This window comes from Hyla sarda, chromosome 5, assembly GCF_029499605.1.
Source record: "Hyla sarda isolate aHylSar1 chromosome 5, aHylSar1.hap1, whole genome shotgun sequence".
Lineage (NCBI taxonomy): Eukaryota > Metazoa > Chordata > Amphibia > Anura > Hylidae > Hyla > Hyla sarda.
Genome location: NC_079193.1, coordinates 339,278,515 through 339,350,603, shown reverse-complemented (window position 1 = coordinate 339,350,603; position 72,089 = coordinate 339,278,515). Strand labels below are relative to the sequence as shown.

General features: G+C 43.5%; 2 protein-coding genes across 4 annotated transcripts; one reads left to right on the top strand and one right to left on the bottom strand.

Moving 5' to 3' along the window:
* Positions 1-15,478: 15,478 nt before the first annotated feature.
* DCAF13 (DDB1 and CUL4 associated factor 13) lies at positions 15,479-54,234 on the bottom strand. 2 transcript variants are annotated; one of them, XM_056522545.1, is made up of 11 exons: positions 54,137-54,234; positions 47,656-47,855; positions 44,270-44,377; positions 44,083-44,172; positions 43,292-43,447; positions 43,094-43,171; positions 38,717-38,799; positions 34,555-34,719; positions 31,705-31,840; positions 18,210-18,373; positions 15,479-15,904 (listed from the first exon to the last, which is right to left on the bottom strand). In XM_056522545.1, the coding sequence occupies exons 1-11, from the start codon at positions 54,183-54,185 to the stop codon at positions 15,817-15,819; spliced, it is 1,317 nt and encodes a 438-aa protein (XP_056378520.1). In that variant the 5' UTR covers positions 54,186-54,234; the 3' UTR covers positions 15,479-15,816. The 2 variants fall into 2 exon arrangements, with proteins under 2 accessions (XP_056378520.1, XP_056378519.1); XM_056522544.1 differs by lacking the exon at positions 54,137-54,234 and adding an exon at positions 51,054-51,217 and having other exon boundaries at positions 15,483-15,904.
* On the top strand, positions 51,161-65,740 carry SLC25A32 (solute carrier family 25 member 32). 2 transcript variants are annotated; one of them, XM_056522547.1, is made up of 7 exons: positions 51,161-51,293; positions 57,876-58,026; positions 59,972-60,057; positions 60,569-60,729; positions 60,813-60,926; positions 62,928-63,073; positions 64,403-65,740. In XM_056522547.1, exons 1-7 carry the CDS (start codon positions 51,242-51,244, stop codon positions 64,536-64,538), a joined length of 846 nt encoding a protein of 281 aa, XP_056378522.1. In that variant the 5' UTR covers positions 51,161-51,241; the 3' UTR covers positions 64,539-65,740. The 2 variants fall into 2 exon arrangements, with proteins under 2 accessions (XP_056378522.1, XP_056378521.1); XM_056522546.1 differs by lacking the exon at positions 51,161-51,293 and adding an exon at positions 51,300-51,545 and having other exon boundaries at positions 64,403-65,730.
* Positions 65,741-72,089: the final 6,349 nt, after the last annotated feature.

The following is a 72,089-nucleotide window of genomic DNA, read 5'->3' as shown; positions in this document are numbered from 1 at the left end:
TGTGACATCACGAGGAGGAGTGGGGTGATGTCAAGATTGGAGCAGCAGCCCTGCACAGAGTGTGGGTGCTGCACCGAGATCGCAGGGGCCCCCCATGATCAGACATCTTATCCCCTATCCTTTGGATAGGGGATAAAATGTCTATGGCCGAAATCAGCACAAGTGACTTATGGTGCAGATTTAAAGAGGTATTCCAGGAAAATACTTTTTTTTTTTTAAATCAACTGGTGCCAGAAAGTTAAACAGATTTGTATATTACTTCTATTAAAAAATCTTAATCCTTTCAATAATTATCAGCTGCTGAAGCTGAGTTGTTGTTTTCTGTCTGGCAACAGTGCTCTCTACTGACATCTCTGCTTGTCTCGGGAACTGCACAGAGTAGGAGAGGTTTGCTATGGGGATTTGCTTCTAAACTGGGTGGTTCCCGAGACACGTGTCATCAGAGAGCACTCAGACAGAAAAGAGCAACTCAACTTCAGCAGCTCATAAGTACTGAAAGGATTAAGATTTTTTTAATAGAAGTAATTTACAAATCTGTTTAACTTTCTGGAGGCAGTTGATATATAAAAAAAAAGTTTTTTTCACTGGATAACCCCTTTAACTGGTGAATTGGTGAGATCTGTAGTGAATTTCCCTCATAAGTAATAATGGGCTGCAGGAAATCTGCAGTGAAATATGACTGGGATGAGATATCCTGCTGCTGACATCACTGCAGATATGCACATCTGTTATGTATGGACATATTGTAACATGTCATAGCATTATTCAATCACTATTTAGTGGTCATGGTAGTGTTCCTAGTGTGGCAGTATTATTTGGGCCTTAAATACTGGTATCATGGGTAAGGTGTTTTTCAAAACACCAAATGCTCTGGTTATGGTGCGTCTGTGGTGTTTTTGCCATAATCTTCTCCAGCAGACTTGGAAAATGCAAAAAATAAAATAAAATAGTACCAATAAAATAAGCATTTGTTTTAAAATGTGTTTTTCAACGAAAATAATACAGCTCAAAATAACATTGTGTAAAGGAGACTTTAAAGGGGTACTCCACTGGAAAACATTTTTTTTTATATCAACTGGTGCCAGAAAGTTAAACAGATTTGTAAATTACTTCTTTTAAAAAATCTTAATCCTTCCAGTACTTATCAGCTGCTGTTATGATCCACAGGGAGTTCTTTTCTTTTTGAATTTCCTTTCTGTCTGACCACAGTGCTCTCTGCCGACACCTCTGTCCATTTTAGGAACTGTCCAGAGCAGAAGCAAAGCCCCATAGATAACCTATCCTGCTCTGGACAGTTTCTAAAATAAACAGAGGTGTTAGCAGAGAGCACTGTGGTCAGGCAGAAAGGAAATTCAAAAAAGAAAAGAACTTCCTGTGGATCATAACAGCAACTGATAAGTTCTGGAAGGATTAAGATTTTATAATAGAAGTAATTTACAAATCTGAAAATTTGCCCGGACCTTCCAGGATAGTGTAAATAGTTATTTATATATATATATATATATATATATATATATATATATATATATATATATATATAATGTATATTATAGATACTGTATAATAATATATAAAATAGATTACTGGGTCGTGCTTCAATAATAATTTGATTGTTTTATTAAAATATCATAATATAAAATGCAATACGTTACTCCTCACAGGGCCCGTGTGAGAAGAACACATAAAATGTAAAATGTAGGCAATCTTACAATATAAATATAAATAGATCAATCACTGGTATATATAAATAGCTTAGTATATGTATACAGTTCCTATATTCTATGTAGCTGAATTCCACAATACGGTGCTGTTAAAGATAAAGATTATGTGTCCTTTTGGACAAAGCAGTTTGTATCTAATTGTATACTATGTTACCGCTCCTGTATGTAATGGTTGGAGCAGCTCGGAGGCAGGTAAAGTTGTTCCCGTGCCTGGGTGGATTATGGCACAAAAAAGCTCCCGGCTGCGGTCCTAGATGGTGCTGATGGTGTAGCCTAGCAAAGTCCATGTGGCAGGCGGTGGTGGTCGTCACGGGCTGGAGGCGCTAATGGTTTCAGAAGACCGGGACACATAATCTTTATCTTTAACAGCCCCCTATTGTGGAATTCAGCTACATAGAATATAGGAACTGTATACATATACTAAGCTATTTATATATACCAGTGATTGATCTACAGTGGTCCCTCAACATACGATGGTAATTCGTTCCAAATGGACCATCGTTTGTCTAATCCATCGTATGTTGAGGGATTCGTGCAATGTAAAGTATAGGAAGCTGTACTCGCCTGTCCCCGCCGCTTGCGATGGTGACCCCGGGCCTCCACTGGGCTCTCCGCTGTCTTCTCCGGTCCTCTGCTGTCTTCTCCGGTCCTCTGCTGTCTTCTCCGGTCCTCCGTTGTCTTCTCCGGTCCTCCGCTGTCTTCTCCGGTCCTCTGCTGTCTTCTCCGGTCCTCTGCTGTCTTCTCCGGTCCTCTGCTGTCTTCTCCGGTCCTCTGCTGTCTTCTCCGGTCCTCCGCTGTCTTCTCCGGTCCTCCGCTGTCTTCTCCGGTCCTCTGCTGTCTTCTCCGGTCCTCTGCTGTCTTCTCCGGTCCTCTGCTGTCTTCTCCGGTCCTCCGCTGTCTTCTCCGGTCCTCTGCTGTCTTCTCCGGTCCTCTGCTGTCTTCTCCGGTCCTCCGCTGTCTTCTCCGGTCCTCTGCTGTCTTCTCCGGTCCTCCGCTGTCTTCTCCGGTCCTCCGCTGTCTTCTCCGGTCCTCCGCTGTCTTCTCCGGTCCTCCGCTGTCTTCTCCGGTCCTCCGCTGTCTTCTCCGGTCCTCCGCTGTCTTCCGCAAGGCCTTACCGGGCCTGCGTAGCGATGTCATTACGCCGCTGTGTACGCCATTCCTATTGGATGACGTGCACAGCAGCGTATTGAAGTCATCGGAGAGGGCAGAGAAGACACCGGAAGACCAGCGCTGGACCCGGAGGGCACCCGGAGCATCGTGGAGGGCTAAGTAATACTCACCGATCCACACGGGGAACATTAAGCTGCTATTCGGCAGCAGCTTAAGCATTTTGCGCTGCCGGATAGCACTTAATGCGATGGCCCCGACATAAAAAAGCATCGTATGTCGATTTGATCATATGTCGGGGACATAGTAAGTCGGGGGGGGGGGGGTCACTGTATTTATATTTATATTGTAAGATTGCCTACATTTTACATTTTATGTGTTCTTCTCACACGGGCCCTGTGAGGAGTAACGTATTGCATTTTATATTATGATATTTTAAAACAATCAAATTATTATTGAAGCACGAACCAGTAATCTATTTTATATATTATTATACAGTATCTATAATATACATTATATATATATATATATATAACTATTTACACTATCCTGGATGGTCCGGGCAAATTTTCTGTTTTTATTTTCTATTTTTCTTACAACTGAGGTTTAGTTTCATGCCCTGTTTTGACCTCGGTTAGTGCTATACAATAATTGTGAGCTGCACTTGCACATTTTTTTCTTCTCTTTTAATTTACAAATGTTTAACTTTTCTGGCACCAGTTGATTTAAAAAAATTTTTTTTCCAGTGGAGTACCCCTTTAAGTAAAAAAAAACAAAAAAAAACTTTTGACAGGTCTTGGAAACTTTTGATTGGTCATGATTTGAGTTGTTTAGATCCTGACCGATTGTCGGAACGTGCTGGAACGGCTCTCTGTGTGGGCAACTGAAACAGTCCTATCGGCTAAAATGAGATCGCCCCGGTCACATGGCACAGAGCTGGGAGAGAACATGCTTAGTATGCACTTCTCCCTGCTCTATCTAGTGACCGGCCAGGGTCTGTCCCTGTAATGAAATGATGTCACCCTAAGGCCCGATTCACTCTGCGTAAATTCTGGACGGGAATTACCGCCGGAGATCCCGTGGGCAGCACTAGGAATGCGCAGACTGCATTGCTGTCCCCATAGACGGCAATGCATTTCTTACCTTTTGGCGGATCATCTCAGAAATGCGTTGCTGTCTATAGGGAAGACAATGCAGACCGTGTGGTCCTAGCGCTGCCCGCGGGATCTTCAGGAAATGCAGATTCCACAGTATGAACCTAAGTGTCAGCAAGTCCTATCAACCAGAGACCGACTAATAGGATGTTATTGTTCTCTATATATACTCTTACCATTTCTCCCCTCCCTCTATTTAATACTACAGTGGTCTCTCAACATACGATGGTAATCCGTTCCAAATGGACCATCGTTTGTTGAAACCATCGTATGTTGAGGGATCCGTGCAATGTAAAGTATAGGACAGTGGTCTACAACCTGCGGACCTCCAGATGTTGCAAAACTACAACACCCAGCATGCCCGGACAGCCAACGGCTGTCCGGGCATGCTGGGTGTTGTAGTTTTGCAACATCTGGAGGTCCGCAGGTTGTAGACCACTGGTATAGGAAGTTGTACTCACCTGTCCCCGCCGCTCCGGACCGTCACCGCTGCCCGGGATGTTACCGTCCATCGCTGTCGCCACGTCCTTGACGCTCCGGCAAGGCCTCTGCTTCCCCAGCATCCTCGCTCTCCGTCGCCGCCATCATGTTGTTATACACGCCGCTCCTATATGATGATGGGACGGCGTGCGCAGCGACGTGATGGAGAGCGCCGACAATGCAGGGGATCCCGAAGAGGACGCGCCAGAGCCCCGAGGACAGGTAAGTGATCGTCAGCGGACCACACGAGGCACCGTAAACGGCTATCCGGTGGAAGCTGAAGCAGTCTGCGCTGCCGGATAGCCGTTTATGGCTCCGACATACAAAAGCATCGTATGTTGATGCTGCCTTCAACATGCGATGGCCTCTGAGAGACCATTGTATGTTGAAATGATCGTATGTCAGGGCCATCGTAGGTAGGGGGGGGGGGGGGTCACTGTACTTTTTTTGTAATAAAGCACCAAAAAATGTTTTTTTTTTTTGGCTGAATAGTAGACATGTAAATGTCCATTTGTGACCCTATCACTGATACAGTCACAGATGTTTTATATGTATTTGTGTTAATCGTATTCTCATTGCATGTGGTTAAATTACATGGCGGCGTACGTCACCACGAGCGGTGGAATAGCAAGTGGCAGCTGAAAGTTTTGTAATGGCTTAAGGGAGTAGAAAAGGTCACATACGCATATAATAAAGAAGAGCCCCGGATACTGGTGAGGGTCATATATAATACATCAAACAGATATAATCCAATTACGTAAGAATGCCTCTTGTTTCAGGGCACCGCTATTTCCTAGGACAGTGTTTCCCAACCTGGGTGCCTCCAGCTGTTGCTAAACTACAACTCCCAGCATGCCCAGACACTGTTACATCAGTGTCTCCCAACCAGGGTGCCTCCAGCTGTTGCCAAACTACAACTCCCAGCATGCCCAGACAGCATGCCTGGACTCTGTTACATCAGTGTCTCCCAACCAGGGTGCCTCCCACTGTTGCAAAACTACAACACCCAGCATGCACGGACAGCCTTCGGCTGTCCGGGCATGCTGGGAGTTGTAGTTTGGCAACAGCTGGAGGCACACTGGTTGGGAAACACTGTCCTAGGATATATGGGGAGAGCAAAGGAAGTAATAAGAGTACGATTTGTGCAAACCATCATCTTCACAATGGACACTGAGGAGAGGATACGATTGGCAGGCGAGATGCCTCAGGGCACGGGGTACACTATACCTCCCACTACATAGAAATACAGTGATCCCTCAACTTACAATGGCCTCAACATACAATATTTTCAACATACAATGATCTTTTCTGGACCATTGTAACTTGAAACCAGACTCATCATACAATGTACGGACAGTCCAGATCTGTGAAACTTGTCAATGGCCGGAAGAACCGACCAATCAGAATGGACATTCACTGGTAAAACCCCTGTATTACTGAAGCGTATGCACTGACTGGTGTCTGGTAGCGCCCCCTACAGTACAGGGAGGTATTACATGTTCTGTACTCCTTACCTGTACCAGGATTAGCTGCTCCTTTGGACACCAGATGAGGACGGCTCCATGTTACTTTTTTAGGACATTGCGTGTACTGTACAGGACCCTGAAGAAGTTCCCGTCCTCTACATAGACCAGTGTTTGCCAACGAGGGTGCCTCCAGCTGTTGCAAAACTACAACTCCCAGCATGCCCGGACAGCCAAAGGCTGTCCGGGCATGCTGGGAGTTGTAGTTTTGCAACCGCTGGAGGCACCCTGGTTGGAAAAACACTGACATAGACAGTGATTACAGCTCCCAGCAGATCTTTATTACTTTTATATGTAAGGATTTGCTTTATCTATATTAGTTATCTATTTATTTTTCATTAATACTCACTTTTTCCTATTTTTGGATGACATTTTGGTGGCTTCAGAACCAATTACCAGGTTTCCATAGAGTTCTGGTCTCAACATACAATGGTTTCAACATACAATGGTCGTCCTGGAACCAATTAATATTGTAACTTGAGGGACCACTGTATTGGGAATACAGGGCAATACACACCTAAACAGTACTAGGATGGTCTCTTATGCAGCATCTTTGTTAAAAATGCTTTTTGAAGGGGTACTCCGGTGGACAACAAATGTTTTCAAATCAACTTGGTGTCAGAACGTTCTACAGATTTGTAAATGACTTCTGTTTAAAAATCTTAATCCTTCCAGTACTTATCAGCTGATGTATGCTCCACAAGAAGTTAAGTTGTTCTTTTCTGTCTGGCCACAGTGCTCTCTGCTGACACCTCTGTCCGTGTCGGGAACTGTCCAGAGCAGGAGAGGTTTGCTATGGGGATTTGCTCCTGCTCTGGACAGTTCCTGACACGGACAGAGGTGTCAGCAGAGAGCACTGGACAGGATTGTAGAAACCCCATGACTGGGATGCAGACTGTCTTCAGATTTGTTTTATTTTGGCACTGCCAAGGAGAACATAAAGGTTCATCTGCCAAATTAATTTTGTTGATCCCTTCAGACGGTGTTCTGTAGAGAGATAATGGACCGTGAACGTCTTAGAAGACAAGGATCCACTTCACTTCAATGGAACTAAGCTGCAGAACCACACCCAAACTGGAGACAAACAGCGAGAGGTATTTCAAAGAAAAATGGCCTGTTTTTTTATTCCTGGGATCCTGGGTACGTTCACACAAGCGGATTTACAGCGTATTTTACGCTGCGGATCCGTTGGTGAAGGCCCCGCTCTATGCTGTCTTTACATGTGCCTGCTGTTAGCGGCAATACGCCACGATGAGCAGACAGACACACTGCAGCGATAGCGTATTGCCGCTAACAGCAGGCACATGTAAAGACAGCATAGAGCGGGGCCTTCACCAACGGATCCGCAGCGTAAAATACGAAAGAAAGAAATCCTAAAGAAGAATGTCCAGCCATCAATCTATGACCTGAAGTATTAAAGATGTACAAAGCAACTGGTGCCAAAAAGTTAAACATATTTGTAAATTACTTCTATAAAAAAATCTTAATTCTTTCCAGTACTTATCAGCTGCTGTATGCTGCAGGGGAAGTTGTGTAGTTCTTTCCAGTCTGACCACAGTGCTCTCTGCTGACACCTCTGTCTGTATCAGGAACTGTCCAGAGCAGGAGAGGTTTGCTATGGGGATTTTCTCCTGCTCTGGACAGTTCCTGACATGGACAGAGGTGTCAGCAGAGAGCACTGTGGTCAGACTGGAAAGAACTACACAACTTCCCTTGCAGTATACAGCAGCTGATAAGTACTGGAAGGATTACGATTTTTAAATAGAAGTCGTTTACAAATCTGTTTAACTTTCTAGCACCAGTTGATGAAAAAATGTGTTTTCCACCAGAGTACCCCTTTAAGGGTATTACGCAATACAGTGATCTAAAGCACAAGAAGAAGTACAACTCTAAATGTCTCAAGACATACAGTATAACATTGAGGTTCTGAAGTGGCCTCGTTCTGACTTGCACCCACCGAGATGCTGTCACAGGACCTTTAAAGGGGTTTTCCAAAGAAGGAAAACATTTTCTACAGTGGGGAAAAAACTATTTCTCACCTGATAAAGTCCCCATTGTTCCAATGCTACCACTTTAGTGATCTTTGTTGTTGTGGCAACCACATCATAAGGGGAATGACCTAAGAGCACCACTACTGCCAGCCAAAGCACCCCTCTCCCGGCTCTGGGCCATGTCACCCCTCCCACAAAACCCCATAAACAGATTCGACACCCTAAAATTCAGATCCCAGAAAAATATCCAATATACAGACAACAGAACAAACCCCATATACAGATTCTACTCCCCATAATTCAGATCCTAAAACTCCAATATTCGGATCTCAGACCACCAAAATGTATACCCTAGACCAGACCTCATAATTCAGAATCCTGTCCAGACCCAAAAATTTATACCGCTCTTTTTTTATCAACTGGTGCCAGAAAGTTAAACATATTTGTAAACTACTTCTATTTAAAAATCTTAATCCTTCCAGTACTTATCAGCTGCTGTATGCTCCACAGGAAGTTCTTTTCTTTTTGAATTTATTTTCTATCTGACCACAGTGCTCTCTGCTGACACCTCTGTCCATGTCAGGGACTGTCCAGAGCAGGATAGGTTTGCTATGGGGATTGGCTCCTACTCTGGACAGTTCCTGACATGACCTGTGGAAAAAGAAAAAAGGGGAGAAGGCTGGCCTTGTGTATTACCCAGGGTATCTGTGTCCCAATCAGGGACTAGGGGAGCCGCGAATCTATAAAATGGCTGCTTACCAGATATATGTAGAAATAGGCATATCACCCCTTAGGGTTACTCAGCATGTGGAAGGGAACTGCACGGCCCAGGGTCCAACGGGAAAGGATGAAATCTTCTCCCGTACGATCAAGAAGAAATGAAGAGAAAAAAAAAACGGAACCTTGTCTAGGCGCTGTTCACAGATCCAGGTTAATGAAACACAAATATGTATGGAAAGTAAAGTGCCCGGAGGCACTATGTTTATTAATAGAGCTTCCAATGACGCCTTTCGGAGGGTATTTCCTCCTTCCTCAGATTGGCATCTGAGGAAGGAGGAAATACCCTCCGAAACGCGTCATTGGAAGCTCTATTAATAAACATAGTGCCTCCGGGCACTTTACTTTCCATACATATTTGTGTTTCATTAACCTGGATCTGCGAACAGCGCCTAGACAAGGTTCCGTTTTTTTTTCTCTTCAGTTCCTGACATGGACAGAGGTGTCAGCAGAGAGCACTGTGGTTAGACAGAAAATAAATAAAAAAAGAAAAAAAAAAAAGAAATTCCTCTGTAGCATTCAGCAGATGATAAGTACTGGAAGGATTAAAGCTTTTTTAATAGAAGTCATTTACAGACCTGTTTAACTTTCTGTTACTAGTTGATTTAAAAAAAAAAATAATTTCCACCGGAGTTTCCACCCCTTTAATTTGAGGTGGAATTCCACAAATGGAAATTCTGCCGTGTGAATTGGCCCCTTTGGGGTGATGTTTTATGCCCAGACCAGGGTCAAGGAGAGATGAGTATTCTGAGCTGTTATCTATTAGACTGGATAAACCCAATAGATAAGGGGCGATATTAATAAACAAAAATATTAGTGTACCTTGGAAAAATTTGCTGGGATTCCCCATACAAAAAACTGGGGACTGTCCCAGCTAATTTGGGACTGTTGGCCACTGGGAAAACAGTTCCAAGTCCCCTTTTAAGATTTTGGGATTTTGAGCAGTTTTAGATACATCGCTTCAGTCGTCTCCTCTGCATTTTTCTTTATTACTTTGCCCTAATTAATAGAAGCGCCCCCTGCTGTCTTGCTCCCTTTCGTCCTACTGATTCTATGTAGCCAGTGCTGTGAACTATGTCCCACAAGCCTTTGGTGACACTTCTTATTCATTACTCTGATTAAGGGAGAATTGTAAGGAATCAAATTAATGACACAGAACAGTAAAATATGAAAAGTTGGGTTACGGGGCCGGGCGGCGGGGTGAGGCGCCATCCCTTCAGTGACTAAGTGTTTTAATCAAAGACCTCATTATGTTTATTTCATGCTTACAGCTTATTATTATATTTATATTATTCTATTATGTCCCTTATGAATGGCCCTATGTCACTACAAACATCCAGGGAGTCTTCCTTAGTCCCCGTAAATAGACTAGTCTTCTAGAAGTATTTGAATTTTAATCTGCATTATTTTTCTAAATTTTGATTGTATTACTGGAATCCTTAAAGGGGTACTCCACTGCTCAGCGTTTTGGAACAAACTGATCCGAACGCTGGAGCCGGGAACTTGCGACGTCATAGCCAAACCCCCTCATGACGTCACGCCCCGCCCCCTCAATGCAAGTCTAAGGGAGGGGGCGTGACTGTCGTCACGCCCCCTCCCATAGACTTGCATTGAGGGGTTGGGGCTATGATGTCACGAGCTTCCGGCACCGGCTCCAGCGTTTGTTCCAGGGGTAAAGCAGAGTACCCCTTTAAAGGGGTACTCCACTGGAAAACATCTGGTGTCAGAAAGTTAAACAGATTTGTAAATAACTTCTATTAAAAAAAACTGAAACCTTCCAGTACTTATCAGCTGCTGTATACTACAGAGGAAGTTCTTTTCTTTTTGAATTTCTGTCTGACCTCAGTGCTCTCTGCTGACATCTCTGTCTATTTTAGGAACTGTCCAGAGTAGGAAAAAATCCCCATAGCAAACCTCTCCTGCTCCGGACAGTTCCTGGAATGGACAGTGGTGTCAGCAGAGAGCACTGTGGTCAGACAGAAAGAAAATTCAAAAAGAAAATAACTTCCTCTGGAGCATTCAGCAGCTCATAAGTACTGGAAGGATTAAGATTTATTAATAGAAGTAATTTACAAATCTGTTTAACTTTCTGACACCAGTTGATTATAAAAGAAAATGTTTTCCAGTGGAGTACCCCTTTAAATTATGTTGTCATTTTCTAATGTTTCTGCTTGGAGAGGGGAAGGGGGGGCGGTGTCATGTGGAAAAACTCTCCAATGGGCTTGTTGAGGAGGATTCTCAGGCTGGCATCACCAATATAAAGTAGAAATAGGGTATAATAAAAGTTTTATATTGGCTTGTTCCCCCATTTCTGCAGAGCTGCGTGCACACCATCTGCAGTGTATATTGGCTGTAATATACGCCTGCCATTCCATTGCAATCGGGGCATCTAAATGGCTTAAATGGACACAATCATTAAAAGTCATTTGTGCTATTGCACTCCTTATGGTAAATAACAAATATTTCTAATATACTTTGATTTAAAAAAAAATAAGTTTTCTATGTTTTGTGTTAAAAAAAAAAAAGCTGCCACTAGGTGTCTCCCTACTTGTCCAGAGCACAGTTTCCCCATCTCTTGCACAGACTTTGGACTCCTGCTGGCCTGGCACAAGTCCAAAATCAGGAAATGCAGTCTGTAGTGCTGAAGGGTAGGTGTGCAGCCTTAGCCAATCACAGCTCATCTCACACTGAACTGCTCTGGGCTGTGTGTAGCAGAGTGAGGGAGGAAGTTCTCCCCTGTATGGCTTCAGATGATGCCACAGCTTCTGGGGAACGCCCCTTCCCAGTCTGTGAATCTGACTGTGACTGAGCAGAAAATACAGAGCAATATCAAGGTAGAAAACTAACAAATAATAAAAATAAAGGCAGGGGGTGGTTTATCATGATCTGGGAGGATTATAAAATGTAACAAGATCATGAGAGGTTCTCTTTAATAGAAGTTGTTTCCCTCTGGCACCCCTTGATAAGATTGTTTGGTGCAAGTGAATTGCCACCAAGTCTGCCACATGGGCCTAATAGGTTGCCTTTGGCTGTTGTCTGGAGATGCTGGGAGATGTAGTTTTGCAACAGCTGGAGACACACTCTTTGGAAAACACTGATACAGAGAGGTGATACAGATGCCTGGAAGGTGGAGGATGACAGTGCAGATATTGTACACCAGTGACGGGAAGACTTTGTGACACTGATACACACGGGTTAGGATGACTGGGTTATTAACCCTGTAGGTAAATGGATACATTTGATTTTAGAGCGGAGACATTTACTGCATGTGTTTATGGGCACTTTATAACACAATCTACTTGTTGGAATTAGAGATGAGCGAATTTACAGTAAATTCGATTCGTCACGAACTTCTCAGCTCGGCGGTTGCTGACTTTTCCTGCATAAATTAGTTCAGCTTTCCAGTGCTCCAGTGGGCTAAAAGAGTCTCCTAGGACTGTATCCACCTTTTCCAGCCCAGGGGAGCACCTGAAAGCTGAACTAATTTATGCAGAATAAAGTCATCAACTGCCGAGCCGAGAAGTTCGTGACGAATCAAATTTACTGTAAATTCGCTCATCTATAGTTGGAATTCATGGTGGATACAGTTATTGGTAAAAAGTTAAGGCGGCCTCTATGCAGTGCAGGCTATTGTCAGATGTACCTTACATATAAATATAGTCCAGCAAAATAAAAAGTAGTAACAGCTCACACATCAAACTGTATTAGAGCTGCATATTTAGTATTTAAGGGGGTACTTCTATGGGAAAAAAAAAAAATTCAAATCAACTGGTGCCAGAAAGTTATTACAGATTTATCAAATCACTTCTATATAAAATCTTAATCCTTCCAGTACTTACCAGCTGCTGTATTCTCCATAGGAAGTTGTGTAGTACTTTACAGTTAGACCACAGTGCTTTCTGCTGCCACCTGTGTCCAGGTTAGGAACTATCCAGAGCATAATAGGTTTGCTATGGGGATTTGCTCTTGCTCTGGACAGTTCCTGACATGGACAATGATGGCAGCAGAGATCACTGTGGTCAGACTGGAAAGAACTACACAACTTCCTCTGGAGCATACAGCAGGTTTCACCATAGATTTTGTGGTGAAATGACTGATGTCATTACAAAGCAAAATTGGTAGCGCTTAAAACAAGCCCTCAGTTCTGTAGGTGGAAAGTGTTATGATTTTTAGAAGGTGAGGAGGAAAAAACGAAAGTGCAAAAATGGAAAAAAAAACTGAGTCCTTAAGGGGTTAAAGGAGTACTCCAGTGGAGAACAATTTTTTTTTTTAATCTACTTGTGCCATAAAAGTTAGATTTCTAAATTATTTATTTTATAAAATTGTAATCCTTCCAGTACTTATCAGCTACAGAGGAAGTTAAGTTCTTCTTTCAGTCTGCCCACAGTGCTCTCTGCCGACACCTCTGTTTGTATCAGGAACTGTCCAGATTAGAAGCAAATTCCCATAGCAAACCTATCCTACTCTGGACATTTCCTGACACAAACAAAAGGTGGCAGCAGAGAGCACTGTGGTCAGACTGGAAAGAACTACACCTCTTCCTCTGGAGCATACAGCAGCTAATAAGAACTGGAAAGGGTTAAGATTTTCTAATAGAAGTCATTTACAAATCTATATAACTTATTGGCACCAGTTGATTTGAAAAAAATAGTTTTCCACTGGAGCACCCCTTTAATGACTGTGTGTTGTGTTTTGAGGGGACACAACATTTATCACTGTTATACAGGCTGTGCACTTACTACTTATGTTTTTTTTCTTTATATTGCTGTATCTAGCAAAAAAAAATAAAAAAATTCATAAAGAAAAAAAAAAAGTGTAGAAAAGTTGACACTATTTGAAAACATATCCAGCAGGATTATATATATATATATATATATATATATATATATATATATATATGTGTGTATATGTTTGTATATGGACAGGTACTATTTGATGCCATCCAGCACATACACCTTCCCATACCTTTAATAGTTTTTTGCTGGATTCAGAAGTAAAGCAACATATACAGTGGTCCCTCAAGTTACAATATTAATTGGTTCCGGGACGACCATTGTATGTTGAAACCATTGTATGTTGAGACCAGAACTCTATGGAAACCTGGTAATTGGTTCTTAAGGCACCAAAATGTCATCCAAAAAAATAGGAAAAAGTGAGGATTAAAGAAAAATAAGTAGACAACTAATATAGATAAAGCAAATCCTTACATATAAAAGTAATAAAGATCTGCTGGGGGCTGTAAATCACTGTCTGCGTCAGTGTTTCCCAAGCATGGAGCCCCCCGCTGTTGCAAAACTACAACTCCCAGCATGCCCGGACAGCCTTCGGCTGTCCGGGCATGCTGGGAGTTGTAGTTTTGCAACAGCTGGGGCACCCTGCTTAGGAAACACTGGTCTATGTAGAGGACAGGAGCTTCTTCAGGGTCCTGTACAGTACACGTAGTGTCCTAAAAAAAGTAACGTGGAGTCGCCCTTACTTGGTGTCCAGAGGAGCAGCTAACCCTGGTACAGGTAAAGAGTACAGAACATGTAATACCTCCCTGTACTGTAGGGGGCGCTACCAGACATCAGTCAGTGCATGTGCTTCAGTAATACAGGGGTTTTACCAGTGAATGCCCATTCTGATTGGTCAGATCTTCCAGCCATTGACAGGTATCACAGATCTGGACTGTCTGTACATTGTATGTTGAGTCTGGTTTCAACTTACAATGGTCCAGAAAAGACCATTGTATGTTGAAATTGTATGTTGAGGCCATTGTAAGTTGAGGGATCACTGTATACAGTTTCTAGCTGGACCGAATATGGAACAGAGGTCTGAGTTTTCCTATCCAGTAAAAAATAATAAAAAAATAAAAAATAAAAAAACACCAAAGCAATCTTTATGCTCTAGAGACGTAAGCGTCCTACAAAACAGGAAAGCCTGATGTCTCATGTAAAGAGCCTAATCCTTTTGGTGATAAGGACAATGCAGGAGAGTGATCAATAGGAACCTAGTGGCCAGAAAGAATACTGCAAGATTTAAGGATTGTTTTATAATCTAGATAGTAAAATGAAAGATTACAAAAAACATTTAAAAAAATTCTGTTAAAAACAAAATTATTCAATCAACAGGTCATTTTCTGATGAAACATTTACTTTAATCCCTTAAATGGGCACTTCCAGAATAAAAAAAAAAAACTAATGTTGTACATCTTGGCAAAACATTAACCTTTCTAATATACTCCATAAAAATGTTCTCTCCTTTTTATAGAAATCATTGCTTTTAAAAGACCACCAGGGGTCCACATACCATCCAGAACATAATCCTGTCCAGCTGCCTCATCATCTTTGTCTCAGGTAAAGCACAGGCCGGAACAAAGCCCAGTAAGTGGGGGCAGGGCTAGCACTCCTCTGTGCTCACTCCTGTCCTATCAGACTGCAGCATGAAAACAGAGAGGAGGGGGTTACAGAGCAGCCTGCAGTGATTGGAGTAAGAGACCCAGCACAGCACAGTAGACTCAGGGATGAAGTGAATGCATGGTGAGTAAGGGCAGGCTCAGTGCTTGCGTTGGACATGCCCCTTCCTCAACAGTGGCTGTCAGAATGAGTGAGCAGCAGAACATAGGGATTTGAGAGACAAATACAGATTCCTCCTTATTTTTTTCTGTGATATGACAGGTATGTTTTAAGTTTTAGCCAAAAGGGGAAAAAAATTTGATAATTTTATTTCAATATGGTTCCAACAAGAATAAACAGGAATAAAAAAAACGCTTTACATATAAGCTCCGCCTTTAATATAGTCAGTAGGTGAAAAGTCTAGCAACTCATTTCTTTTTTACTCAACTCACTCTGCACAGCGTAGAAAAAAAAATTATATTCCTGGAAAAAAACATTTAATAAATAAAACATCCTGCCTGCTGATAGTTTCCAGGTCTGTACATGTCATATCCTGGACGTTCCCAGAATCCCATTTCCTGCTCATCCACTCATAATATCCCAGTTATAATGACGCGGATATTCCCGATGTCGTAAAATAAAGTGTAGGACAAAGTCAACAACCCCATGTGACAAGAGCGCAGTAGAGTCTATTCCAGCACGGCCACCACATCCTTCTGCTTTAGTGGTACAATGGGCACTGCGCCCTCTTTGCTGTGTTTGCGGCGATTCATCTCCCTGGATAAAAAAAAAAAAAAAATACATTTAAAAATGAATAAAAATTGCAAACTTCATCTCATGTAGTGGATAGGAGGAGGATAAAAATATTCTCTACAGTCATGTAAATAGGGAATACTCACGATTATTCCCCCTCTATGGACTGCCATGTATCATTGGTGCACCTTGCCTGTGTTACATCAGTGTCTCCCAACCAGGGTGCCTCCCGCTGTTGCAAAACTACAACACCCAGCATGCACGGACAGCCTTCGGCTGTCCGTGCATGCTGGGAGTTGTAGTTTTGCAACAGCTGGAGGCACCCTGGTTGAGAAAATTGTGCACGTCACAATGAAGCGGTGGTTGGATGTGCACATGATATAATGGAGGGGTGGTTGGATGAGCACATAATATAATGGAGGGGTGGTTGGATGAGCACATAATATAATGGAGGGGTGGTTGGATGTGCACATAATATAATGGAGGGGTGGATGGATGTGCACATAATATAATGGAGGGGTGGTTGGATGTGCACATAATATAATGGAGGGGAGGTTGGATGTGCACATAATATAATGGAGGGGAGGTTGGATGTGCACATAATATAATGGAGGGGTGGTTGGATGAGCACATAATATAATGGAGGGGTGGTTGGATGTGCACATAATATAATGGAGGGGTGGATGGATGTGCACATAATATAATGGAGGGGTGGTTGGATGTGCACATAATATAATGGAGGGGTGGTTGGATGTGCACATAATATAATGGAGAGGAGGTTGGATGTGCACATAATATAATGGAGGGGAGGTTGGATGTGCACATAATATAATGGAGGGGAGGTTGGATGTGCACATAATATAATGGAAGGGAGGTTGGATGTGCACATAATATAATGGAGGGGAGGTTGGATGTGCACATAATATAATGGAGAGGAGGTTGGATGTGCACATAATATAATGGAGGGGTGGTTGGATGTGCACATAATATAATGGAGGGGAGGTTGGATGTGCACATAATATAATGGAGGGGAGGTTGGATGTGCACATAATATAATGGAGGGGAGGTTGGATGTGCACATAATATAATGGAGGGGAGGTTGGATGTGCACATAATATAATGGAGGGGAGGTTGGATGTGCACATAATATAATGGAGGGGTGGTTGGATGTGCACATAATATAATGGAGGGGAGGTTGGATGTGCACATAATATAATGGAGGGGTGGTTGGATGTGCACATAATATAATGGAGGGGAGGTTGGATGTGCACATAATATAATGGAGGGGAGGTTGGATGTGCACATAATATAATGGAGGGGTGGTTGGATGTGCACATAATATAATGGAGGGGTGGTTGGATGTGCACATAATATAATGGAGGGGAGGTTGGATGTGCACATAATATAATGGAGGGGTGGTTGGATGTGCACATAATATAATGGAGGGGAGGTTGGATGTGCACATAATATAATGGAGGGGAGGTTGGATGTGCACATAATATAATGGAGGGGAGGTTGGATGTGCACATAATATAATGGAGGGGAGGTTGGATGTGCACATAATATAATGGAGGGGAGGTTGGATGTGCACATAATATAATGGAGGGGAGGTTGGATGTGCACATAATATAATGGAGGGGTGGTTGGATGTGCACATAATATAATGGAGGGGAGGTTGGATGTGCACATAATATAATGGAGGGGTGGTTGGATGTGCACATAATATAATGGAGGGGTGGTTGGATGTGCACATGATATAATGGAGGGGAGGTTGGATGTGCACATAATATAATGGAGGGGAGGTTGGATGTGCACATAATATAATGGAGGGGTGGTTGGATGTGCACATAATATAATGGAGGGGAGGTTGGATGTGCACATAATATAATGGAGGGGTGGTTGGATGTGCACATAATATAATGGAGGGGTGGTTGGATGTGCACATAATATAATGGAGGGGAGGTTGGATGTGCACATAATATAATGGAGGGGAGGTTGGATGTGCACATAATATAATGGAGGGGAGGTTGGATGTGCACATAATATAATGGAGGGGTGGATGGATGTGCACATAATATAATGGAGGGGTGGATGGATGTGCACATAATATAATGGAGGGGTGGATGGATGTGCACATAATATAATGGAGGGGTGGTTGGATGTCGCTCCATTCATTCTCTATGGGAGCTGCCATAGCTAACAGGCCGCCCACGACCAAACACTTGTGAGGGGATAATGATAATGGTTCATGCTTCACAGTGTATTAGTAGCTGATAACGAGCAGTGTAACCTAATAATAAGTATAACAAAAAGAGTATGAAGTACGCACTTCTTGCGCCGGGCTTCCTTCATGATGCGCTGCTCCTTTATCTGGCTGTAGATGGACTTGGGGAGGTGTCTGTGCCGGGCGATCCTCTTGATCTGTGGGTGATGCTGGAATTTTTCCTTTAGCTTCTGGTTGTAGCTCTGTGCGGCTATCTCTCGTGGAGACATCTAAAAGGAGAATAAAAATAACTGTTAGGGTGCGTTCACACGGAGTAATTCAAGAGGAATTTACTCGAGTAATTCCTCTTGAATTCTCTGCTCCAAATTAATGCACATCTCCTCTGCCCATTGACTTTAATGTTATTTCTGCTGTCCTGTTCACACTGCGGAAATTCTGCTAGCGGAATTCCGACGCTGAATTCCGTTCTGCTTGAAGAAAGAACATGTTCATTCTTCAAGCGGAATCCGCTAGCAGAAATCAATTGAAGTCAATGGTAAAAAAAAATAATTCCACCCGACATAGTTTTCGCGCGGAATTCGCGGGCAATTTGTGCGGAAATGGCTGAAAAACCCTTCACTTCTTTCTCCCCCATGTCCGCACGCAATTCCGTGCACGAATTTCCCACGAAAAAAAAAAAATTCCGCCAGTAAATTTTTCAGCGTGAATTACTCTCCATTTACTCAGTGTGAACGCACCCTTACACAGACCACTGATACATTAAGAGATCTAAACGCCCTGTCCTGGACTAATGGAAAAAAAATAACCCAAAGAATTCAAATTTCAAGCAAAATTAGGGACCAGATCCCTGCAAAAGGGAGAACTTTCATATTTTGTGACTACTAACTATTACCCTAAAGGGGGTTCTGCAGAGTTTTAATAAAAATGATTATGCTGCTGGGGGCAGGAAAAAAAAAAATCTAATACTTACCTAACCCTGGTCCCCGCAGCTCTAGTTTGACTTTGTTCCGTCCCCCATCTTCCTCCAAAACATGTTCTTGGTGCAGGACCTGCTGGCTCAATCATATACTGGCTACATCGGTATGTGTCCGGGTCGGATCATTGGCTATGCTGCCAGGTCCTGCACCAAGCGCTCGTCTTGGAAACAGGAAGAACAGGGACTGTGGGAGACTGGGGCTAGGTAAGTATATATTCTTTTTTTGTTTGTTTGTTTTTTACTATTTTTTCCTGCCCCAGCAGCATGTAAATAAAAAAAGAAAAAGAAAAAAAAGAAATGGTTAACCCCCTTAATGGTCTATTTACATGTAGAGTATTCCGCGCAGATTTAATACTCAGGATTTTCTGCTGCAGATTTTAATGTAAACTGGATGACTGAACACAGTTTGAAATCTTGCGCATGAAATCTATGTATCAAATCTGCTCAGAATACTGTAGGTGTGAATAGACCCTAAAGAAATATATTTCTGGACAAGATGCTGCAGTCAATAAGTTCAAAGCAGCAGATTTATTTATTTTTTATTTTTTACCACTGCTCTGTATTTGCAATGATGAAAGTGAACAGCATACGTGCAACACAAGTGGTCTAAAAATGCCCAGCACAACCTGAAAAATTTCTATGTGCGAATGGGGCTAGGTAATTAGAGGTTTTGTAAAAAAAAATAAAAAAATAAACTAGAATTGCACTGCAAATTTAAAGGGGTTATCCAGGAAAACTTTTTTATATATATATATATATATATCTCAACTGGCTCCAGAAAGTTAAACAGATTTGTAAATTACTTCTATTAAAAAAATCTTAATCCTTTCAGTACTGATGAGCTTCTGAAGTTAAGGTTGTTCTTTTCTGTCTAAGTGCTCTCTGATGACACGTGTCTCGGGAAACGCCCAGTTTAGAAGCAAATCCCCATAGCAAACATCTTCTAAACCGGGCGGTTCCCGAGACACGTGTCATCAGAGATCACTTAGGCAGAAAAGAACAACCTTAACTTCAGAAGCTCATAAGTACTGAAAGGATTAAGATTTTTTAATAGAAGTTATTTACGAATCTGTTTAACTTTCTGAAGCCTGTTGATATATAAAAAAAAAAGTTTTTTCCTGGAATACCCCTTTAATGTAGAATTGGCAGAGCCTATCCACCATGTCAGAACCGCATGGTTAGCAGTGTTTGGACGTTTTCTATGGATGCATGGGTTTCCACAAGCTTTTTCTATAGTTTCAATCCAAGACATGGGTACAGCAGTTTAGTTGGAGCAGAGACCATATGCTTTAGGTCAGTGTTTCCCAAACAGGGTGCCTCCAGATGTTGCAAAACTACAACTCCCAGCATGCCCGGACAGCCAACGGCTGTCCGGGCATGCTGGGGGTTGTAGTTTTGCAACATCTGGAGGCACCCTGGTTGGAAAACGCTGCTTTAGGTAATGGATCCACACCTATAGTTTACATAGATAAGAGAACAAAGTCCATTTAACAGAAATACTACAATGTCCTGTTATCACGGACTGGGGGGGAGGGGGAGGGGGTGGCGGCGGCGGCAGCACCTGCGCACCTTCCCAGGCTCTGTGATGGTCATTTCCCTCTCCCTGTTTTTTCCATTGTGCAGCACATTGTCACCATTCTCCAAGTGAGGCTTTTATTCTAATTAAAACCAATGATTTTCTTTAATTTAATTGAAGAACAGTAAAGCGATGTTGCTGATTTGGTACAAAACTAAACACTTTAGTAGACCAAAAACCGGTGTGTGCGCGCAGTACATTACCGGGAAGTACAGAAAGGCAGCACATTTAACTATTTCAGACAAGGAGGCTTGTGTATTTTTTTATTTTTTTTTCCCTGGAAGACGACCTTAAAGGGGTTATCCAGGAAAAAACTTTTTTTTTTTTTTTTTATATATCAACTGGCTCCAGAAAGTTAAACAGATTTGTTAATTACTTCTATTAAAAAATCTTAATCCTCTCTATCTTAGCTTGTCATTTGCCCTGATGTGATCGCACTGGGCACTGTCCCGGATTATGCTTTGATTGCGTTTTACTGACTTTCAGTTTTTTATGTGAAAACCTTTAATAAAAACTACAGTTAAATAAAAAAAATAAAAATCTTAATCCTTTCAGTACTTATGAGCTTCTGAAGTTTAGGTTGTTCTTTTCTGTCTAAGTAATCTCTGACACGTGTCTCGGCAACCGCCCAGTTTAGAAGAGGTTTGCTATGGGAATTTGCTTTAAACCTCGGCGGTTCCCGAGACAGGTGTCATCAGAGATTACTTAGACAGAAAAGAACAACCTTAACTTCAGAAGCTCATAAGTACTGAAAGGATTAAGATTTTTGAATAGAAGTAATTTACAAATCTGTTTAACTTTCTGGAGCCAGTTGATATATATAAAAACGTTTTTTCCTGGAATACCCCTTTAAACTAAAAAGGACATCAGACCCTGGAGCTCTACACACAGGGGTTTTATGCGATGGTGTTTTTTTCCCCTGGTGAGGGTCTGATAATTCATTCATGAGTATGGGGGGTCCTGTGTGCCCCTGTTTGAATAAAGTGGGTGCACACCATCTCTTAATTTAACCCCTTCCTGCTATAGGACGTATGCATACGTCCAATCATCCGACATGTTCGCGCATTTGGACGTATGCATACATCCCAGCGATTTCCGGCACTGCCGCGGGCAGTGCAGGAGATCAGCGACAGGACCCGGCAGATCGCGCTGGTCCCGGCAGCATTAACCCCCTAGGTGTCGTGATCAATCCTGATCACGGCATCTATGGTGTTGACAGGGGGAGCACTCTCCCCCTGTTCTCCAACGGCAGCGCTGCAATACGATACGATCGCAGGTCTCCGTTGATTGCTATGGCAGTAGGAGGTCAGATCATGACCTCCTGTATGTCTGTTACGGAAGCCCGGGAGATCCAGCCAGAGGCTGGATCGCACAGGCTGTGGTGTGTGCAGCTCATCAGGTTACAAATGTATTGCAGCATAGTATAACCTGTAAAAATATAAAGTATGAAGTGTAAAAAAAATAAAATTAAAAAAATAAAAAAGCCCCTTTCCCAATAAAAGTCCTGTATTATCACCAAAAAAGATCAAAAACTCAAATCATATACATAATAGGTATTGCCACGTCCATAATGACGTGTACTATAAAATGATAATGTAAATTATCCCGCACGGTGAACCCCGTAAAAAAAGTGCAAAATTTGCCAATTTTGGTAAAAATAGCGGAATAAAAAAAAAGATAAAAAAGGTAGCACAAAAATGATACCAATAAAGTAGAGCTCATACCGCAAAAACTAAGCCCTTAATGGCGTCGGACGAAAAATAAAAAAAAGTTACGGCTGTTGGAAAATGAATGGCAGGAAAATAATTTTGCTCAGAAAAGGAAAAAGAACATATAAAGCTATATAAAATGGAAATCGCCACAATCGTACTGACCACAGAATAAATAGAACATCAGTTTTACCACACAGTGTACACCAAAATATATATACAAATAAAAGCCAGAAATGTTTCAGTTTTTCACAATATCTTGAGGTTTTTCACAAAAAATGCTGCATGTGTCAACAAAAAAATGCACCACTTATATAAAGTACAATATGTCACGAAAAAACTATCTCAGAATCGCTCTGCTCAGAAAAAGCGTTCTAAAGTTTAAAGAGACACAGGTCAAATAAAAAAATAAAAAAAAAGAGCCTGGTCATTGAGGTAAAAAATGGGTCCGTCCTTAAAGGGGTACTCCGGTGAAAACCTTTTTTCTTTTAAATCAACTGGTGGCAGAAAGTTAAACATATTTGTAAATTACTTCTATTAAAAAAATCTTAATCCTTCCTGTACTTATTAGCTGCTGAATACTACAGAGGAAATTCTTTTCTTTTTGGAATGCTCTCTGATGACATCACAAGCAAAGTTCTCTCTGCTGATGTCATTATAATAATAACACTTTATTTATTGTTGTCCTTAGTGGGATTTGAACCCAAGTCCCCAGCACTGCAAGGCAGCAGTGCTAACCACTGAGCCACCATGCTGCCCTTAGCATACATCTGCTATGCATGGTTGCTAAAATGGACAGAGTTGTCAGCAGAGAGCACTGTGCTCGTGTTCCAAAAAGAAAGGAATTTCCTCTGTAGCATTCAGCAGCTAATAAGTACTAGAAGGATTAAGATTTTTTAATAGAAGTAAATTTACAAATATGTTTAAAAGGGTTTAAAGGGGTATTCCAGGAATTTTTTTTTTGTTATATCAACTGGCTCCAGAAAGTTAAACAGATTTGTAAATTACATCTATTAAAAAATCTTAATCCTTCCAATAATTATCAGCTGCTGAAGTTGAGTTGTTCTTTTCTGTCAACAGGCAACAGTGCTCTCTGCTGACATCTCTGCTTGTCTCGGGAACTGCACAGAGTAGAAGAGGTTTGCTATGCGGATTTGCTTCTACTCTGGACAGTTCCTGATACATGTGTCATCAGAGAGCACTTAGAAAAGAACAACTCAACTTCAGCAGCTCATCAGTACTGGAAGGATTGAGATTTTTTTTATAGAAGTAATTTACAAATCTGTAACCCCTTAAACACTGTATGGCTGAATGAAAGTAGAGCAATACAGTGCTGCAAGAGTTGAATGGAGTGGCAGCGCGTAAGTCAGACTCATGCTCTGTTAAAACAAGGGGAACATGGGACCCAAATCTCATGATCAGTGGGGTCCCGGTTGCCACATCCCCAACAGACACTTTTTTAGGTTATGAATGTTATTAGATGAGAAACCCCTCTTTAGGGTACGTTTTACACATACAGGATCTGCTGCATATTTTCCGCTGCTGTTTATGCTACCCATTGACTTCGATGGGTAGCTAAATCAGCTGCAAGAAATATGCAGCAAGTCCTGTACATGTGAACGTACCCTTAAAAGGGTTGTCCAGGGAAAGACAACTTATACATTGCCCCCCTAGGACACTACTATCCAGTTTGTTCTACCACTAGGACACCCCCGCTGTCAGAAAGAGCATGTGCTGCAGACGGCATGTGCTTCATTCATTTCTATTGGAGCGCCAAATCTGTTTTACTCTGGTATATTTGGCCCTCCCAAAGCAATGACTGGAGCATGTGCCATCTGCAGGACGTGGTCTCTCTGAAAGCCGGGGCCCCAATCTAAAGATTGCAGAGGGCCCAGTGGTTGGACCCCCCAAATTCCCCAGCACATCCCCCCTCTCACAAAACAGACACACACATATGGGGAGATTTATCAAAACTTGTGTAGGGAGAGAGTGGTGCAGTTGTCCATAGCAACCAATCAGATTGCTTCTTTAAAGGAGTAATCCAGTAGTGAACAAGTGGTGAACTACTTATCCCCTATTCTAAGGACAGGGGATAAGTTGCAGATCGCGGGGGGTCCACCCCTGCACGAAGCGGCGGCCGACACGCCCCCTCAATACAACTCTATGGCAGAGCCGGAGTGCTGCCTTCGGCAATCTCTGGCTCTGTCATAGAGATGTATTGAGGGGGCGTGTCGGCCACCGCTTCGTGCGGTGGTCGACACCCGCTATCTGGCCGGAGAGCCGGGGCCCCGTACAGAGAGATCGCAGGGGGCTCCAGCGGTTGGACCCCCCGCGATCTCAAACTTATTCCCTATCCTTAGGATAGGGGATACGTTTTTCACCACTGGACTACCCCTTTAATTTTTTAAAGGCCTTTTCAAAAACTGAAGAAGCGATCTGATTGGTTGCTATGGGCACCTCAGCAACTTTTCCTCTGGACGGGTTTTGATAAATCTCCCCGTATTCCCTATCATGTGGATTGGGGATACATTGTTTTCCACTGCTCATAGATACAAGATATGTCAGACAAAATGGTGGCCTACTTCCAATCACTTCTATGAAAGTTACGTAACAAGCCACTTCAATACTACCAAAGAGCAGAATGGCATGCTCCATGAGAACTGTGCCTTGTACCGTTCCTCTGTTACTCCTACTGGAAATCTATAAATAATTTGGGCCTTGCTGTTATGTATAAAGCCCTGTATGACGCCATTTTAATATCGGAAGACTAAATCAACCTCATGCTTTACAGCAGTTTGTAGCCGTTGCGAAAGTACATCGCCCTTCGTGCCTGGACATCCTTCATAGGAACGTTCTCAACACGTGTCCGACTGCAAAACTACACTGCCCATCATGCTTTGAGACCCTTCTCTCTTTATAGCAATATCCTCCAACCTGTGGTTGTCCAGCTGTTGCATAACCACAACCGGAACATTTAGTTCCGAATGCTGGGTACGGGCGTCGTGACGTCACACCACGCCCCCTCAATGCAAGTCTATGGGAGGGGGCGTGACGGAAGTCACGCCCCCTCCCATAGACTTGCATTGAGGGGGGGTGACGCCATGAGGGGCGTGGCCGTGATGTCACGACCCCCGCACGCAGCGTCCTGAACTAGACGTGGGGCAGTGGAGTACCCCTTTAATCTTTAGCAATGTCCTCCAACCTGTGCTCTAAAGCTGGTCCAAAACTACAACTCCCATCATGCCCTGTGAACCTTCATCCACGATTGCAATGTCCTCCAGCCTGAAAACAACATACTCAATTATTCATGGTTGTGATGTTTACTTGGTCTTGCGGCACCATTTCTGGCACCTTAATGGGCATAGAGATGGGAACGGAAGAGGGTTGTTTAGGGATACATCAGACCAGGGCAGGGACGCTGCTACTTCCCATAAAATACATGGGGGGAGATTTATCAAAACCTGTCCAGAGGAAAGGTTGCCGAGTTGCCCATAGCAACCAATCAGATCGCTTCTTTCATTTTTGAAAAGGCCTCTAAATAAATGAAACAAAGCAATCTGATTGGTTGCTATGGGCAACACGGCAACTTTTCCTCTGGACAGGTTTTGATAAATCTCCTATTATCCCATTGGGGGACATTTATTAAAATCTGTGTAGAGGAAGAGTGGTTCAGTTGCCCATAGCAACCAGATTGCTTTTTTTTTAGAGAGGCCTGTGAAAAATGAAAGCAGGGATCTGATTGGTCGCTATGGGCAACTGCACCACTCTACCTCCACACAGGTTTTGATAAATCTCACTTAACAACCCAGCATTTCCAAGCACCCGAATACATCATGGTAGTAGATTCCCACCTCAACTGAGACTCAACCCTCCTTTATAAGGGTTGTCCAGTGGAATTTTTTTTATTTTCCTGTTGTCCTGAGGCGGCCTATTAAAATTATAAAAACTTCCGGGGTACTCCGTTGGAAAACTTTTTTATTTATTTATTTTTAAATCAACTGGTGCCAGAAAGTTAAACAGATTTGTAAATTACTTTTATTAAAAAATATTTACCCTTGCAGTACTTATTAGCAGCTGTATGCTACAGAGGTAAATTCTATTCTTTTTTAACTTTTTTTTTTTTTGTCTTGTCCACAGTGTCCTCTCTGCTGACACCTGATGCCCGTATCAGGAACTGTCCAGAGCAGGAGAAAATCCCCATAGCAAACCTATGCTGCTCTGGACAGTTCCTGATACGGACAGAGGTGTCAGCAGAGAGGACACTGTGGACAAGACAAAAATAGAAATTCAAAAAGAATAGAATTTCCTCTGTAGCATACAGCTGCTAATAAGTACTGGAAGGGTAAAAAATTTTTTTAATAAAAGTAATTTACAAATCTGTTTAACTTTCTGGCACCAGTTGATTTAAAAATAAATAAATAAATAAATAAAAGTTTTCCAACGGAGTACCCCGGAAGTTTTTATAATTTTAATAGGCCGCCTCAGGACAACAGGAAAATAAAAAAATTCCACTGGACAACCCTTATAAAGGAGGGTTGAGTCTCAGTGGAGGTGGGAATCTACTACCGTGATGTATTCGGGTGCTTGGAAATGCTGGGTTGTTAAGTGAGATTTATCAAAACCTGTGTGGAGGTAGAGTGGTGCAGTTGCCCATAGCGACGGTATCAGGGCGATCTGTCTGTGGCCGGTCAACCTGGTTTCCTTGAAGCTGCAAAGTGTAGAGCACTGTTTCCCAACCAGTGTGCCTCCAGCTGTTGCAAAACTACAACTCCCAGCATGCCCTGACAGCCTTCGGCTGTCCGGGCATGCTGGGAGTTGTAGTTTTGCAACAGCTGGAGACACACTGGTTGGAAAACACTGGCATATAATCTACAGCCGGGGGAAACTAGTAGAGTCGTTCGCCAATCACTGTGGCGCTGTGACGTCACGCCACCGACTCTGTTAAAGCAGACCGTCAGCGGAGCCCGGCTGGAGAGGGGGCGTTCCGATACCAGAGCTATAAGGGAGCAGAGGAAGGAGGTGAAAGTTTTTAGTATTTTATTAGGCAGCCTGGAGACAATTGGAATATAAAACATTCCACTGGACCCTATAAATTCCGATGCAGATATTTTTTTTGATCACGCAATCACTTCCACCAATAGCTCTTCCCTTTTCTGATGCGCCTCTTGTACGGGAATAACAACCACTGGTCCACTTGCAAAAAGTTTCAAGGAAAAAACAATAGCAAAAAGGTAGCTTCAGTAAAACGTCCATTATTTAGACATCTTTAAAAATCGTGTACATCCATGGATACAGTAACTACAATCCAACATGTTTATGTCTTATTCAAGGACCCGTTGGATCGTAGTTACTATATCCATGAAGAAGTGTTACTGAAGATACCTTTTGCTGGAATTTTTCATTGGAAGTTTTTGCAAATCGTTCGAATGAGCCGGGAGAAGCGTTCAGGTTTTTCTCTCCTCGCCGCGGGACATGATTCTATAGAAAGTCTATGGGGCTCCATCTCCAGAGAGGGCTGCACAAACAATGGGTGGATTATTTGTGCCGCTCCTTCGTACTTTCGCTTGTTGCGGCACATTCCCCATTACACAGGGAGATGTGTGATTGGCAGCGAAGGAGAAAGACCAGGAGTACAAGACTTGGGGTGCATGCACACCACGTTTTTGCAATACAGTTCCCGTATCAGGTTTTTGATGAAAAACTGATTCCTCAAAACCTGATTTAAAGGGTACCTCTCATTAAAAAAACTTTTGATATTTTATAGATTAATGTATGCAGAATAACTTTACAATTGCATGTTATTAAAAAATATGCTTTTTTCTATTTAATTTTCCACTTTGAAGAAATGACCACTAGGGGTCTCCCTACCAGTCCTGGCAGCAAGCATTTCAGACTCATGCTGGAGTCCTAAACACTACGAGCTGCCAGTCTGCTTTGTTCACAAAGGAAAACACTCAGAGCTGCCAGCCTGCTTTGTTCACAGCCTGTTTGGCTGTGAACAAAGCAGGCTGGCAGCTCTGAGTGTTTAGGACTCCAGCATGAGTCAGAAATGCTTGATGACAGGACTGATTGGGAAAAATACAATAGAAAGAAGCATATTTTTCATTAACATGCTATTGGAAAGTTATTCAACATTCATTAGTCTAAAATATATCAAAAGTTTATTTGATGAGAGGTACCCTTTAACTGTATCAAAACGTGTGTACAAATTTCAACCCGTATGCTGTTAAAAACTGTATATGGTTTGAAAAATGATGTCCGGTTGCATTTGCCTTTCAAAAACACAAACATACATTTTGAACTTTTCACTCCATAAAGTTTCACTTGTTTGATTGAAATTCCTAGAAAAAAAACTGCAAAGTCAAAAACCGGATGGAACCATACGCACATACGGTTCTGTACGGTTCCCATTGACTCCCATGTTAAACAAAAAAATCATCTTATGGTTTAATACTGTTTAATACTGTTTTTCACCAGACCAAAAAACATGGTAATCTATGGGTACAGGTAAAAAAAAAAAAAAAAACGGGCAAAACCGTATAAGATGCAGAACGGACTAAACCGGTTTGACATACGGTTTACAGTGTTAAGTCAATGCATACGGTTTTCTATACGGTGCTGTATATAGCAAAAATGTGGTGTGCATGCACCCTTAGCTGAGCACTTCTCCCGCCTCATTCTACAGATCAGTGAGGGGTCTCAGCACCAAGAATCTGACAGACCAAAAGTCCCCCCCCCCCCCCCAATAATTTTCATTGGCCGAAATTTTGGTGCACCCCAACTACAGCACTTGTGCTCATAAAGGAGTTTCACACACGATCATGTGATGTCATGGAAGCTATGTTTGGGGCCTGCACTGTAGGTTCCATTCAACAGCAATAAACTGAGCAGTTCGGTTCACTACACGCCAAACACCAACATAGCCCAATGGATGTGCATTCACTAATGGGGTCCATCTGGTTTCCGGAACGGTGTTTGTTAAGGAGATAGCTAGATAGATGATAGATTGATATGAGCTGGCTAAATGATGGATAGATATGAGATAGATAGATAAATAGATATGAGATAGATAGATATGAGATATCAGTGTTTCCCAACCCAGTCCTCAAGGCACACCAACAGTCAAGGAATTACTTTTTCCCTGTTCTATTCCAATGGAGTAACTGAAAAAACCCGGAATGTTGGTGTGCCTTGAGGACTGGGTTGGGAAACACTGAGATAGAGAGATAGATATGAGAGATAGATATGAGAGATAGATAGATATGTAGATAAGTAGATAAGAGATAGATAAATATGTAGATAAGTAGATAAGAGATAGATAGATAAGTAGATAAGAGATAGATATGAGAGGTAGATATGAGATAGATAGATAGATAGATATGTAGATAAGTAGATAAGAGATAGATAGATAAGTAGATATGAGATAGATAGATATGAGATAGATAGAAATGAGCTAGATAGATATGAGATAGATAGATATGAGATAGATAGATATGAGATAGATAAATATGTAGATAAGTAGATAAGAGATAGATAAGTAGATAAGCGATAGATATGTAGATAAGTAAATAAGCGATAGATAGATATGAGATAGATAGATATGTAGATAAGTAGATGAGATAGATAGATAAGTAGATAAGCGATAGATAGATAGATATGAGATAGATAGATAGATGAGCTAGATAGATATGTAGATAAGTAGATAAGAGCTAGATAGATAAGTAGATAAGCGATAGATAGATATGAGATAGATAGATATGAGCTAGATAGATATGTAGATAAGTAGATAAGAGATAGTTAGCCTTTGTTCAAGCCAACATCCTTTTAAATGATAAATAGTTCCACAGATTTCCAATGTACTTTCTGTACCAACTCCTCAGCTTTTAAGCTCTGTGCTTGATGTCATTCATTAGGAGCCTTTACCGATCCTCCATGTAATGAGGGACCCCCAGGAGCAGGACATTTATCCGTGCACTTGTGTGATCATCACAGACAATGATGAATCCTACACAAAGGTTGCAAGCTGAGATCTCCAAAATCGTACAGACCCCAGAATAACCTTTACTTGCTGAAACCAGACTATCCATTTTTAGGTTTTGCGACTGGAAATGTAACAAGTGAACTTAGATGTTGGCAACAAATGAGGGACAATAAAAGCAGCCGTGAAGGTGGCGGTGAGTGAGTCAGTGACTTGAGAGGCTGTTGTATGGCGTGAGTCATGGGCTGGTGTGATTCACATTTCTATTACTGAGCGCTGCTGTATAATCTGCCCATAGGTGCACTGCGGTCGCTCTGCAGCTGCGATTAACCCCTTCATGACCCAGCTAGTTTTGGCCTTCATGACCCAGTCCGTTATTTTTTTTCAAATCTGACATGTATCTCTTTAAGTGGTAATAACTTTGAACTGCTTTTACCAGGCAAAGTGATTCAGAGATTTGTTTTTGAGAGACATATTGTTCTTTATTTTTGACCAATGTGTGCTGCTGCTGCAATCCTCTTTTTTTGTATACTCTGTATCTGCCAAAGCAGCGTGCACCCGTGTATTAGGTTGTTGTGCTGGCTATTTTTCTTTTTGCTTGTATTTACTACACAGGGGGAATGGCACCCTCTTTAGCTGTGCACCCCTCCCCCTTTTTCACAGGTGATGTTTTAAATTGTTAATGGATCCAACATGTCACCCAGTCAGAGGCTATATGCCCAGCTTAGGTGAGTGGATATGAGTGTTAGGCTCAGAATTTGTGCTACGGTCCCATTCTAAATGAGGCCACCTCCCCGTGGTGGATGGGGGGGGGGGCACGTTTTGATCAAAAAGTGCGCAAAGAGCCTCAATTTTTTGACCAATGTGTGCTGCTGCAATCCTCTTTTTTGTATACTGTATATAAATATATGTATATATGTTTTTTACTTCTGTACAACAGTACACCCCAGTGTCTAGTACACAAAACATGCAGTAACAGGTTTAGGACACCAGGGGGAGCTGTTGTACAACTAAAGGGACACCGGGGGAAGGGGGACAGGTAAGGGACACTGGAGTCTCCTAGCAGAGCAGTGTGTGTGTCCCTATCCCCGTGATTGGGACACAAAAACTGCGCAGTTTACGATTTTTATGTGCGAAAAGCTGCCATCAGCTAGTCAGATTTGACTAGCTGATAAGAGAGATCGCTGTGGGGGGGGTCCCAAGGCAACATTGCTGGCTATTAGCGAGTAGCTGCCAGTATCTGCATAGTGTACATGTACATCATAGGTCGGGAAAACCTTCCTGGTCATGACGTACATGTATGTGATTGGTCGGGAGGGGGTTAATATATTGCTTTCCTGGACTATGCCGGCAAATCTTACCAGGCCGAGTTTCTCCGAGGCATTCGCTTTCCAAATACGGATGTTCATTTCGTCCGAGCCGCACAGAATAAACTTGTCGTCTGAAGACCACCGGACACAGGTGACGTGCTGCATCCGCTTGGTGTGGTACACTTCCCTGTGATCAGGAGTACAGTTCAGGGTTAGAGCTCAGGTATGAATTTACAATTATCTTACTTAGTGCAACTACTGGGATAGTTACATCTATTTCTAGGTCAGTAAAAGCGCCAGTACTTCTGTCTATGTAAAACTGTGGCCCTCCAAATGTTTCAAAGCTGCAACTCCCAGCATGCCCGGATAGCCAACGACTGTCCAGGCATGCTGGGACCACTAACGTAAGACATGGCTGGCTTGAATCAACTAACTTCTAGCCGCCTCCTTCTTTCTCCCTGCTGCCACCTCTGTCCGTGTCAGGAACTGTCCAGAGTAAGAGCAAATCCCCATAGAAAACCTCTCCTGCTCTGGACAGTTCCCGACATGGACAAAGGTGGCAGCAAAGAGCACTGTGGTCAGACTAGAAAGAACTACACAACTTCCTCTGCAAGATACAGCAGCTGATAAGTACTGGAAGGATTAAGAATTAATAGAAGTCAATTACAAATCTGTTTAACTTTCTGGGACCAGTTTCTTTGAAAACATTTGTTTTCCACCGGAGTTCCCCTTTAATAGCTCAGAAGTTACCCTGGTTGTGTGCCCATCCATGCCATACCTGTCTATGGGTTATATTTGGTAATGCAGCATGGCTCCATTAAAGGGAATATGGCTGAGTTGCAATACCAAACACGGAGTGTGGACAGGTGTGATGCTGTTCCCTGAAAAATATAATACTTTGCATCTCCATTTTACTAAGCTGACATTCTGCCCTTTCTGGAACGTGACCTGTTCACATGATCAATTGATTACCGTATATACTCGAGTATAAGCCGTCCCGAATATAAGCCGAGGCCCCTAATTTCACCCCAAAAACCCAGGAAAAGTCTCGAGACTCGACAATAAGCCTAGGGTGGGAAATACATCATCCCCCCATGTCATCATCCAGACCCCTGTCATCATCACCGCCTGTCAATCCCTTCTCAGTGGTCTTCAACCTGCGGGCCTCCAGATGTTGCAAAACTACAACTCCCAGCATGCCAGAACAGCCATCGGCTGTCCGGGCATGCTGGGAGTTGTAGTTTTGAAACATCTGGAGGTCCGCAGGTTGAAGACCACTCCCTTCGTCATCATCCAGACCCCCCTTCTGTTTTCTACTCACCTCCCCTCGGTGGGAAGGAAGGGTGAGCTGGTCCGGGCCGTCCATCTTCGGCCATCTATGCTACAGGGACCGTCCGGTGGGAGGGTTAGTTGTTCCGGGCTGTCCATCTTCACCGGGAGGCCCTCTTCTCCGCTCCGGGCCGGCCCCGGACTAGTGACGCTGCCATGACACCACTGCGCAGGGACGTCATGCACGGACGTCCCTGCGAGTCGTCGTCAAGGCAACATCACTAGTCCAGGGCCGGACCGGAGCGGAGAAGAGGGCCTCCCGGTGAAGATGGACAGCCCGGAACAACTAACCCTCCCACCGGACGGTCCCTACAGCATAGGAGGTCGAATATGGATGGCCTGGACCAGCTCACTCTTCCTTCCCACCGAGGGGAGGTGAGTAGAAAACAAAAGGGGGGTCTGGATGATGATAAAGGCTGTCCGGCATGCTGGGGGTTGTAGTTTTGCAACATCTGGAGGTCCGCAGGTTGAAGATCACTGATTGACAGGCGGAGATGGACGACCGGGACCATCCCCTCACAGCTAAAGCCAGAAACGGTTTTTTGTTCACTCGAGTATAAGCCGAGGGGGGCGTTTTCAGCACGAAAAATCGTGCTGAAAAACTCGGCTTATACTCGAGTAACTTAAACAGTATGCGGAAACAGCATCTAGAGAATTATCTCCAATCCCGGCTGTTGACAGGTGTCAGCTGTAGTTAGCAGCCTGCACTCACCATGTGGCTCAGCATCTGGACCCACCCTATACTCAGCTTCATTCCAATATTAGAAAAGAGAAGAAACAGAAGGCGCTCTGTGTGTAGGATCTCGAGATGGCAGGGTTGGGGGAGAGGAACCAACAGCCGCTTACCAGGTTGTGTGAACTCACAGACAACAATGGGTAGTGCGTGGATTTAATGTGGCGTCCGCAGCCTTCCTGAAGTGAATATGTGGAAAGAAGTGACTGGAACACCCAATAAAATTCTTTGGCAGTGGACGTATGATAAAAACCAGGTGCTGTTTATTGTGCAGAGATGCAACGCGTTTCTCTGCGCATGCGCAGCTTCATCAGGCAGGCTGATGAAGCTGCACACGCGCAGCGAAACGCGTTGCATCTCTGCACAACAAACAGCACCTGGTTTTCATCCTCGTGGTCCGGCTTTCTTCATACGTCCAACACCAAAGAATTTTCCTGGATCTTCCAGTCACTTCTTTCCATTCATTCCAATATTAATAAAACTGATCTTACACATAGACAGCCTTTGGCTGTCTGGGCATGCTGGGAGTTGTAGGTTTGCAACAGCTGGAGACACACTGTTTGGAAAACACTGCGGTAATAGCTCTTCTTGGCGTCTAGGGATTCCTTTTAAAAGGAGAACTCCAGTGAAAATGAACTTATCCCCTATCCACAGGGTAGGGGATAAGTAGATGATCATGGGGGTCCGGCCACTGGGATCCCATGCGATCTCCAGGACTTTTGATAAGGGACTGAGGTGGATATGAAGCATGAAGAAATGTAATATCTTTTCAGCTCCTCAGATAACCCCTTTAACTTTATCTTGTACCCATTTTTGAAAGGTTCTGGGGATAAACTCACCTGCTGCTCCCACTTTGAATAGGAAATATGCGGACTGATTTATCAAAGCTGGCACTCACAAATTCTCTCCCAGTTGGAGAGTAGTCAACATCCAGGACAGCCGACACGTGGTCCGTGTGTACCTTAATGGGGGCTTCCATGTTTCGCATGTCATATGTATACAGCCTGCAGGACAAGACAATACATTGAGAATCCTGGAAATAGTTTGTGAAGTCAAAAAGAAATCAAAAGACATGTAAATTCACATAAAAGGTGAGAAATTGGCTTTTTTGCTCTATTTCCGGGTACTCCGGTGGAAAACTTTTTTCAACTGGTGCCAGAAAGTTAAACAGATTTGTAAATTACTTCTATTAAAAATCTTAATCCAGTACTTATTAGCTGCTGAATACTACAGAGGATATTCTTTTCTTTTTGGAACACAGAGCTCTCTGCTGACATCACGACCACAGTGCTCTCTGCTGACATCACGACCACAGTGCTCTCTGCTGACATCACGACCACAGTGCTCTCTGCTGACATCACGACCACAGTGCTCTCTGCTGACATCACGACCACAGTGCTCTCTGCTGACATCACGACCACAGTGCTCTCTGCTGACATCACGACCACAGTGCTCTCTGCTGACATCACGAACACAGTGCTCTCTGCTGACATCACGAACACAGTGCTCTCTGCTGACATCACGAACACAGTGCTCTCTGCTGACATCACGAACACAGTGCTCTCTGCTGACATCTCTGTACATTTTAGGACCTGTCCAGAGCAGTATGTTTGCTATGGGGATTTTCTCCTACTCTGGACAGTTCTTAAAATGGACAGAGGTGTCAGCAGAGAGCACTGTGCTCGTGATGTCAGCAGAGAGCTCTGTGTTCCAAAAAGAAAATAATTTCCTCTGTGGTATTCAGCAGCTGATAAGTACTGGAAGGATTTAGATTTTTTAACTGAAGTAATTTACAAACCTGTTTAACTTTTTCGCACCAGTTGATTTTAAAAAATAAAAAATATAAAAGTTTTCCACCGGAGTACCCCTTTAAAAAGGTGTACTCTGCTGCTCACTGTTTGGAACAAACTGTTCCGAACACTGGAGCCGAGAGCTTGTGATGTTATAGATGCGCGCCCCCCCACACACACGATGTCGCGACCCGCCCCCTCAATGCAAGTCTATAGGAGGGTGCTCGACAGACGTCAAGCCCCCTCCCATAGACTTGCATTGAGGGGGCGTGGCTATGACATCCTGAAGGGTCGGGGCTATGACATCACAAGCTCCCGACGCCGACTCCAGCGTTCGAAACAGTTTGTTCCAAAAAGTGAGCAGCGGAGTACCCCTTTAATGTAGCTACCCAGTTTAGAAAACCCATTGTTATATACCCCATCAGTCGATTCTGAGTGAAATAAGGCAATGGTTAGGGGGGTATTCTGTTCATAAAACTTCTCCTGGCCAGGGAGAATATAACGATTGTCTCCTTTTCGAGGACATGTCCTGTCCAGTATTACACTGACAAACCATTGATGTGAATGGACACTGTGTAATGCTTAATTTCTCCTGTGGTGGCGCTGTAAGGCAACTCAAAAGTTATTGACAGGTTTTTCCATAAATTGCAGCTGATTATTGCGCCCCCCCCCCCCCCCCCCCCCAGGAGGTCTAGCATGGACTGTCTAAAGTGGAGAACCAGTTTACTAGGATGGTCTTGCGTCGAAAACGTGAAGTCAACTCACTATCAGCTGATAAACTCCAGTAATTTTCACAGGTTTAGCAACTAAGGGTTTATTCACACGTACAGTATCCTTGCATATTTAATGTGCAGGATTCGAAACTGCAGATTTAAATGTAAACGAAATGACCGAACACAGCTTCAAATCTGCAACTTCAAATCATGCACATTAAATATGCACAGGATACTGTACCTGTGAATAGAACCGAAAGAGGTTATCCAGGAACAAAAAACTAAGCTAATTACTTCCAAAAAAATAAAATAAAAAATAAAACAGCACCTCACCTGCCCTCAGGTTGTGAGTGGTATTACAACTTGGCTCCATTCACTTCAATGGAACTGAGCTGCAATATGACATACAACCTTAAGATAGGGGTGGTGTTGCTTTTGGAAGAAATCATCAGTTTTTCTAATCCTAAACAAACCCTTTAATAGGGGCAATGATACGGTTGACAATCGTAAGGCCATATTAGTTGGCCTGCGCAGTCCTGAAGGAGTGTCCGTCCATCTTGGTCTGCAGGTGCTGTTTTTTGTGACTGGCACTCATTTACAGTGCTCGATCAGTTGTGCCACACACATGATTGCTGGATCATTCATGAGGCTCTTCGCTGTAATCAGACTTATCCCTATTACACAAATAGTGTGTGGTCTACAGCCAATTGTTTGCTCATTCGTCAGCTGATCGCTGGTCCTTTTACATTGGGCGATCTGAGCCTTTTCATCCAATAATCTTCATGTGTAATAGGGACCATACAGGTGAGGGAGGATCTGTTCCTATAAAAGCAACCTGCAGACCAAAATGGACAGACATTCCTACATACAAAGTGAGCGGGCGGCCAATATGTGCACGATTTAGGACAGGTTTTTCTGGACCACAAAAAAAGCTGCAGCATTTTTCTGTGTTTTGGCATTTTTTTTCTGCCATTTTTGCCTGTGTGTGTAAATTGCATTTTTGGGCCAGTTTTTTATTTTAAGACTTTTTTTTCGGGTACCAAAAAAACAAAACAAAAAAAAATAAACAATTTAAAGGAAAGGATGCAGTAGGGATGTAAAAAAAAAAATAGTATTTAAAGAAACATTTTTCAGAATGAAATTTTTATTTTAACAGAATTTAATTGTAAAGATAATAGATATTTTATAATTAATTTTGTGAAACTTTATTAGTAATGCATTTTAATGTGTTTAAGTGCGTTTTTGACTTTTTTTTTTTCTTTCATTTTTAGGTACTACTATTACTCCCAGCTGGTAGTAGTAGTACCTGTACTAATAGACAGATAGCCCCAGGTGTCACTTCTGACACCCGATGCAATCGTCCTTTATATTGCAAAGATGCGGAGCGGCTCCCTACAGCGCTCGCATCTCTGCTATAATCTCCGGCCGGCCAGTGATATGAATAGAAATTCACATCACAGATTCATATCTGCCGCTCAGAGCAGTGATTGGCCAGATGGTGGCAGCCAATCACCACTCTCAGCGGGAGATATGAATCAGTGATGTGAATTTCTATTCACATCACTGGCCGGCCGTATAGTGCAGAGATGAGGAGCTCAGAAGAAAGCCGCTCCACATCTCAGAAGGATGAAGGACAATCGCAGGGGGTGTCAGGAGTGACACCCACTGTGATCTGTCCTTAACTACAGGTACTACTACTCCCAACATGGAGCACACTCTGGGAGCTGCAGTACCTGCATTAATAGACAGATCGCCCCGGGTGTCACTCTTGACACCCGTTGCGATCCTCCTGTATAATCTCCAGAAGCCGGTGGCACAGCCGCACTTCTCTGGTCCCCTACCCGCACTGTATCTTTCTGTTATGTGAAGTTCTCTTCACATCACAGATTCGTATATGTCACTGAGAGCGGTGATTGGCCAACACCATCCGGCCACAATTACCGCTCTGAACAGCAAATATGAATCTGCTATGTGAAGAGAACTTCACATCACAGAGACGTATAGTTCCAAGCAAGGGAGCTTAGAAGTGCGGCTATGCCACCGGCTTCTGGAGATTATACAGGGGGATCACAAAGGGTGTCAGGAGTGACATCCGGGGCAATCTTTCTTTTAGTACAGGTACTACAGTCTGTTCCATGCTGGGAGTCGTAGTACCTAAAAAAAAAAAAAATTATATATATTTAAAAATAAAATAAAATACAAAGTTATAAAAGCCAAAAACACACACTTTATTAAACACATAATTACAATACATTACTAATAAAACGTTTCACAAAATTATAAAAAAAAAAAAAACACTCCAACTGAAAAACGCCAAGTGGATATGGCATTTTGGAGTTCCATATTGACTGCCAGCTAACATCTGGCCGCAGCATTTTTTTTTTACAAAAAAAAAATTACAAAAAAATTTTAAAAAACGCCATACGGCAGAATGGGTGTTTTAATTGGCATTTTTGAAAAAAAAAATTAAACAAGTGGAAACCTAGCCTCACACTTACTTGTAGTTTTCATTCGCTGCTGTAAATATATAGGCCTCCATAGGATTCCAGCAGAGAGCGTTTGTCCTCATTTCTAGAATAATCTGCCCCAAGAGAGAAATATCCTGATTATTTTACAAGTAACACAAAGAGAGAACTTTATATTAAGGAGAAAGTGAATACAATACACACATATACCTCAAGAAATAATTGTGGAGCATTTATCTTAGAACTATGTATTGTGACGGTTATTTTTAGATACTAAGAAATCTTAACAGGTAGCAATGGCCTTATGGGCACGTTTGATGCCCCCGGGCTACATTGTGTTATGGCATAATAGGGATCTGGCAGTTATAGGAGTAATACAGAGACTCTTGCGCTCCGGTAACATGGGGTATTACCTATAAATTAGCTCTAACTATGACCAATGCAAAACCGTGTGCTGACAACATTGACGTGAAACTGCTCTGCAGCTTAATCGATAGGGGCACCTCTATTCAGAGAAGCCATTATTTCTTGCTCATACTATGCTAATGAGGGACTAGACTGCCAACCAGGTAGTCACCACCTCTTACTTCTCAATGGTGACTACTCCCTTCACAGTTTACGGATATACTGGGAGTCACCATTGCTGCTCAGAGCATAAACCTGGGGCTCTCCTCAATGAACATGCAGCAGTGGCAATAGTCCAATTTATAGTCTAGACTAGGCCTGAACGATATATCGCAATTGAATCACGATTATTGCAGATTGCGATATTTCAATTTGTCCCTTGTCAAAATTAGGAGATTACCTACTCCGGCGGCGGCTTAGACTTCAGCGGCTCAAGCAGATAAATACAGCACTCATGGGGCTGCGCAGCAGACAGGAATGTAAAGCTCAAGGGGTGGGGCCAGGGGGTGGAACCACCTAGGGTCAGGGGGTGGAGCCACCTAGGGTCAGGGGGTGGAGCCCCCTCTCCAGACTGCACTTCTGGACTGTTATGGGTGAGATTCAGCCGTGATAGCTGTGCAGCAGACATCCTCTGTGCTCCTGCTTACACTGTAGTACTGTTCATTACTGTGAGCAAGGGAATGGCTTTATGAGGGGGAGGGGAATTTACTATATGGGGGTCACTATATGAGGAGAAATTACTATATGCAAAATATTTTTAGATATTTTATTTAACTGTATTTTTAGTGCTGCTGGGGGGGGGGGGGGGGGGGGTGACATTCAACCAAAAGCATGTAACATAGAATGTGTCGGCAGATAAGAACCATTTGGCCCATCTAGTCTGCCCAATAATCTGAATCCTATCAATAATCCCTTGCCCTATCTTATATGAAGGATAGCCTTATACCTATTCCTATCTTATATGAAGGATAGCCTTATGCCTATCCCTATCTTATATGAAAAATAGCCTTATGCCTATCCCTATCTTATATGAAGGATAGCCTTATGCCTATTTCTATCTTACATGAAGGATAGCCTTATGCCTATCCCTATCTTATATGAAGGATAGTCTTATGCCTATCCCTATCTTATATGTAGAATAGCCTTATGCCTATCCCTATCTTATATGAAGGATAGCCTTATACCTATACCTATCTTATATGAAGGATAGCCTTATACCTATACCTATCTTATATGAAGGATAGCCTTATGCCTATCCCTATCTTATATGAAAAATAGCCTTATGCCTATCTCTATCTTATATGAAGGATAGCCTTATGCCTATCTCTATCTTATATGAAGGATAGCCTTATGCCTATCTATCTTATATGAAGGATAGCCTTATACCTATCCCTATCTTATATGAAGGATAGTCTTATACCTATTCCTATCTTATATGAAGGATAGCCTTATGCCTATCTCTATCTTATATGAAGGATAGCCTTATGCCTATCTCTATCTTATATGAAGGATAGCCTTGTGCCTATCTCTATCTTATATGAAGGATAGCCTTATATCTATCCCTATCTTATATGAAGGATGACCACAGTATTCCTCCAAGGTGAACTACAGGATTAAACAGGCGCCAAGATGAAGCGGTCTTCATCGCGAAACGCGTTGCATTGTGGGTAAAATAAACTGATTGCTCCTCACAAGTTCTTGGTGCCTGTTTAATCCTGTGGTTCACCTTAGAGGAATACTGTGGTCATTTTGCACCTATCCCAGGAGCGGCTGCCTGATCTGAGAAATCCCTTTCTCTACATGCTTTTACCATTGTTGTGCTCGGCTGAGTACAACCACCGCAGGTGAGCATTATTCATTACCTTCACCGAATTTTATCTAGACGGTTTCACACTATGGAGCGCTTTCCTTTGTTTTAGTTGTATGAAGGATAGCCTTATGTCTATCCCTATCTTATATGAAGGATAGCCTTATGCCTATCCCTATCTTATATGAAGGATAGCCTTATGTCTATCCCTATCTTATATGAAGGATAGCCTTATGCCTATCCCTATCTTATATAAAGGATAGCCTTATGCCTATCCCTATCTTATATGAAGGATAGCCTCATACCTATCCCTATCTTATATGAAGGATAGCCTTATGCCTATCCCTATCTTATATGAAGGATAGCCTTATACCTATCCCTATCTTATATGAAGGATAGCCTTATGTCTATCCCTATCTTATATGAAGGATAGCCTTATACCTATCCCTATCTTATTTGAAGGATAGCCTTATACGTATCCCTATCTTATATGAAGGATAGCCTTATGCTTATCCCATGCATGTTTAAACGCCTTCATTGTATATACCATATATTCTAGGTGAGCAGTTAAATCCCATTACATGTGTCTAACAAGCACATTGGCTAATACACGAGGTGCCGTTCTTTGGTCTCTTTTCTTACTACCCTAGGGTAGTGTTTCTCAGGCGTGGTCCTCCAGCACCCCCAACAGGTCATGTTTTCAGGATTTCCTTAGTCTTTCACAGATTATAAAATTATGGTCAGTGAATCAGGCATCACCAGTGTTATATCACCTGTGCAAGACTAAGGAAACCCAGAAAACATGATTTGTTGGGGGTGCTTGAGGAACGCGCTTGAGAAACGCTGCCCTAGGGGACATGACCATGATAGTTTGTAGCTCATAATACAAGTCTATACTTCTGTGTAATGTCAAGCTCACCACCAGGTCAGAGGTGCACAGAAGAGTGAGGACAGCATGCGTAGGGAAGCCAAAAGCATGGAAATTCCAGCACCACGATCACGGAAGAATGCTGCTTTATTGATATATCAATCGACAGGAACACAGAGCACAGCATGCACAAACCAAGGAGTGACGTGTTTAGGCGGGCTACGCCCGCCGAAACGCGTCACTCCTTGGTTTGTGCATGCTGTGCTCTGTGTTCCTGTCAATTGATATAAAGCAGCGTTCTTATTCCATGATCGTGGTGCTGGAATTTCTGTGTTAAGTCTATACTTCTGTATTGCAATGTATTATGTATTAGGCCCCCAGCTGCCAATCTGCACCTCACAATCACATGTGGCTGCTGGAGTAACAGAAAGGAGCTGCCTGTCAAACCAAGTAGATGCCTGGCCGGTGTAGCAGCATCCGCTACTGAGCCGATGTATACTTGTATGATGGATTGCACTGGGTGGCAGCCCTGTATATTTAGTATATTGTGGACAACAGCAAGGGGTTAACATTTTTCTGGTGAACTACACTACAGATGAGCACATATGAATAATAGGATTAAATGGGTACTCTCATTAAAACTTTATTTTTTCTACTAAAAAGATTATGCAAAAAATAAATCTCTTTCTAATATATGTTACTTAAAATAAATAAATAAATCAAACTTGTTTTCAGTGTTTTTTTTTTTTACATTAGAAAACCTGACCACTAGGTGTCACCCTATATGGCTCAGGTATCCTTCCCCCCCCCCCCCCCTCACGTTGAGCACCTTCGGACCACTGCTGGCCGGGTAGCGTGGTCCAAAATGCTTGTCCACAGCGAGCGACCACAGCGCACTGTGTGCAAAATTTGAAAATCCCCGCCCCCAGCATATCCCTCTTCTCACTGCAGCGCATCTCTAATACAGGAGAGAGAGATAGATGTCCCTGCCCTGTACTACGCCTGTATGTGCGCATATAGGAAGATGGGCGGAAACGAGCCCCGGCCAGGCATCAGATGACGCCGCGCCTGCCGGGCCACGCCCACTTCCTGCCCTCCAAAGAGAGCTGAACACTGAGCTACCAAAGATGGCATTTAAAAAAAAAAAAAAAAAAAAAAAGTATTTTAATGGGGATTTAAATAAAAATGAATACAGGGATAGAGGTAGTAAGTGTCAGGGACAGATGGGGAGGGGGATTAGGGAAAGTTTAGCTAATGATAGTTACTCTTTAAGGCTGAACACAGGTATCTGGTCAGTGGCACACACAGAGGGCGCTATTGAGGGACTTGCCTTTTTCAGTGGTGTAGGTTTCCGCATGTCGTACAGAACGATACCTCTGTCTGCACTACAGCTTCCAATAATGTGTGTCTGAAAAACAAAGGGTTCAGTCAGTATTTCACATATAAGAAAATAATGTTAATCGACAATGTTTAAAAAATAAAAAAAAAGTGCCCATGCAAAATAAAAAAAAAAGCAAAACTGTGTTACCTCAATGGGGTTAAATTTGACAGCATGGAGACTGTCCACTCCCCAGGTGTAGGTGCGCATAGGAGCGTTCCTCTGTTCATCCCAAATATCCACTTGCTGTCCACATGTGGCAAAAACAGCGTCCCTCCAGTGGTGATCCACGCCTGTAAAGACTGTCTGCAAAGAGGAGAGAGGGACTCAAAGTTAGTATTTCACAAGATGAAGAGGCTCAGCCTACCGCATACTGAGACTGTCTATGGCAGTGGTCTCCACTTGTGGACCTCAAGTTGTTGCAAAACTACCCCGGGGATGCTGGGAGTTGTAGTTTTGCAATTTTTTGGAGGCACACTGGTTGGGAAACACTGGTCTACTGTGTATAACATAAGATCAAAACTTTAGTGCCGTGTAACTACGGTATCAGGACTCAAGTATGACAGATGAGCGAACAAACTTCTCGGCTTGGAAGTTGATGACTTATCCTGCATAAATTAGTTCAGCTTTCAGGTGCTCCCGTGGGCTGGAAAAGGTGGATACAGTCCTAGGAAAGAGTCTCCTAGGACTGTATCCACCTTTTCCAGCCCACCGGAGCACCTGAAAGCTGAACTAATTTATGCAGGATAAGTCATCAACTGCCGAGCCGAGAAGTTTGTGACGGATCGAATTTACTGTAAGTTCGCTCATCTCTAATGACAGTCTCTGGCCACCCAGTTCATATCACACCATGTGCACTTACTATACAGGGGTGCGGGGCCTCAAATCTGCTTCTGCTAAAGGTCGAGAAAGATGAACTTATCAAGCCCTCAGTACGTTACCTTTCCAAGTACTGTATGGAGTGGCTCCTCTTTCTCCCCATATCCAGGACTTTCCATCTTCCATTGTTTCACAGTTTTATCGTCACCAACCTAACACACATAAGACGTTATCATGTAGTAAAATATACGTGATGGGATCTTGTACCCAAGAGTGAGATACTTTAACAATCCATTCGCATCTACATACCGTAAAAAAAGAAGTCCCGCAGAATCGGACACACATCCCTCGGACAAAGCCGTCATGAGCTTGTATTGTTCGGGTGCAATTTCTTGTGGGCAGATTCCATAACTTCACCTGAGAAAATAATACACATTTTTTTTTTTTTTTTTTAATTACTTTGACAACTGAAGCAGCAGATCTTATTCACAAGGACCCATTGGTATTGGTGTTCCATAGATTTTACACTGTAGTCTCAATGCAAGTCTCAGGTCATCACTAGAGATGAGCGAACTTACAGTAAATTCGATTCGTCACAAACTTCTCGGCTCGGCAGTTGATGACTTATCCTGCGTAAATTAGTTCAGCTTTCAGGTGCTCCGGTGGGCTGGAAAAGGTGGATACATTCCTAGGAAAGAGTCTCCTAGGACTGTATCCACCTTTTCCAGCCCACCGGAGCACCGGAAAGCTGAACTAATTTATGCAGGATAAGTCATCAACTGCCGAGCCGAGAAGTTCGTGATGAATCGAATTTACTGTAAGTTCGCTCATCTCTAGTCATCACTAAAGCCAGAACTGTCGTTGCACTTTAAAAACACCCATTAACCCCTTCCATATTAAAAGTTCATATCACCCCCCTTTTCCATATAAAAATATGTTAACATAATAAAAATAAACATATTTGGTATTGGCGCGTGCGTAATTGACCGAACTATTAAAAAATAACATTTTATATCCCGGACAGTAAATAGCATTAAGGTGTAAAAATAAATAAATAAAATAAAAAAATAAAAAATAAAAAAATCACAGAATTTTGTTTTTTATGTTTCTAACATCATATCCCAGAAAAAAAGGAAGTAAAAATGTACCGTATTTTTCGCCGTACAAGACGCACTTTTTCTTCCCCAAAACTGGGGGGAAAGTTGGTGCATCTTATACGGCGAATACACCCCTATCGCGGCGGTCCCTGCGGCCGTCAATGGCCGGGACCCGCGGCTAATACAGGACATCACCGACCGCAGTGATGCCCTGTATTAACCCTTCAGATGCGGCGGTCAGCATTGATTGCCGCGAACAGCTTACAGGACACCGGGAGGGACCTTACCTGCCTCCTCGGTGTCTGCTCCGTGCCGGGATCCCCTGCATGGCCGGCGCTCTCCTTCGACGTCATCACGTCGTCCCGTCATCCAATAGGAGCGGCGTGATGACAACAACGGAGAGCGTGGATCGCAGGAAAGAAGACGTCCGGAGCGTCGGGGACACCACGGGGACGCTGCAACAGTGATGGAGCGACATCCAGGGCAGCGGTGATGGGTCCAGAGCGGCGGGGGACACGCGAGTATAACCTCCTATACCAGTGGTCTTCAACCTGCGGACCTCCAGATGTTGCAAAACTACAACTCCCAACATGCCCTGACAGCCAACGGCTGTCAGGGCATGCTGGGAGTTGTAGTTTTGCAACATCTGGAGGTCCGCAGGTTGAAGATCACTGTTGGGTTCAGAATCTTTTTTTTTTCTAGATTTTGCACCTTTAAAATTGGGTGCGTCTTATATGCCGATGCGTCCTATAGGGCGAAAAATACAGTATTCAAAAAGTCCGATCAATACCAAAATGGTACCGATACAAACAGCATATTACGGCCCCAAAAATTATCCCTCGTACAGCCCAGCATGCGGAAAAACAAAAATATTATAGTGGTCAGGGAATTTTTTTTATTTTTTATTAAAAAGTTTTTTTTTAATTACATTATTAAAACATGATGGAAACTAAAATGTGGTATTGGTATAATCAGGCCAACCTAAAGTATCAAAATAATATGTAAGTTTGACCACAAGAAAAAAAGAAAAACCCCAAATTTGCATTTTTTTTCTATTTCACCTCACAAATAATTGTTTTTTGTTTCAGAGCATAAGTTATGGAAACACGAAAAGGTGTCATTACAAAGTATACTTGGCCCCGCAAAAAACAAGCCTCACGGGTCCATAGATGGAAAAATAATGGCTATTTAGTTATGGCTATTATAGGACAAGGAGGGAAAAAAAACGAAAGTGCAGAAACTAATGAAGACTTTATTTACATATTATTTTGGTTGAAATTATTTTATCTACCAGGACAAGTGGATTTTTTTGAGGGACAAGTAGATTGCGTTCCGCTTTAGTCCCTTGGACAAGTATTATTTTTTATTTATTTCCACACCCCTGTCAGGGGCTTCTGCCCTCTAGTTGTTTTAGGTATCAGAGGGGGCCTCAATACCCGGATGCCCACCAACCCAAACTTACAACATATCAGAAGTTTAGGTATGCATTAAATATTATAATATTGGAACATAATATAATATTTGAATGCTTTGAGTTCACAGCTCTTACAAAGACCATATGTGTCCATGGTTACAGGCTACAACACAACTTGCTTTTATAGTCACCTGTCACTTCAGTTTGCCTTTTATTTTTGCTAACCTACAGACTGTAAGGGGTTACTTAGGCTCACAATAGTGTGAACTCCCTCTCTTTACATTTCCCCTGATCAGCACCAGAGCTTAAAGGGGTTATCCAGGAAAAAACTTTTTTTTATATATCAACCGGCTCCAGAAAGTTAAACAGATTTGTAAATTACTTATATTAAAAAATCTTAATCCTTTCAGTACTTATGAGCTTCTGAAGTTTAGGTTGTTCTTTTCTGTCTAAGTAATCTCTGATGACACGTGTCTCGTGAACCGTCCAGTTTAGAAGAGGTTTGCTATGGGAATTTGCTTCTAAACTGGGCGTTTCCCGAGACAGGTGTCATCAGAGATTATTAAGACAGAAAACAACAACCTTAACTTCAGAAGCTCGTAAGTACTGAAAGAATTAAGATTTTTTAATAGAAGTAATTTACAAATCTGTTTAACTTTCTGGAACCAGTTGATATATAAAAAAAAGTTTTTTCCCGGAATACCCCTTTAACCAGGGTTTTCACCACATATAAGCTTGTGTGTCCTACATTGCCTTGGAGGAGGGACCAACAGTAGGACAACTCAGCAGTGCCCCAATAGTAGACACATATATCCTAAATACAAGTATCAGCATTATAAATGTTGACGATACCCCTTGTGCCACTTCATCACCCCCTATGCCTTCTGGCTCAGACAGCCCTAGTTACAGGCTTGGCAGCTCCTGGTCAAATCTGGCATCTAACTCATCAGAAGTTCTAGCAGCTACCAGTGCTCAGTGATCTAAAGTGGCTGCAGCATTAACTACCAGTACAATATCGGGCAGCATGAGCCGTGACCACTTATGAACAGTGACCAGGGACTGCTGCCCCTACACTGAACCCTTTTGCTACACCCCTTGAGACTATGTTGCTTTAGTTCAATAAATAAAAAACAAAAAAAAGGTTTCGGTAGCGTACACGAACTATAAATGGCGCAGATACTGACCTCTCCATCACAGGCCCCGGACAGCACGGTGGACAAGCTCTTGGGATCTTTTGCCAGACAGTTGATCCCATCTCTGTGACCTTCCAGCGCTGCGACAAAGGGCTTGGCGAACACACGCTCCAGCTTGGTGGCATTTAAAGCTCGGACATATTCCCGCGGCACCTCGAACGGGTGCAAGGAGGGGTCGTAGTTACGAGGAACTGGAAGAAAAAAGAAAGATAAAGCAGGCGCTGAGTTACAACTGCGTGATTGGCTGAAGCTGCCCATACACATCGGTAAGGCCTTGGGTGCACACAGAAATTCCTCACGGAAATGTTCCTTCTACCTGAAGTGCTAATCCCAAGATCGCCAGCTCCAGCGTGAGGAAAGACACAGGGCACGATAGGCTGTACAGATGCCTCAGCCAAGTCCCGTGCACGAGCCCTATTCTGATGAACAGCAGGACTCCTGCTCGGAACTTCGCTGAGTGTGGTATAATTGCCTCGACAACTGTCCTGCCTAGTGTGGCCGGTGTCTTTCTTACGCTGGAGCTGAAGATTGTACAAGCCTAACACTTCAGAATTGCGTTTTAGGGCTGGAAACAGACACCCAGAAAATGCCAGACTGAACACATGACGTTTTTTGGTCCAAAAACACTGTAACCAGATGATAGGTAGGAATCAATATGTAGAGATGAAACGCCATACGTGCTCACCTGTTGATGACACAGACAGGAAGCAAGAAGCTGTCAGAAACTCTTACCTGACAGCTGTGACAGCTCCTCCTGTGTAGTTTCCTGGGGAATGTTTTAGGTGCTGCACACAGTCCTTAAAGGGGTACTCCGCCCCTAGACATCTTATCCCCTATCCAAAGGATAGGGGATAAGATGTCAGATTGCCGCGGTCCCGCTGATGGGGAGCCCTGGGATCCCCGCTGCGGCCCTGCGCTATCATTACAGCACAGAGCAAGTCCGCTCTGTGCATAATGACGGGCGATACGGGGGATGGAGCAGCGTAACGTCATGGCTCCGCCCCTCGTGACATCACGGCCCGTCCCCTTAATGCAAGTCTATGGCAGGGGGGCGTGACGACCGCTGCGCCTCCTCCCATAGACTTGTATTGAAAGGCGGCGGGCCGTGACGTCACGAGGGGCGGAGCCGTGACGTAACGATGCTCCGGCCCCTGTATTGCACGTCATTACGTGCAGAGCGAACTCGCGATCTGACATCTTATCCCCTATCCTTTGGATAGGGGATAAGATGTCTAGGGGAGGAGTACCCCTTTAAATTCTGCACCTCCCCTCCTGTGCTCAGTACAGGAAAGATAAGAAGCCTGCTCCCATTCATCTGTGACAGGAGGGAAATTGTCTCTATCTTCCTATCTGCTTCCCAATCAATGTGCCTCCAGCTGTTGTAAAACTACAATTTCCAGCATGCCCAGACAGCTGTTGGCACACTCAATGGGAAAGCTGAGCTAGACAGATGAGAGAGATATAATAGATAGACATTCTCCTACCTGTCACTGATGAATAGAAGCAGACATCTCATCTTCCCTGTACAGTGGTCCCTCAATTTACAATATTAATTGGTTCCAAGACGACCATTGTATGTTGAACCCATTGTATGTTGGAACCATAACTCTATGAAAACCTGGTAATTGGTTCTGAAGCCACCAAAATGTCATAAAAAATAGGAAAAAGTGAGGATTAAACTAAAATAATTAAATAACTAATACAAATAAAGCAAATCCTTACATATAAAAGTAATAAATATCTGCTGGGAGCTGTAATCACTGTCTATGTAGAGGACAGGAGCTTCTTCAGGGTCCTGTACAGAACACACTGGGGGAGATTTATCATTGCTTTTAGAGCATTTTTTTGGCGCAGTTCAGGCGCAAGCAGCATATTTAGAGACTTTTATGCGTCTTTTGCTATAGACAGTTTCACTTTTTGTCTACCCGTAGAACTTTTTCTTTTTGACCCTGCAGTGGTCACGTATTTATCATTTGCGACTTATGTCAAAAGTTGCTATTTTGTGCGCATAGGTTCTTTTTTAGGTGCAAAGCTACACCACCTACCAGTAGGTGTGAGTATAATTTCTACCTTCCACAATTCAACCATTAAACTCTTGTGGACGACAGCGTCCCACTCCCCTTCTATGACACGTGCTCAGGAGCTGAGCGCGGGTCATAGCTGGGTGGTCCTGGCGGCTATCTACCACCAGGACCCTTCTCTAATGCCAGACATCACCGATCACGGTGATGCCCGGCTTTAACCCCTTAGACACCGCAATCAAATTTGATTGTAGCGTCTAAAATGCAAGTAAAAATGTCCCGGCAGCTCTGTGAAAGTAAGTAAAAACACCTAACCTGCCAAATTCAGGACCCGGGAAAGTGTCTACTTCCCTCCCTCACAAGTGTATAGAAAAAGTGTATGTGGTAGAGCTTTTCCCACCACAGCAGAGCTGCGCAAAATTCATCATCCTGCGGCACCTTCTTGATAAATAAGATCCACGCTAGTCAAACCCACCACCCAAATAAACGTGGGAAAATAGCTCTACCGTACATATTCTTTGATAAATCTGGGCCTATGTGTCCTAAAAAAGTAATGGAGCAGGAGCTTAAAGGAGCAGGTAACCCTGGCACAGGTAAAGAGTAGTACAAGACATGTAATACCTCACTGTACTGTAGGGGGCGCTACCAGACATCAGTCATTGGATATACTTCAGTAATACAGGGGTTTTACCAGTGAATGCCCATTCTGATTGGTCAGATCTTCCAGCCATTGACATGTTTCCCAGATCTGGACGGTCTGTATACTGTATGTTGAGTCTGGTTTCAAGTTACAATGGTCGAGAAAAGATCATTGTATGTTGAAACTATTGTATGTTGAGGCCAATGTAAGTTGAGGGATCACTGTACTGAGCACAGGAGAGTAGGTCCAGCATGTAAGGACCGTGTGCAACACCTAAAAGGTTCCTCCAAGCAACTGGAAACATTTCTGCGGACGCCCATGAATATTTATCAAAACCTGTGTAGAGTAAGAGTGGTGCAGTTTCCCATAGCAACCAGATTGCATCTTTCATTTTCACAGGTCTCTTTAAAAATGAAAGAAGCAATCTGATTGGTTGCCATGGGAAACTACACCACTCTTCCTTTACACAGGTTTTGATAAGTCTCCCCCATGGACATTGTGGCGCTGTCAGATGCAGTAATAACATCTGATCCCCATGCTAATCAATCTTCCCACCACTAGGGGAGCTGTCACCAGATTGACAACCCCTACAGTGCAATGGGGTTATAAGCCCACACACTCCTCCAGTGGTTGCCTCCAAACTGAACAAAATAAAAATAAAGTTGTGTATAAAACAAAAGTTATCACGTGAGCATCACAAAGTCCCGGCATACACCGCGCTCCCTCACCTTTGGGCAGATCCCTCTTGGTCTCCCTGACATAGTCGTCCGGATTCCTGCACAAAACCTTCACCTTCATGGCGACAACTATACACGGGGCTCCTCTCCGCCTCGCATCCCACGTGGAACGGAAGTGAAACGTCTGTGGGTGACGTCGTTACGTCAGTCAAAGCTGGACCGCCATCGTTACTGTGGTAATGACGTCAGGACGTAAAATGTCCGAGCAGCCATATTTGTTATGGGCAACAGGTGAAATGATGCAAGGCTGAAGTGGAGGGGGGGGGAATAGTTAGGCGGGGTCAGCGCTGGAGGTCAGTAGTGGCGGTGATGTAACGTGTGTACGGGTGTCACACATGGCTCTGCCCGCAGCCTCTCCGGTCTCCGCGGTGAAGCAACTCTTCGGGCACGTCCAGTACGAGAACCTGGTGGCCGGCCTGAGCGGGGGCGTCATCTCCACCCTGGTGCTTCACCCCCTAGACCTGGTCAAGATCCGCTTTGCAGGTGACTGAGCATGCTGGGAGTTGTACCAGTTTTTGCCAACCTGTGGGCCTCCAGCTGTTGCAAAACTACAATTCCCAGCATGCCCAGACAGCCTTCGGCTGTCTGGGCATGCTGGGAGTTGTAGTTTTGCAACAGCCGGAGGCACACTGGCTGTCCAGGCATACTGGGAGTTGTAGTCCCCGACAACTTTATAATAAGCTATCTATACTTTTATACCGCAGTTCCTGCTTGCTGTTAAAATGTCAAAATCTCTGCTTGCTGTCAGTGAAGAGAAACATGTCAGTGTTTTCATGGGCACTGTCACTTTAAAGAAATAAAAATGTTATAGATATGTCAAAAGTGTCGATTGTTCGGGGTCTAATTGTTCAGACCCTGACCGATCACTAGAACTAGCTGGGAGAAGAACGCGCTAATCTTACAGCGTAAGTCTATGTTAAGTTTCCCCGCCCATTCTAACAATTGGTCAGGGTCTGATCTTTTTTCTCTAGAATGTGTCAAAAGTAGGTTTATTTTTTTTCTTGTTGTGTTTTTATTTTTTGTAAAGTGATGGGTACACTCTTTAAAGGGGTACTCTGGTGGAAAACTTTTTTTTGTTTTTTGTTTGTTTGTTTATTTATTTATTTTTTTAATCAACTGGTGCCAGAAAGTCCAACGGATTTGTAAATGACTTCTATTAAAAAATCGTTACCCTTCCAGTACTTTTTAGCAGCTGTATGCTACAGAGGAAATTCTATTCTTTTTGAATTTCTATTTTTGTCTTGTCCACAGTGCTCTCTGCTGACACCTCTGTCCGTGTCAGGAACTGTCCAGAGCAGCATAGGTTTGCTATGGGGATTTTCTCCTGCTCTGGACAGTTCCTGATACGGGCATCAGGTGTCAGCAGAGAGCACTGTGGACAAAAAAGAAATTCAAAAAATAAAGATTTTCCTCTGTAGCATACAGCTGCTAAAAAGTACTGAAAGGATTAAGATTTTTTTTAATAGAAGTCATTTACAAATCTGTTTAATTTTCTGGCACCAGTTCATAAAAAAAATAAAAAAATAAAAAAAAAAAAATAAAAAAAGTTTTCCACCAGAGTACCCCTTTAAGCAGGGCTGTGGAGTCGGTAGATAAATATTCCAACTCCGACTCCTCCTGTATTAATATGCGAATGTATTTTATACATTCCTTGAAGGAAAGAAAGGCAACATACCTGTCATTACCACAGGACTACTGGCTGGGAAGCCAACAGTCTACTGTATTGAACAGTTTGTGTGCTGATCTGCTGCTGAAGATAGGGCAGTGGGAGGATCAAGGAAGGGGCATTTATTATAAAACATGATTTCCCTAGTAGAATCCCATAGTCAAGTTTAAAGGGGTACTCCGCCCCTAGACATCTTATCCCCTATCCAAAGGATAGGGGATAAGATGTCAGATCACCAGGGTCCCGCTGCTGGGGATCCCCAGGATCGAGTTCGCTCTGTGCGTAATGACAGGCGATACAGGGGCCAGAGCGTCACTACATCACGGCTCCACCCCTCGTGATGTCTAGAGGCGGAGTACCCCTTTAAGCTAACAATCGAGTTTACAAGTTTTTATAGCCTTAGCTGAATGGCAGCAGTTTTTCCAATGGTTTACAGCTTCAGTCTTGAACTATCTACTCTCCATTCCCTTCACTTATACAAGTGTCTCTAGTCCTGCAAAAAACATATTTCCTTAACCCCTTATCAGTGAGAGGCTAGGTTACCCATGGGTTCCCTGTAACAGCAGAACACAACACTATGGAAAGTATAAGTATTGCCGCTCCTAATTGTGTGTTGTGTGCCATATAGTGAAGCACATGAAAAGCTTCTTCACATTACGTGAGGCGCTGCATGCATTGGTCTTTATTCTTACGGTAGAGAAGTCATTAATTATAACTTTGTGAATTGGGACATTTAACCCCTTAAGGACCAGGCCATTTTACTCCTTAGGACCAGAGTGTATTTTGAACATCTGACCACTGTCACATTAAACATTAATAACTCTGGTATTCTACTTTACTTTGGTGGTAAATTTTCGGTGTTACTTGCATCCTTTTTTGGTGAAAAATCCCCAAATTTCATGAAAATGTTGTAAATTTTGCATTTTTCTAACTTTGAAGCTCTCTATTGGGAATATCCATTTTCCTTACAAGTAAATTTTATTTTTCTTCACAAATACAATATGTCCACTTTATGTTGGCATCATAAAATGGACATATTTAAGCTTCTTGAAAAAATTAGAGGGCTTCAAAGTAAAGCAGTAATTTTCAAAAATTTCATGAAAATTGCTAAATCTGAAGGGACAGATGTTGCAGAACTACAACTCCCAGCATGCCTGGGCAGTCTAGGCATGCTGAGAGTTGTAGTTTGGCAACATCTGGAGGGCTACTGTTTGGGCACCACTGTAACAGTGGTCTCCAAACTGTGACCCTCCAGATGTTGCAAAACTACTACTCCCAGCATGCCCAGACAGCCTTTGGCTGTCTGGGCATTCTGGGAGTTGCAGTTTGGCCTTCCTAGTGGTTGCCACAGTAAAGATCACTTTACTTTCACTTTCAATTCCCCCCTCCCCCACAGTAGTTTCCCTACCTGACCCAGGATCCAGCAGTCTCCAGCAACGATCGGGGTCTCCAGGCATCTTCTCCTGCAGGTACCAACCTCCATCTTCTTCCCATGATCCCCTCGACATCCAGGGGAGGGCAGAATGGGGGGTTGCCATGGCAACCACTGCCCTGCTCTTCCATTGGTCAGAATCAATTCTGACCAATGGCAGGGGATAGGAGGAAATCGCAGCATTGCGACTTCACTCCTACCCTTCAGGATGATCTGGGCTGTCACTGACAGGTCAGATCATCACTATTTTCCAAGTGATCGGGTCACCAGAGACCCGATCAGCCCGGAATAGGAGAAAATCGCATGTCTGATTTGACATGCGATTTTCTGCGATCGACGACATGGGGGGGTCCTGGGACCCCCCTTGGCATTTGCACGGCATGCCTGCTGAAGGATTTCATCAGGAATGCCGTTCCGATCTCTGCCCGGCGCGCGGCAGAGACCGGAGAAACACCAGGACGTTCTGGAACGTCCTTGGTCCTTAAAGCCCAGGGTGCGGGGACGTTCCAGAACGTCCTTGGTCCTTAAGAGGTTAAACTTGCTTTTATTTATTTATTTTTTATTTTTTATTCCAATCTAAATTTAGTAGGAGTCGGTGCATTGTTAGCCGACTCCGGGTAGCCAAAATTTCGTCCGACTCCTCGACTCCGACTCCGACTCCACAGCCCTGCTTTAAAGTATATTTATCTCTTCTGAAGTGACAAGACTTTTTACTTAAAGGGGTACTCCGGTGAAATATTTTTATTTATTTTGTGTTTTTTGACTCAACTGGTGCCAGAGAATTCTACAGATATGTAAATTACTTCTATTAAAAACTCTTAATCCTTTCAGGACTTATCAGCTGCTTTATGCTCCACAGGAAGTTGTGTTATTCTTTCCAGTCTGATCACAGTGCTCTCTGGTGACACCTCTGTCCGTGTCAGGAAGTGATCAGAGTAGGAGAGGTTCACTATGGAGATTTGCTCTTACACTGGATAGGTCCGGACATGGACAGAGGTGTCAGCAGAGAGCACTGTGGTCAGACCGGGAAGAACTACACAACTTCCTCTGGAGCATACAGCGGCTGATAAGTACTGGAAGGATTAAGATTTTTAAAAAGAAGTAATTTACAAATCTGTCTAACTTTCTCACACCAGTTGATTTAAAGAAGAAAAAAAAAAGTTTTCCACCGGAGTACCCCTTTAAATTGCAATTTGGATTTAAAAGGTTAGTCAGAAAAATCTGCTCTGTTTGGTCAGTGACGTGGATTTTTCCTTTCTGGCTTACGTAAAATGTTTATCCTGTGAACATGCCTGTACTGTGAACACGCACCCCATGGTTCCTAGCCAGGGCAACATAACTACAGTGACTGCTCCTAAACCGTCCTCTGCTCTAGTTCCACCGCCACTCTTAAGCTGCTTTCACACTATAAAATTCATCCGTTTTAAAGATCCATTTGATGTTCCGTTATGAAAACCCTGAAAATCGGCCATTAAAGGTCCGTTAGAAAATCCCATTATAGTCTATGGGATTTTTACATTATCCGTTTTAAAGGAGATGTCCGGTATTCTGTCCTGCCCGGGCTGCAAAAAAAAAACTAAAAAAAACCTTTCACTTACCTTCCTACGTTCCCCCGGAGCTCCGCAACAGCTGATCGGTCGGCCGGGCTGTCTACTTCCTTTAGCCCGGGACGTCACACGGCGCTTCAGCCTATCAACGGCCGCAGAGATGTCCCGCCCCGGCTGTTGATAGGCTGAAGCACTGTGTGACGTCCCGGGCTAAAGGAAGCAGGAAGTAGACAGCCGACCGATCAGCTGTTGTGGAGCTCCGGGGGAGCGTAGGAAGGTAAGTGAAAGTTTGTTTTCCTTTTTTTGCCGCCCGGGCAGGATGGAAAATAGGAATAGTCCGCACCGGACATCTCCTTTAACCTGTTATAGCCCGTTATTAATAACGGACGTTATTTTGTGACTGAAGATAGTAACGGGAGAAATAGTGCATGCACTATTTCTTCCGTTCATTCTCCTGTCACAAAATAACATCCATTATTAATAACGGGCTATAACAGGTTAAAACGGATAATGTAAAAATCCCATAGACTATATTAATGGCCGATTTTCAGGGTTTACATAACGGAACATCAAACGGATCTTTAAAACGGATGAATTTTCCAGTGTGAGAGCAGCCTTATATCGCCATTATGTGATTTGTGCATCCTGTCACCTCCTCTGTACTCAGATCCGCTCTGCTGGAGAGTCATTCGTGCGGCAAAGACGGAATCTGAACTCTGCCGGTCACCCTTGTCTGCATTCCGATAGACCTTTTATTATTTTGAGTGGTCCCTATTTTTGGCTGATTTTGATTTTCATTATAGATTATAATTTTTTTCCCCAGCATTAATCTCTAATGTGCTTCACTGTAGCCAGACATCACCCAATGTAAAGAAAATAAAAAATGACCCATAGTATAATATTTTTTTTTATTTGACCCCTTCTGATTTGTCTAAAATTCTACATACTTATGTTCCCATGAAATAACAATTCTGGCAAATTTTTTCTTAGAACTCTGTATTGTTCCGTACCTCAGTTATTCTTCCTGGAAATGTATGAATGCATTGACATCTTACCATTCCTTTCCTGTCAAGTCAGGGCAGATAGTATCAGAGTGTGTGGGGACTCTTCCCATTTAGGTTATGGAAACAACTGGAGATGAGCGAATTTACAGTAAATTCGATTCGTCATGAACTTCTCGGCTCGGCAGTTGATGACTTATCCTGCGTAAATTAGTTAAGCTTTCAGGTGCTCCCGTGGGCTGAAAAAGGTGGATACAGTCCTAGAAAAGAGTCTTCTAGGACTGTATCCACTTTTTCCAGCCCACCGGAGCACCTGAAAGCTGAACTAATTTATGCAGGAAAAATCATGAACTAATTTATGCAGGAAAAAGCATCAACTGCCGAGCCGAGAAGTTTGTGACGAATCGAATTTACTGTAAGTTCGCTAATCTCTAGAAGCAACCAGTTGGCGGGTTATTTACACATTTCCAGGAGGAATAACAGAGGAACAGTAATACAGAAAGTTCTAAGAAACGGTTCTTCAGAATTTTTATTGCTCAGAGAATACAAGTGTAAAGGAGTACTCCGGTGGAAAACTTAATTTTTTTTTTTTTTTTTTTTTATCAACTGGTGCCAGTAAGTTAAACAGGTTTGTAAATTACTTCTATTAAAAAATCTTTATCATTCCAGTACTTATTAGCTGCTGAATACTACAGAATAATTTATTTTCTTTTTGGAACACAGTGCTCTCAATAATAGTGTCCTATATCATCCTATATCATCAACTCCATGCTGGGAGTTGAAGTTTTGCAACATCTGGAGGGCCACAGTTTGAGACCACTGATCTAAATAATATGACCATACAGTTTGGGCCTGGCTCGCTGCCTGCTGACCCTATTTGGACACCATAGCTTTTTCTGAATTCTTCATGGTGTGTTAGGGTCAGGGCCTGTGTACAGTCCTAGAATACACACTGCAGGATTCCTGGTGACATAGGGGGAGATTTATCAAGTTGCCCATAGCAACCAATCAGCTCGCTTCTTTCATTTTTAACAAGGCCTCTGCAAAATGAAAGAAACAATCTGATTGGTTGCTATGGGCAAGTTTCCCCTCTGGACAGGTTTTAATAAATCTCCCCCATAGTCTATGATGGGCTCTAACCTATATTTTGTGTGTTTGGTTTTGCAGTGAGTGACGGCTTGGAGCTCCGACCAAAGTACAATGGCATCCTGCACTGCATGTCCACTGTGTGGAAGCGCGAAGGTCTACGTGGTCTCTACCAAGGGGTCACCCCAAATATGTGGGGTGCAGGTGCCTCCTGGGGGCTTTACTTCTTATTGTAAGTTAAAGGCATTGAGTTCTGTGAATTATGTTGTAGTGTCATTAAAGAGTACCTGACATCAAACCATATTTTCTAAGCTAACTCAGATTATATTCATTAACTACTCCCAACACCTCTCCTGCCCTACAAAAAAAAAAAAAAATTCCAAACTTTAAAAAGTTGTGTATCATACCTTTCCCCTTGCTCACACTGTGTGAGCTCCCAGCAGGAGAAAGTGGGCATTCCCCAGTAGGCGCGACATCACTGAAGCCTGCGAGAGCTGTGCCTCACCATGCCCCACATGCACTTCCTGAGTTTGGACTTGAGACCAAACTAACTGTTTGGGAACAGAACAGAGCCACCTAGTGGCCGTTTTTGCAATCACATTAACCTCTTAAGGACGCAGGGCGCACCTGTACGCCCTGCGCCCGGTCCCGGTGTTTAAAACCAGGTCGGTCCCGGCTGCTATTCATTGCCGGGACCCTGGGCTAACAGCGCGCGGCACAGATCGTTGTGCCGCGCGCTATTAACCCTTCAGACGCGGCGATCAAAGTTGATTGCCGCACTGAAAATGAAAGTAAATGCTTCCTGTCAGCTCAGTCGGGCTGATCGGGACTATCACGATAAAATCGTAATGTCCCGATCAGCTAGGACGCGAGCGGAGGTCTCCTTACCTTGCTCCATCACGTCCGATCGGCGTTTGATTGCTCCAAGCCTGAGCTACAGGCTTGAGCAATCGAGCTCCTATCTCACTGATCCATGCAAAGCTATAGCTTTGCAGGGATCAGGGTAAAAGATCAATGTGTGCAGTGTTATAGGTCCCTATGGGAGCTATAGCACTGCAAAAAAAAGTGAAAAAAAAGTTAATGAAGGTCATTTAACCCCTTCCCTAATACAAGTTTGAATCACCCCCATTTTCCCATAAAAAAAACAAAAAACAGTGTAAATAAAAATAAACATGTGGTATCGCATGCTTAAATGTCCGAACTTTAAAAATATAACGTTAATTAAACCGCACGGTCAATGGCGTATGCGCAAAAAAATTACAAAGTCCAAAATAATGGTCACTTTTTATATCATAAAAAAAATGAATAAAAAGCGATCAAAAAGTCCGATCAATGCAAAAAGGGTACCGATAAAAACTTCAGAACACGGTGCAAAAAATGAGCCCTCATAACGCCCCATACACGGAAAAATAAAGTTATAGGGGTCAGAAGATGACAATTCTAAACGTATACATTTTACTGCATGTAGTTATGATTTTTTCCAGAAGTACGACAAAATCAAACCTATATAAGTAGGATATCATATTAATCGTATGGACCTACAGAATAAAGAGAAGGTGTCATTTTTACCAAAAAATGTACTGCATAGAAACAGAAGCCCCCAAAGGTTACAAAATGACATTTTTCTTCAATTTTGTCGCACAATGAATTTTTTTTTTCCGTTTTGCCGTGGATTTTTTGGTAAAATGACTAATGTCACTGCAAAGTAGAATTGGTGGCGCAAAAAATAAGCCATCATATGGAAATTTATGTGCAAAATTAAAAGCGTTATGATTTTTAGAAGGTGATGAGGAAAAAATCAAAGAGTCCTTAAAGGGGTTGAAAACATATAAAAGTTGAAAATTTTAACAGCTAGTAAATAGCAAATGGTCTTATAATAACATAAGGAACAATATATTAAAAGTTTAGTTTGGTGACAGGTGGCAGGACTGGCGCGCGCTCCTCCGGGCAGCCATAGGAGGAAATCACTCGGAGAAATTTCACTCAGCTGGTCATGTCATAGATCTCTCTCTGGACCAGTGGGAGTGCAGGACTGGGACATGTAGAGAATCTGGGGTGACAACCACTGTGGTGTTATTTGTCCATTGTCATATTGATGGGAACAGCCCGTCCATAAAACTGTGTTCAGCCTCTGATCTGATTGTATGGTGATCGTGTCTCCTTTATCTGTTTATTAGTTATAACACCATAAAGTCCTACAAAAAGGAAGGGAGAGCAGAAAACCTGACTCCAACAGAACATCTCCTGTCCGCTGCCGGGGCCGGTGAGTGTCGGAATATCATGTGGTGGGCTCCCTCCAGCCATTTGAACAGTGATTCCCAAACAGGGTGCCTCCAGCTGTTGCAAAACTACAACTCCCAGCATGCCCGGAAAGCCGTAGGCTTTCCGGGCATGCTGGGAGTTGTAGTTTTGCAACAGCTGGAGGCACCCTGGTTGGGAAATACTGCATTAAAACGTGCACTTGGAAAACGTGCAAATGTGCTGTCTTCATAGACAGCAATGCTTTTCCCAGCCGAATCTGCAGAAACAGTAAACCTGCTCGCTGTTTCTGCGGATGCTCGCTGTTTCTGCGGATGCATAGTGCCGCAAAATCCCATTGAAATCAATGGGACTCTGCCGCAGCGGAATTTCCGAGCGGAAAAATATTTCTGCAGAGTTCGGCTTGGAAATTCCGTCGTGTGAACGTTACCGTACTGCGCCACCATATTTAAACTTTTAGGAACAGAACGGTGCATGGTGAGAGCATCATGTCTTGTTTCATTTCTTTAATGCAGGTGCCTTAACCCTTTCTATTACCAACCCAATTTGGGTTACGAAGACTCGCCTTGTTCTTCAGTATGATGCTGGCGTTGACCCTTCCAGACGGCAGTACAAAGGCATGTTCCATGCTCTGGCTAAGATTTATAGGCAGGAAGGAATCCCCGGACTGTACAAGGTGATCTATGTCTGTATAATGTCCTGCACTCACCACAGAAGTCAGGGATATGCTTTAGTAACCATATTGTCCTCTATTTATAGGGCTTCGTACCAGGCCTGCTGGGGACGTCACATGGTGCCCTCCAGTTTATGGCCTATGAGGAATTAAAAGTTGAATATAATAAACATCTAAACCGGCCAAGTGACACAAAACTGGTAAGAACCCAAATCTCTTTACTCAATAACATCTTTTTTGAGTATTAGACCTCAGAGAAGATCCAGGAAGGGACATGGGGCCACTAGGACTCTGGTTGCTGCTTTGTCATCAGGTATTGTGTGTATTGGATATTCTCCTCTAAAAGCAATGGGTAGAGTATCTCCATAAGGCTGGGTTCACATCACGTTTTTCCCAATACGGGACCGCATACGGCTGGAGGGAGCTAAAACCGGGTGCTCCCGTATCCCTGCCATATGCCGCCCATATGTAATGTATTTCAATGAGCCGACCGGAGTGAACCGGTTGGCTCATTTTATTCAACCACGGTTTTAGGTCCGGTAGAAAACCACATACGGGCAAAAATGAGCCGAGCGGTTCACTCCGGTCGTCTCATTGAAATACATTACATACGGGTGGCATATGGGAGCACCCGATTTTAGCTCCCCCCCCCAGCCGTATGCGGTCCCGTATTGGGAAAAAACGTGATGTGAACCCAACCTTAGACTTCATTCGATGGGGCATGCTTGGATGATTTTCATGCAGAATCTAATAGGGAAAACCTCCATGTGGGTCTGTAAGATGGTTAGCCCTGCTACAAAAATGTGGCTATATTGAGGCTGTATATCAGCTCTACATTAATTTTATAATATGTATGTATGTATATATAAATATATAAAAACTTAATATGTAATTCAGATTTTCTGTATTCTTATAGGTGAAGGCGACTTCAGTCTTCAGAAGTCCATTGTTGCTTTGGTCTGGTTCTCCTTTTTCTATGAGAGTGCAGGGTTTGGGGGGATCATGGGAAGGCACTGTTTTTTTTATTTATTTTTATTTTTTTTCTCCTGGCGTAGGGAATGTTCATGCTCCATGGGAAAAAAAATATGCAAATTAGTGCTCCTTTCCATGGAAGATGACTGTCTCTCTAGTGCCATCTGTTGGTAGCTATCCTGTAAGTCTATGTATAATCTATATAAGAGCATTGAAATTGGACTAAAGGTATATGGGAGTCTCTGGTTTGGTTGTTATTTATGAAAGCAATAGTATGAAAGAAGTCAGCTCACCTCCCACAAATCATCTCCGCACGGATCCGTACAGACTCGGTACGTGAACTTGCAGGAAAAAGAGAAGAGTTGATCATGTGGATGGTCCTGTCTTGTGCACAGTGGAGTGAATTTTGCTTTTAATAGATGTCAAATAAAGCTGGATATTTTACTCAAGCGCTGGATCAACTCTTCTCTTTTTCCTTGCTTGTTCTCTAGTCATGTTTCATACGGGTCAGACATTGACTTACAAAAATGTTTTCTAAACAGTGTTCCTCCAGCTGTAGTAAAACTAAAACTCCCTGGGAGTTGAAGTTTTATAACAGCTGGAGGAACACTGTTTGGAAAACATTGACTGACAGGTTGATAGGTGGCACTAGAGAGTTTTCTTCCTTTTGCAATAAAGGGGTATTCTGCCCTTAGACATCTTATTACCTATCCAAAGCACCCCGCAATCTCAGTGCAGCGACCCCGCGTCATTCTGTGCCAGAGCCTGCTACCAGTCTTGGAAGCGCTGGGTTACGAGATGTAGATGACACGTCACCCCACACCCCCTCGTGACATCACACCACGGCATAGACATGAATGGAGGGGGCATGCCTTGACGTCATGTCTCTGTATCGGAAACCCAGCGTTTCTGCAACTGGAGCAACGACTGGCACAGAATGCCCCAGCAGCGGGACCCCCGCGATCAGACATCTTATCTTCTATACTTTGGATAGGGGTAAAGATGTCTAAGTGTGGAATACCACTTTAAGAGCAGTGTTCTTCGAACTGCGGACTTACATATGTTGCAAAACTACAACTCCCAGCATGCATGAGATGTAACTTTGCAACATATGGAGGTCCACGGTTTTTTTGAGACCACTAATTTAGACACTAATTTATTGCACAGGAAGAGATTTAGTCATTTTGGCTGCTCAGCATTATAATTCATTAATCGCTCTGTTTCTCCAGAATACCTTGGAATACATCACAATGGCCGCCTTGTCCAAGATATTTGCTGTGACTTCTACTTACCCCTATCAGGTTGTGCGCGCTCGCTTACAGGATCAGCATAATCAATACACGGGAGTAATAGATGTGATCAGACGGACGTGGAGGTGAGTTAAGATGAACTTTGACATTAAAGTGATGCTCTGCTTTGGGACTATCGTAAAAGATTTGTTGATTAAATACAGAGCTATTGACCCCCATTGATCAGCTAGTCATCATAGGGGATTACACTTAAATTTGGGTTTATGTTCATTAAAATATTTCCAGTTCCTGCATACACCCCACTATTGTGCTGCTGATGGGACTAGGGGACTGAGACACCATATAGTTGTGCTGCTGATGGGATTAAGGGGCAGAGACAGCCCATTATTGTGCTGCTAATGGCACTAAAGAGGGACACACCCTATTATTGTTCTGCAGATGGGACTTAAGGGCAGAGACACCTTATTATTGTGCTGCTGATGGGACTAAGGGGCAGACACCCCATTATTGTGCCTCTGATGGGACAAAAGGGATGGAGACACTCCATTATTGTGGTGCTAATGGGACTAAGGGGCAGAGTCCCTATTATTGTGCTGCTAATGGAACTAATTGTGCTGCAGATGTGACGGAGATCTCTGTCACATGACACAGAGCTGGGAGCAGATGTAAAAGTTTTTTTTTAAGTGACAGTGCCCATTCAACACATTACTGGGGGGAGGTCCAGACTAGGGATCGACCGATTATCGGTTTGGCCGATATTATCGGCCGATATTCAGGATTTTTGACGTTATCGGTAATGGCAATTACCTTGCCGATAATGCCCCTGCACCGCCCCCTCACCGCATCGGCCAGAGACCGCCTCCGCCACTGCCCCATTGCCTCCCCCATCCCCTGTTTTATAATTACCTGTTCCCGCGGCCCGAGATCCACGCTACTTCTGGCTCCTGCGGTGTCCTTCGTTACCCTGTGCGCTGTGCAATGACGAGTGACGTCCTCAACGCGACGTCACCGTCAGTGCGCACAGTGACAGTTCAGGACGTTGCTGGAGCCAGAAGTAGCGCAGACCCCGGAAACAGGTAATTATAAAACTGGGGATGGGGGAGGCAATGGGGCAGCGGTGGTCTCTTGTCGGTGCGGGGTGCGGCGGCGGTCTCTTGCACCGCAAAAGCCGCTGCAGTTCATTGATTTAAAGCGCCCACTTTAAATTAATGCTCTGCAGCGGCTTCGCCAGGGGTGGGGGGGGGGAGGGGGGAAGAGAGAGAGAAATAGCCGATAGCTTATACCGGAATATCGGTATAAGTTATCGGCTATCGGCCTTAACCTCCACAGATTATTGGTATCGGCCCTAAAAAATCTATCGGTTGAACCCTAGTCCAGACTACACTGTCAGACCCATGTGCTGCATCCAACAGAGAGGAGAATTTGCTTACAATGCTTTTCCTTCTGTCTTAAAGGAATGAAGGCTTCCGTGGATTCTACAAGGGAATCGTCCCCAACATCCTCCGAGTCACCCCCGCCTGCTGCATCACGTTTGTAGTATATGAGAAGGTCTCTCACTTTCTCTTTGGACTACGGAAACCAAAGGCGTAAAGAGAGAAATCCCTTGTGACTGCTAAGTGTAATGCTGGAGATCCGCCGGTCTGCGGAGACAATGGACAATGTACAGAGAGCGGACGCTGCCAACACTTTCAGGGTTTTGAGTTTATAGCTGTATGAGTGCAGGTTTATGTTTTATTTATTTTATTTTATATGTGTACTTTGCTCTGCATGATGGAGAATGTCTGTTTTCAGCTATTACAATCCGAGCATTGACTGCTACTATTTTTATACAATTCCACTTTTTTTTCCTTGGAAGTTATTACAGCAGTCCAAAGGTTCCGTCAAAAAAAATGAATGTAACAAAGTGAAAAAAAAAAAAAAAAAAAACTAAATTCCGATTTATTGGTCATTTATTGTATGTTGGATGCGGATTTGCATATTACAGTGAAATTCCTGTAATCTGGTATATGACAATGAGGGCTGAAGCTAACGATTATTTGTAAAATTCGATCAGTTGGTTGATTTTATTGGTTCAATTAATCGGATAAAAAAAAAATTTGCGATTAGAGGACCAGGAAAGGGTTAATGAGGAAGTGGGGACAGCACCATGAAGAGTTAATAGGGGGAAAAGAGAGGAGACAGCACGTGAAGGGTTAACCTAGGAGCTGCACTGCAGGGGAGAAGGAGCAGTTAACAGACCTTAGTGATGGCCGTCCTCCTGCACCAGGAAGATCTGTCATTGCAGGGGGGATGGAGAACGGAGTTTCTGGGGGGCTTCCGCAATGTGAGGACTGTAGGCTTCTAGTGAGTGTAGGTGCCCAGGACAAGTGGGCCGCGCCGGCTTCCGGACTGCACTCCAGGCCTTGGTCTCTGTGCTAGAGCTAGGCCACAGATGTGCAGGACAGCAACCTCTTTAAAAAGGGACTAAAAGGCAGGAAAAGTGGTAACAGTTGAAATACTGTGTTACTAGGCAACGCCTCCTAACAACCAAGGCCACATTCCACTGAATCGATATTGGAAATTGTCGACAATGATGTCCATTACTGAATACTCTGTACCTAATCCTGACATTGTACATCTAATTTTTATGCCTCTATCATCTATATTTATTATAAAATCCGTCTTTTCATTAATTCAGTGTTAGAAATACTCTCAGGCGAAGGGGGCGTGTCCCTCCTTGTGCTGGTGGGAGGTGATTGGTGTGTGGTAGGAGGGGGCTTGTCCCTCCTTGTGGTGGTGGGAGGTGATAGGTGTGTGGTAGGAGGGGGCGTGTCCCTCCTTAGTGTGTGGTAGGAGGGGGCGTGTCCCTCTTTAGTGTGTGGTAGGAGGGGGCGTGTCCCTCCTTAGTGCGTGGTAGGAGGGGGCATGTCCCTCCCTTGTGGTGATGGGAGGTGATTAGTGTGTGGTTCCTTATGGTGGTGGGAGGTGATTGGTGTGTGGTAGGAGGGGGCGTGTCCCTCCTTGTGGTGGTGGGAGGTGATTGGTGTGTGGTAGGAGGGGGCGTGTCCCTCCTTGTGGTGGTGGGAGGTGATTGGTGTGTGGTAGGAGGGGGTGTGTCCCTCCCTTGTGGTGGTGGGAGGTGATTGGTGTGTGGTTCCTTATGGTGGTGGGAGGTGATTGGTGTGTGGTAGGAGGGGGCGTGTCCCTCCTTGTGGTGGTGGGAGGTGATTGGTGTGTGGTAGGAGGGGGCGTGTCCCCCCTTGTGGTGGTGGGAGGTGATTGGTGTGTGGTAGGAGGGGGCATGTCCCTCGTGGTGGGAGGTGATTGGTGCATCTGCTCAGGCAGCGAGTTATCTCTTGTCCATGACTCATGGACAAGCCTGATGCTGCCGCAGGACTGGTCAGTGTCCCAGTAGGTATGGGGACCCTTAGTGATGGGATTTTCAGGAACTGTTTTCCTTTTATTAAACAATCAACATTTTTTAAACAACCATATCACAAATGGTCTTTAATTTTCATCAGGAACAACATAAAAAAGGTTTTTGGATTTGACAGTGCCCATTTAATCGTTGCAGCCCTGATGACAATACACTTGACAGAACTGAAATATATTATAGAATTTTGCAAGATCAGAAGTAAGGGGTTAATGTGTACCCTTGAGGAGACAGCCAAACCTGCACAGTGTAAGCCATGCAATACTTACTGGGAGGAAAAGGAGACGTAAAGCTGCTTTTCTTTAGATATAGGTACTTGCTCTCTAGTGCCACCTATTGGAGTGAGCTGCCCTGTGAGTTTGGCTCTATAAAGGGGTATTCAGTATTCCCCAATTTTTTTAGATTATTGCTAAGGCTGGTAAAAAAAAAAAAGTAATACCTACTCTGGTCACCCTCAGCTTCGGTAGCGGCTTATTCTGACTTCAAAGACAAGATGTATAGACACAACTGGAGCTGCAGGGGAATGGGTTGGGTAAGTATAACTTCTTAATTTTTTTTTCTTACCAGCATTACCCATAAATTTGCCGTTTGGGAGTCAAGCCGGAATCTACACCAAAAGGAGAGCTTACTTAAATAGTACCTATCACTAAATAAACTTATCAAAACTAACTTAGGGTATGTTCCCTAACTACACCTAAACACCCCCCTGCCCTTAAAAGCTCTATTTCTCACCTATCTTCTTGCCCACAGAGTGTGAGCTGCTGGCAGGAGGATGTGGGCGTGCCCCAGCAGGCGCTACGTCACTGAAGCCTGCTGGGGGGACCGCTTCTGCCCTCACTTCACTTCAGTCTGGGGACCGAGGAGGAGTAGCGGAGATTACAGCTGCAGGCCAGCCGGGAGAAGGTGAGAACTTCTCCACAGCTATGTCATTGGTCTACAGCTGGCCGGCCATGTCCTCAGCTACTGCGGGCACAGCGCTTGCTCCCGCCTGTTGGATTGACAGGCAGGGAGCAACGCTGTGCTAGTCAGGTTTACAGACTTGTAAAGTCCTCTGTAGCGCTGCAGCGGCTTATTCACTGGTGGCGGGGGGTGGGTATGCAGGGCAACGCTGCACTGACATTTGGCCATGTCAGGAGTGCGTCCTGCTGTGGTACGAGCACAGCGCTCACTCCCGCTTGTCTGATTCACAGGCGGGGAGCTGCACTGAGCTCGTCACGTGGTCTGTGATTTTGGACTCATGCCAGGCTGGCATGAGTCCGAAATCAATACAGAAGGCTTGCGGCAGGACTGCTAGGGAGACCCCTAGTGGTTAATGTTTTACAGTTGAAATACACCATAAAAGAGGCAACATTTTTTTTTAAAACCAATTAAAAAATTATTCAATAGGGAATGAACTTTAATATATCAAAAGTTTATTTGATAAGAGGTATACTTTAACTATAGATAGCTGTTTCAGGGGTATTTCCCCATCATAGTGTACAGAGCAGGGTGCTGGTTTGGTAATAAGCCATCTGCTGTGGGATTGAGGGGATAACCTATTCTCCTCGAGGAGATCACCAAGGGGGCATAGGGATTTTTAAAGGCCAGCAATCCCTGGTCCTAATGGACTCACTAAGGGGTTGAGAAAAGCTGCCTCCAGTAGATGGCACTAGAGAGCAAGCTACATTGCATATGTTTCCCAGGGAGTATTAAATGGCTGATAAGACTCCATACACCATCTAGTGGTCTCCTCATGGAATCACATCACCAACTCAATGACCAGATTAGGATCTGCAGCACTGGGGTCCTGGGTTCAAATCCAAAATGTTCTACTCTTGTGTTTGCCGGGGATTCCTCACACCCCCCAGATATCCTTCTCATAGGGTGAAGAGGTTATCCAAATATCCACAGGATAGAGCAGTGTTTAATAACCAGGGTGCCTCCAACTAATGCAAAACTACAATTCCCAGCATGCCCAGAAATCCAACGGATGCTGTCCCCTCCCTCTTTCCCCCTGTTAACCCTTTAGGTGCTGTCCCCGCTCTCTTTCCCCCTGTTAACCCTTTAGGTGCTGTCCCCACTCTCTTTCCCCCTGTTAACCCTTTAGGTGCTGTCCCCACTCTCTTTCCCCCTGTTAACCCTTTAGGTGCTGTCCCCTCTCTTTCCCCCTGTTAACCCTTTAGGTGCTGTCCCCTCTCTTTCTCCCTGTTAACTCTTCGGGTGCTGTTCCCTCTGTTAACTCTTCACAATGTGGTCCCCACTTCCTCCCATTATCTATTCTCTGGTCCCTTAATCCAGTTTTCTTTTTTTTATCTGAATAATCGAAGAAATAATTGGCCAACTTATCGATTCTGATGATAATTGTCAGTTCCAGCCGATCCTATAGCTTGTGGCTGCATGGGGTATTCAGAATAATATGTCCTGTATCTTAACACAATCAAACTGCAAAGTGTCTATCAGGAATCAATAGTCTCCATGGCCGCCGCTCCTGGTTGTCCTTCTCCTGTCCATTAGTATAGATTAGTGTTTGCTCTGTTTCAGCCTCAGTTGATGTACGGGCCATAGTTCATATTGGCAGAATAAAGTACAGGATCATTGATCGCTGCGCCAGCCGTGTCTTGAAAGGGGTTTACAGACTGACACAAATGCACCATCACCCGTAGATGTAGCTGAGCTGAAGCTGAATATCATGAAAGGATAAGCTGCATCCCTGTGTCACGTCAATGATTGTAAGTTGCGCCAAAATACAGACTCCGCTCTGCTACATCTCAGTACAGTCCCCTTTGTGTGTGTGTGTGTGTGTGCGCGCCTAGTGTTTTTAGACACAAGGGTGACATGTAACTCAACTACTTCTTTTGCACCAGTTCTGCTAAGGCTGTGTTCAGACGTTCAGGATTTTAATTGCAGTATTTTGAAGGCAAAAACAGATAATAAATAGAAAAAATAAAGAAAAAAATTGAGTACTCATGCAATTTAACAGCGTTTCCTAAACAGTGAGCCTCCAGCTGTTGCAAAACTACAACACCCAGCATGCCCGGACAGCCTTTGGCTGTCCGGGCATGCTGGGAGTTGTAGTTTTGCAACAGCTGGAGGCACATTGGTTGGGAAATGCGGAAATATTATATAAGACTGCGAAGACTCTGTTGGCCCCATCTGGATAACCGCTATCCATATGTTCTATAGGAGCATATAGATGTTATAGAGGGGTCGTCTGATCCCGGCCCCCATGTATGATCCAAAGCAGAAATAGGCTAGAAAGAGTTTGTATTACCTGGTTGTCCATTTATATAAATAAATGCTGTGTAATACTACAGAATAGTTGCACAAAGTCCACTTTTTCATAGCCAACTTTGCAATAATGAAACTGTACTGAACGTTTGCCGATCCTGTCTGTCCACTAGGTGGCAGTATTTTTCTCCAGAAAACTACAACTTTGTAAAGGGTCTGAACAAACGATTAATCCCCCCCCCCCCCCCCCCCATAGTCCTGAAAAGGAAAATTATTAGAGAGAGAGCAGTTTTGTTTTCTGTATTAGGTGCAAACTGCACGAAATTGTTTAAATTGCGCACATATTTTGTGCCTTTTTTTACATAGTGTAGCTGTAAGTGCTTTTGTAGAAAGTGTAAACTTTTTTTTCAGATGTGATTTACACTGGTGACCTATTCAAGAACTGCGCCTTTATTTCTTTTCTTTCTTTTTTTTTTTTTTTGGTATTTAGGTTATTGTGCCATGCATGAAATCTTTGCACGATTGTATGCCTGCATTTTGCTGATTTAGAGAAAGTACCACAACATCATTTTTTGCACAAGTTAAGTAAAGGGTGTGGTCTTGCGCCAAATTTTTCATACAGGGGAGGAGGTGTTAATAGGAAGATGCTGGTGCCGGATGTTACAGTGCACAGGGAACTCGGGAACACACTGTTTTTTTGGCTGTTCTGGAGATCTCTCATTCTGGCATGGGGAAGGAGGGAGATTTGGAGGGGGGGGGGGGGGGCTGACTGCCTAGCTACTTGGCTACCTACCTGGCTACATATTTACCTGCCTTCGTACTTATGTACCTGGCTGTCTGCCTACTTACATTTCTACCTAGCTAGCAACCTACCTGGCTACCGACATTCCTGGCTACCTACTTACCAACAACATACACTGCTCAAAACAATAAAGGGAACACTAAGATAACACATCCTCGATCTGAATAAATGAACTAATCGTATGAAATACTTTCGTCTTTACATAGTTGAATGTGCTGACAACAAAATCACACAAAAATTATCAATGGAAATCATATTTATCAACCCCTGGAGGTCTGGATATGGAGTCACACTCAAAATCACAGTGGAAAACCACACTACAGGCTGATCCAACTTTATGTAATGTCCTTACAGTGGGGATCAAAAGTTTGGGCACCCCAGGTAAAATTTGTATTAATGTACATTTATAGTGGAATAGTGTACCACAACTCCAGTGTCTGCCAGATCTTTCTGGAGGGATTGTACAGTCAAACGTGGGTTTTGAATTTTTTCTCACAATCCTGCGAGCTGTTCTGTCTGATATTTTTCTTGGTCTTCCAGATCTTGCTTTAACTTCCACTGTTCCTGATGACTGCCATTTTTTAATTACATTCTGAACAGAGGATATTGACATCTGAAAACGTTTTGCTATCTTCTTATAGCCTTCTCCAGATTTGTGAGCGTCAACTATTTTCAGTTTTGTAACCTGGTCTTCCCAGATGATGATTGAGAACAATCCATGACACTGGCAGGTCTCAGCTTTGCAAAGGGGGCAGTGCATTCTATAAATTCTGCAGGGTGCCAAACTTTTGCAGACTCCATTTTTTGGTTTTCTGTTATTTTGAAAGTGTAAATGATGGAAATAAAATCTAACTTTTTTGACATATTATAAGAATGTCTAATCTGTAATTTGATGCCTTTTGGAGATTTTTCCATCTTTCCTTGGCTTCTTTATGCACATTAATACAAATGTTTAGGTCACGTTGTGGTGCAACGTGGCATTGGTGGATGGAGCGAGACATGATGTCCCAGATGTGTTTAATCGGATTCAGGTCTGGGGAACGGGCGGGCCAGTCCATAGCATCAATGACTTCCTCTTGTAGGAACTGCTGACACACTCCAGCCACATGAGGTCTAGCATTGTCTTGAATTAGGAGGAACCCAGAGCCAACCGCACCAGCATATGGTCTCACAAGGGATCTGTGGATCTCATCTCGGTACCTAATGGCAGTCAGGCTACCTCTGGCAAACACATGGAGGGCTGTGTGGCCCCCCAAAGAAATGCCACCCCACACCATTACTGACCTACCGCCAAACCGGTCATGCTGGAGGATGTTGCAGGCAGCAGAACATTCTCCACGGTGTCTCCAGACTCTTGTCACGTCTGTCTCATGTGCTCAGTGTGAACCTGCTTTCATCTGTGAAGAGCACAGGGAGCCAGTGGTGCATTTGCCAATCTTGGTGTTCTCTGGCAAATGCCAAACGTCCTGCACGGTGTTGGGCTGTAAGCTCAACCTCTGCCTGTGGACATCGGGCCCTCATACCACCTCATGGAGTCTGTTTCTGACCGTGTGAGTGGACACATGCACATTTGTAGCCTGCTGGAGGTCATTTTGCAGGACTCTGGCAGTGCTCCTCCTGCTCCTCTTTGCACAAAGGCGGAGGTAGCGGTCCTGCTGCTGAGATTTTGCCCTCCTATGGCCTCCTCCACGTCTCCTGATGTACTGGCCTGACTCCTGGT

Excerpts from the sequence above, each read along its gene's own strand:
- DCAF13 (XM_056522544.1), bottom strand. The coding sequence starts at position 51,123 with ATGAAGGTGAAGGTTTTGTGCAGGAATCCGGACGACTATGTCAGGGAG. Across the intron at positions 43,448-44,082 it reads TCCATACAGTACTTGGAAAG|ACAGTCTTTACAGGCGTGGA; the intron begins GTAACGTACTGA and ends TCCTCTTTGCAG. Across the intron at positions 34,720-38,716 it reads GCAGCGAATGAAAACTACAA|GCTGTATACATATGACATGC; the intron begins GTAAGTGTGAGG and ends CTTGTCCTGCAG.
- SLC25A32 (XM_056522546.1), top strand. The coding sequence starts at position 51,398 with ATGGCTCTGCCCGCAGCCTCTCCGGTCTCCGCGGTGAAGCAACTCTTC. Across the intron at positions 58,027-59,971 it reads TGGGGGCTTTACTTCTTATT|TTATAACACCATAAAGTCCT; the intron begins GTAAGTTAAAGG and ends TCTGTTTATTAG. Across the intron at positions 60,058-60,568 it reads CCTGTCCGCTGCCGGGGCCG|GTGCCTTAACCCTTTCTATT; the intron begins GTGAGTGTCGGA and ends TCTTTAATGCAG.